A 71,457-nucleotide genomic window follows, 5' to 3' on the forward strand; every position below is an offset into this window, starting at 1 on the left:
AACTCACTTCTTATTCCAGTGGGACTGGCAAGAACCCCCAGTACAGTAACGATGAATAAAAGAGATGAGTGCAGACATCCTTGATTTGATTCTGATCTTAGAGGAAAGCATTCAGTCTTTCACCACGAAGTATGCTGTAAACTGTAGGTTTTCCATAAATGCCATTTGAAATTGAAGAAGACCCAAGTAAATGGAAAGATATACTATGTTCATGGGTTAGAATTAATATTGTTAAAATGTTCATACTACTCAATTCTATATACAGGTTCAAGCCAATCCCTATAAAAGTGTCAATGGCACAGAAATAGGAAAAGCAATTCTAAACTTTGTATGGAACCACAAAAGACCACAAATAGCCAAAGCAATTTAGAGAAAGAAAAACAAAGTTGAAGGCATCACACTTCCTGATTTTTAATTATATTATAAAGGTATAGTAATCTAAACAGTATAGTACTAACATTAAAAACAGACACATAGATAAATGGAACAGAATAGAGAGCCCAGAAATAAACTCGGTCATACATGGTCAACTAATTTTTGACAAGGGTACCAAGAAGACATAATGGGGAAAAGATAGCCTCTTCAATAGATGGTGCTGAAAAAACTAGATTTACACATGCCAAAAAATGTGGAAACTGGACTCTTACATTATGCAGAAAAAAATCAACTCAAAATGGACAAAGGACCTAAATATAAGAACCAAAACCATAACATAATTTCTAAAACAAAACACAGAGGAAAAGCTCCTTGACATTGGCCTTGGTAATAATTTTTTGGCTATCACACAAAAAGCTTAGGCTATAAAAGCAAAAATAAATAAATTAGACTACATCAAACCAAAGAGCTTCTTCACAGCAAAGGAAACAGTCCATAAAAGGAAAAGGCAGCATAAAAAATGGGAGAAAATATTTGCAAACCATACATCTGATATCCAAAATACATAAGAAACTCAAACAATTCAATAGCAAGAAAACAAATAACCCAATTTTAAAATGTGCAAGGGACTGAAAAGACATTTCTTGAAAGAAGACATTAAAATCGTCAACACGTGTATGAAAAGGTGTTCAACATCACTAATTATCAGGGAAATGCAAATCAAAACCACAATGAGATACCACCTCACACCTGTTAACATGGTTATTATAAAAAAGACGAGAGATAACACATGTTGAGAGTGTGGAGAAAAGGGAAACCTTGTACACTGTCAGTGGGAATGTAGATCGGTACAGCCATTGCAGAAAACAGCATGGAGGTTTCCAAAGAAATTAAAAATAGAAGAACTATATTACCCAGCAATCCTTCTTGTGGGTATATACCCAAATGAAATAAAATCGTCATCTCGTAGAAATGTCTGTACTCTTATGTTCATTGCAGCATTTTTCACAATAGCCATGATATGAAAACAAACTAAAATACCCACCGATGGATGAATGGGTAAAGAAACCATGGTGCACATACATAATGGAATATTATTCAGCCTTAAAAAAGAGATCCTGCAATTTACCACAACATGGATGAACTTGGAAGACATTATGCTAAATGAAATAAGCCAAACACAGAAAGGAAAATATTGCATGATCTCACTTATATCTGGAATCATAAAAAAAAAAAAGAAAAGTCAGAAAGATGAAGAATAAAATGGTAGACAGGAAGGAGTAAATGGAGAGGTGTAGATCCAAGGATACAGTGTTGTAGCTATGTAGGATGAACAAATCTGGAGATCTAAAGTAACACATGAGGACTATCACCGATAATGTTGTATTATAATTGCGATTTTTGTTAAAATAATGGATTTTAGGTGATATTCCCACAAAAGGGAAGGAGTAACTATTTGAGATGATGGATATGTTAATTTGCTTGACTACAGTAACAATTTCACCAAATGTATGTATACCAAACATCATATTATATACCTTAAATATATACAATAAAAAATTTTAAATAAAAAAGTGATCTTCATTGGGCTGAGGAACTCCACTATTGTTCCTAGCACATTGAGTGTTTTAATCAAGATTGAGTGTTGGCTTTAATAAAATGGTTTTTTCTTCATCAATTAAGATGATTATATAGCTTTTCTTTCTCAGTCTCTTAACGTGATGAATTATAGTGATTGATTTGGGAAGCCTAAACCAATCTTATATTCCTGAGGTATTGTATCCTTTTGGTCATGATATAGTGTCCTTTTTTTTTTTTTTTTTTAAGATGGAGTCTCGCTCTGTCACCCAGGCTGGAGTGCAGTGGCGCAATCTTGGTTCACTGCAAGCTCCACCTCCCGGGTTCACGCCATCCTCCTGCCTCAGCCTCCTGAGTACCTGGGACTACAGGTGCCTGCCACCATGCCTGGCTAATTTTTTTTGTGTATTTTTAGAAGAGATGGGGTTTCACTGTGTTAGCCAGGATGGTCTCAATCTCCTGACCACTTGTGATCTGCCTGCCCTAGCCTCGTAAAGTTTGCTGGGATTACAGGCGTGAGCCACCATGCCCCGCCTGATACAGTGTCTTCTTTATATATTGTTAAATTCAATCTGCTGGTCTTATAGAATGAATTGGAAAACATTCCCTCCTCTTCAATTTTATGGAAGATTTTATTTAGAATGTGTATTATTTCCTTCTTGTATGTTTGGAAGAGTTCCTCAGTGAAGCTGTCTGGACCTGGAGTTTTATTAATGGAAAGACTTTTAAATACAAATTAAATTTATGTAATATTTGATGACTCTTCAGGTTATTTATTTCTTCTTGAGTGAATTTTGGTAGTTTTTATCTTTGAGGAATTTGTCCATTTCATCTAAGTTATCTAACTTATTGGCACAAAGGTGCTGATAGTAGTCCCTTATTATCCTTTTGATATATTTAGAATCTGTAGTGATGTCACCCTTTCATTCTTGGTATTGAAATAAGTTTTATTTTCTTTCTCTTTTTTCCCAAATCAGTCTGGATAGAGATTCATCAATTGTATTGGTCTGCTCTATGAACCAGCTTTTGTTGTCATTGATTTTCTGTGTCACTTTTGTTTTCTATTTCATTGAATTTTGCTTTCGTCTTTATTATTTATTTCTTCTGCTTACTTTACATTTAATTTTCTCTTTTTGTTGTTTCTTAAGGTGAAAGCTAAGGCCCTTGATTAATATAGAGCATTTAGTGCATAACTTTCCTTCTATGTATTATGTAGCAGCATCCTACAAAATTTAATATGTGTATTGCCATTTTAATTCCATTCAAAATATTTTAATTTGTCTTTTGATTTCTTCTTTAGCCCATGGATTGTTTAGAATTATGTTATTTAGTTTCTAAATATTTGCAAATTTTCCAGAGATCTTTCCATTATTGACTTTTAATTTTATTTCATTATTGTCAGGAAATATACTTTATATGACTTGAGTCCATTTAAATTTATAAATCTTTGTTTCATGCCCCAGAATACCGTCTGTCTTAGTAAATGTTCCGTGTTAGTTGAAATTAATGTGTACTCTGCTGATGTTGGATGAAGTGTTCTATAAATGTCTATTACATCAAGTTGGCTGATAGTGTTGTTCCACTCCTGTATCTTTACTGATTTATGCCTGCTCTTTCTATCAACTTCTATTAGAAGGGTGTTGGAATCTCCTACTATCATTGCGGATTTGTCTCTTTTTCCTTACGGTTCGTTCTATCAGTTTTCACTTCATGCATGTATTAGTTTGCTAGAGCTGCCATAATACAGTACTATAGACAATGTGGCTTAAACAACAACAACAACAAAATTATTTCCTCACAGCTATGGAGGCCAGAAATCCAAAATCAAGGTTTCAGCAGGGTTGATGTCTTCAGAGGCCTCTTTCCTTGTCTGGTAGATGTGGCTGTTTTCTCCCTGTGTCTTCACATCATAGTCCCTCTGTACCTTGTCTGTGTCCAAATTCTCTCTTCTTATAAAGACACCAGTGCCGGGCGCAGTGGCTCAAGCCTGTAATCCCAGCACTTTGGGAGGCCGAGACGGGCGGATCACGAGGTCAGGAGATCGAGACCAGCCTGGCTAACACGGTGAAACCCCGTCTCTACTAAAAAATACAAAAATCTAGCCGGGCGAGGTGGCGGGCGCCTGTAGTCCCAGCTGCTTGGGAGGCTGAGGCAGGAGAATGGCGTGAACCCGGGAGGCGGAGCTTGCAGTGAGTTGAGATCCGGCCACTGCACTCCAGCCCGGGCGACAGAGTGAGACTCCGTCTCAAATAAAAAATAAAAAAATAAAAAGAAATAAAGACACCAGTCATAGTAGATTAGGGCCCACGCTGATTTAACCTAATTATCTCTTTAAATATCCTATCTCCAAATATAGTCACATTGGAGGTTAGGACTTTTTAATATGATTTTGGAAAGGGTACACAATTTAGCCCATAACAATGTATTTCAAAGCTCCCTTACTAGTTGTTTAGGATTTCTATGTTCTCCTGATTAATTGACCCCCTTTTCATTGTGAAATAACTCACTTTATCTCTAATAATAACCTTTACTCTGAAATCTACTTTATTTTGATTGGCTATGGTGTGATATATATTTTTCCATCCTTTTACTTTTAACCTGTTTGCATCTTATGTTTAAAGTGGATTTCTTATAAGTAGCATGTAGCAGTGCCTTGCTTCTTCATTCAGTCTGAAATTCTATACTTTTTAATTAGAGTATATTTAAATCTTTTACATTAATGTAATTCTTGATATGGTTGAGTTTGAAACATGGCTATTTGATTGCTACTCGTCCCACTTGTTTGTTTTGTTTTTTCTTCCATTTTTTATCTTTTTCTGCCTTTTTTGGATTGAGTATTTTCTTTTCTTCTCTTTCTTTTTTAAGAGAGAGGGTTTCACTCTGTCACCGGGGCTGGAGGGAAGTGGCACAATCATAGTTCACTGTAATGTAACCTCTAACTCCTGGGCTCCACTGATCCTTCCACCTTAGCTTCTTGTCCAAGATATTTTGTCACAGCAGCAGGAATGGACTAAGACAATAGCCTACCTTCAAGTGATAGTACACCACCTCACGTAGAGAACATGACCCTTATAACAGTGCACTTCCACTTAGCCCCTCCTGGACTTTGTGCTATTATTGTCAGATATTTTACTGTTGTTTTTTGTTTGTTTGTTTGTTTGTTTGTTTTTGAGACGGAGTTTTGCTCTGTCGCCCAGGCTGGAGTACAGTGGCACTGTCTTATCTCACCGCAACGTCTGCCTTCTGGGTTCAAGCAATTCTCCTGCCTCAGCCTCCCAAGTAGCTGGGACTACAGGCACCTGCTATCACACCTGGCTAATTTTTGTATTTTTAGTAGAGATGGCGTTTCACCATGTTGGCCGGGAGGGTCTCAAACTCTCAGCCTCAGGTGATCTGCCCGCCTCAGCCTCCCAAAGTGCTGGGGTTACAGGTGTGAGCCACCATGCCCAGCCTAGATATTTTACTTTCACTTATATGATAACCCCACAGTAACAGTGCATTGTTACTGCTTTTGCTCTAAATTGTTGATTATCTTTAAGGGGATTTAAATAATTTTAAAAAGGCATTATTTTTCACCCACATAATTGCCATTTCCAGTACTTTTCATTTCTTTACGTAGATCCAGATTTCCATCTTGTATCATTTTCTTTCTGCTTGAATAACTTCAACATTTCTTGTAAGTACAGGTCTGCTGGTGATAAATTCTTTCAATTTTTGTATTTCCAAGAAAGTATTTATTTCACTTTCATTTTTGAAATATATTTTCAATGGGTATAGAATTCTAGCTTGATAGATTTTTTCTTTCAGTACTTTAAAGATGTTGTTCCACTATCTCTTAGCTTGCATTGTTTATAACTAAAAAACCTACTGTCGTTCTTTGTTCCCCTGTGTAATGTTTCTTCTTCCTTTGGCAGTTTTTAAGATTTTTCTCATTATCACTTGTTCTGAGCAATTTGATTGTGATGTGCCTTGGTGTGTTTTTTCTTTATGTTTCCTGTGTTTGGGTTTGTTGAGCTTTGTGGTTATGTGAGTTTATCGTTTTCATCAAATTTGGAAATTTTTCAGAGGTTTCTTCAATTTTTTTTCTTTTCTTCCCTTTCTTCACTCCTTAAGGGACTCCAAATATACAAACATTAGACTGCTTTAAGTTATCCCATGACTCACTGGTGCTCTTTTTATTTGTTTCTGTCTTTTTCCTTTCTGTGTTTTATTTTGGATAGCTTCTATTGCTATATCTTCAAGTTTGCAAATCTGTTCTTCTGCAGTGTCAAAACTGCCATTAATCTCATCCAGCATATTTTTCACTTCAAACATTGTGATTTTCATGTTTGGATGTTTGATTTGGGTATTTTTATTCTGTTGAACATGTTTAATCTTTCTCCTGGCTTTTTGAACATATGGAATTCAGTTACAATTGGTGTTTTAAAGTCCTTGCCTCCTAATTCTATCATATGTCACTTCTGGGTCAGTTTTGATTGATTGACTGATTGACTTTTCTGTTTTTAAATTTTTGATACAGGATCCTGCTCTGTTGCCCAGGTTGGAGTATAGTGGCATGATCATGGCTCACATCTGCCTCAACCTCCCAGGCTCAAGTGATCCTCCCACCTCAGCCTCCTAAGTAGCTGAAACTAGAGGCGTGTACCACCATACCCAGCTAATTTTTGTATTTTTTGTAGAGATGGGGTTTTGCCATGTTGTCCAGGCTGGTCTCAAACTCCTGAGCTCAAACAATCTGCCCACCTTGGCCTTAAAAAGTGCTGGGCTTACAGGCATGAGCCACCAGGCCCAGCCTTGACTTTTCTCTTCTTTATTATTTTTATTTTTTAAATTTAAAAGAGATAGCACCTTGCTATGTTGCCCAGGCTGGTCTTGAACTACTGGGCTCAAACACCCTGGTCTCCCAAAGTGCTAGGATTTATAAGCATGAACCACCACACTTGGCTGACTTTTCTCTTCTTTATACATAGTATTTTTCTGCTCTTTCACTTGCCTGGTAATTTTTTAATGGATACTAGACATTGTAAATTTTACCTTTTGGGGGGCCCTGGATAAGTTTTGTATTCCTATAAATATTCTTTAGCTTTGTTCTTAATGTGGTTAAGTTACTCTGACATAATTGGATCCTTTCAGGTCTTGCTTTTAACATTATTGGCAGAACCCCAGTAGCATTTAGTCAAGAGTTAAATTCCCTTATTACTAAAGCAAAACCCTTCTGAGTGCTCTACCCAATGCCTTAAGAGTTATGAGATTTTTCTACTGTGGCTGGTGGGAAGATCACTATTCCTGAGTCTATGTGAACTCTGAGAATTTTTTCCCTACTCTTTTTGTGAAGTTCTTTCCCCATGCTTGGGTTATTTCCTCACATGCAGATGTTCGGAACTCAGTACTATGAAGCGTTCTCCTCTCTGAGCCTCTGCCCTGTGAACTCTAGCTTCCTTGGCTTCCTTGGCCTCTCAGCTCTGTCTCCTCTCAGAAAGACCTCCAGGGTTAGCTTGGGTTCCTCCTCCCTGTACTGTGGCGTGGAAACTCTTTCTAGGCAGTAAGCTTGGAAACTGTTTAGCTCACCTTGCTTGTTTCCCAGAGATTGCTCCCCTTATTGCCTGATGTCCAATGCCTTGAGACCCATTGTTTCATGTATAGTTATGCACTGCATAACGACTTTTGGTCAGTGATGGACGGCATATGTGACAGTGGTCCCAAAAGATTACAATGGAGCTGAAAATTTCCTATCCCCTAATGATGCCATAGCCATCTGTATGAGTCAGGGTTCTCCAGAGGGACAGAACTAATAGGATATATGCATATATGAAAGGGAGTTTATTAGGGAGGATTGATTCACATGATTACCAGGCAAAGTCCCACAAGAGGCTGTCTGCAAGCGGGAAAGAGAGAAGCCAGTAGTGCCTCAGTCCAAGTCTGACAGTCTCAAAACCAGGGAAGCCGACAGTGCAGCCTTCAGTCAGTGGCTGAAGGCCCAAGATCCCCCAGCAAGCCACTGGTGCAAAACCCGAGTCCAAAGGCCAGAAAACCTGAACTCTGATGTCCAAGGACAGGAGAAGCAGAAGAAAGAATCCAGCACAGAAAAAAGAAGGAAGTCAGAAGACTCAGCAAGCAAGGTTATCCCACCTTCTTTCACCTGCTTTGTTCTAGCCATGCTGGCAGGCCATTGGATGGCGTCCACCCACATTGAGGATAGGTCTTCCTCTCCCGGGCCACCAACTCAAATGTAAATCTCCTCTGGCAACACCCGCACAGGCACATCCAGAAACAGTACTTTTCCAGCCATCTAGGCATCCTTCAATCCAATCAAATTGACACCTAATATTAACCATCAAAATGTCATAGTGCAATACATTACTCACATGTTTGTAGTGACGCTGGTGTAAACAGCCTACTGCACTGCCAGTCATATAAAAGTCTAGCACATACAATTATGTACAGTACATAATACTGGATAATTATATTAAACAGCTGTTACTGGTTTATGTAGACTATGCTATACTTTTTTATCATTATTTTAAAGTGTACTCCTGGCTGGGTGTGGTGGCTCACACCTGTAATCCCAGCACTTTGGGAGGCCGAGGTGGGCGGATCACGAGGTCAGGAGATCAAGACCGTGCTGGCTAACATGGTGAAACCCCGTCTCTACTAGAAATACAAAATAGCTGGGCGTGGTGGCAGGTGCCTGTAGTCGCAGCTACTCGGGAGGCTGAGGCAGGAGAATGGCGTGAACCCGGGAGGCGGAGGTCGCGGTGAGCCGAGATCACACCACTGTACTCCAGCCTGGACAACAGAGCAAGACTCCATCTCAAAAAAATAAAAAATACAAAAAATAAAAATAAAGTGTACTCTTTCTACTTATTAAAAAAAAGAAAAGTTAACTGCAAAACAACCTCTGGCAAGTCCTTCAGGAGGTATTCCAGAAGAAGACATTGTTAACAGAGGACATGACAGTTCCATGCATGTTATTGCCCCTGATAACCTTCCAGTGGGGTGAGATGTGGAGGTGGAAGACAGTGATATCGATGATCTTGACCATGTGTGGGCCTAGGCTAATGTATATTGTGTCCTTGTTTTTTATTTGTTTGTTTGTTTTTGAGATGGAGACTTGCTCTGTCACCCAGGCTGGAGTGCAATGGAGCGATCTTGGCTCACTGCAACCTCTGTCTCCTGGGTTCAAGCAATTCTCCTGTCTCAGCCTCCCGAGTAGCTGGGATTATAGGCGCCCGTCGCCATGCCTGGCTAATTTTTGTATTTTTAGTAGAGACAGGGTTTCACCATGTTGGCCAGGCTGGTCTCGAACTCCTGACCTCAGGTGATCCGCCCGCCTCGGCTTCCCAAAGTGCTGGGATTACAGCCATGAGCCACCGTGCCCAGCCCATGTCTTTGTTTTTAACAAAGAAGTTTTAAAAGTAAAACGTAAGAATAATAATTTTAAAAATACAAGAAGACTTATAGAATAAGGATATAAAGAAAATATTTTAGTACAGCTGTACAACGTGTACATGCTTTAAGCTAAGTGTTATTACAGAAGAGCCCAAAAGTTTTTAAAAGTTTAAAAGTTTATAAAGTAAAAAAGTTACAGAAAGCTAAGTTTAATTTATTATTGAAGAAAGAACTTTTTTTAAAATAAATTTAGTATAGCCTTAGTGTACAGTGTTTATGAAGTCTACAGAAGTATAATAATGTCCTACTACTTCACATTCACTCACCACCCACTCACTGACTCACCCAGAGCAACTTCCAGTCCTGCAAGCTTCACTCATGGTAAGTGCCCTGTAGAAGTATACCATTTTTTCATCTTTTATGCCATATTTTTAGTCCGCCTTTTCTATGTTAGATATGTTTACACACAAATACTTACCACTGTGTTACAATTGCCAACAGTATTCACTACAGTAACATCCTGCACAGGTTTGTAACCTAGGAGCAACAGGCTCTACCATGTAGCCCAGGTGTATAGTAGGCTACGACATCTAGGTTTGTGTAAGTATCCTCTATGTTGTTTGCATAAGGACAAAAACCACCTAAAGGTGCGTTTCTCAGAATACATCCTCATCATTAAATAATTATCAATAATAACTGTTTTGTCCAGTTTTAGTTGTGTTTTTTTTTGTTTTGTTTTGTTTTTTGTTGTTTTTTTTTTTTTTTGAGACAGTCTCGCTCTGTCGCCCGGGCTGGAGTACAGTGGCGCGATCCCAGCTCACTGCAAGCTCCGCCTCCCGGGTTTACGCCATTCTCCTGCCTCAGCCTCCCGAGTAACTGGGACTAACAGGCGCCCGCTACCTCGCCCGGCTAGTTTTTTGTATTTTTTTGTAGAGATGGAGTTTCACCATGTTAGCCAGGATGGTCTTGATCTCCTGACCTCGTGATCCGCCCGTCTCGGGCTCCCAAAGTGCTGGGATTACAGGCTTGAGCCACCGCGCCCGGCCAAGTTTTATTTGTTGCTCCAGGTGAAAGGGTAAGTCTGGTTCTTGTTCTTCCATTTTGATTGGAAGATTCTTTCCCTCTGAGCTGAATGTTTTTCTTGCTGAAGTCCACCCTTCATAAATTATTTAAGCAAAAGTCTGAGATTAGTAAAACCTCAGTCTGTGCATATCTGAAAATGTCTTTATTTTACATTCACCCTTAAATGCTAGTTAATTGAATGTCGAATTTAATTGTTTTTCTGATCACTTCGAAGGTATTGGCAGCTATTGTTGCTGAGGAGAAATTGGCTTCAGGCAGAACACCATTCATTTGTGGATGTTTCATTTCTGACGGCTTTTCAGATTTTTTTCTTTATTTTTATTGTTTTTCAGTCTCTTCAGTATGTCTAGAAATGAAATTTTTGATTCTACTCAGAACTCACTGTGCCTTTTCATTCTAGAGGCTCATTTTTCCTCGCTTGTAGAAAATCCTTCATCATTATTTCTTCAAATGGTGCTTCCTCTCCCCTATTTTCTCCTTGTAGAACTACTAATCTAATATAAATTTTGGAACTTCTCATTTTCTCCTCTATGATTTTTATCTTTCGTATTTTCCATTACTCTATAATACTGAGCACTCACTATGTGCCAAGAACTATAAACTCATTTAATCCTCATAGCAACACCATGAGGTAGGTACTATAACATTATAGTATATCTCCACTTTATAGATGAGAAAACTGATACACAAAGAGATTTAAAAACATACCTGGGCCGGGCGCGGTGGCTGAAGCCTGTAATCCCAGCACTTTGGGAGGCCGAGACGGGCGGATCACGAGGTCAGGAGATTGAGACCATCCTGGCTAACACGGTGAAACTCCGTCTCTACTAAAAATACAAAAAACTAGCCGGGTGAGGTGGCGGGCGCCTGTAGTCCCAGCTACTCCGGAGGCTGAGGCAAGAGAATGGCGTAAACCCGGGAGGCGGAGCTTGCAGTGAGCTGAGATCTGGCCACTGCACTCCAGCCTGGGCGGCAGAGTGAGACTCCGCCTCAAAAAAAAAAACCTGAATCTCTATTGCTATTAATAGTAAGTATCAGAGATTTAATACCGTGTGTGTGGCTTCAGAGCCCATGTATTTTTTTTTTTTTTCCTTGAGACAGGGTCACACACTCATTGCCCAGGCTGGAATGCAGTGGTGCAATCTCTTTGCAGCCTCGACTTCCCAAGCTCAGGTAATCCTCCCACTTCAGCCTCCCAAGTAGCTGGAACTACAGGTATGTGCCACCATGCCCAGCTAATTTTTTGTATTTTTAGTAGCGATAGGGTTTTGCCATTTTGCCCAGGCTGGTCTCCAACTCCTGGGCTCAAACAATCCACCCGCCTCAGCCTCCCAAAGTGCTGGGATTACAGGTGTGAGCCACTGTGCCCAGCCCACTGCACTAATATTCTATACTATTATAATTTCATCTCTTTGTGCTGCTTTCTGTACTGCCTTCTGGGTAATTTCTTCAGATCAATTTGAGTGTACTAATTCTCTCTCTCCATCTGTGTCTAATCTACTCTTCAAAATATCTATTGCATTTTTAATAGTTCATTTTTGCTATTTCTATTTGCTTCTTTTTTCATAAGCTCTTCTTGCCTTATGTCTTCGATTCCTAATTTTATCTCGTTTAATCATACTTACATTAAAATCTCTCAGGTTGTTCTATAATCCTAATTTTTGGCATATTCACTACTAAGATCTCCCTTCGAGAAAGAACTTGCTCTTCAGCCACACAAGTGCACTTGGCTGGCTACCTCAAGCTGTTAGTATCATTAGTGCCTTCAAAATCTGCCTCCGTTTTTTACTTAAGGCTCTTCTTTGGCAGTCCCTAAGCAATAACTTTATGAACATGGCAGGTGTCTTGCTATTTCTGCTCAACAAGGGACTTTCTCTAACAGGCAGTATTTGTTCTATAGTCCCCCTTTGGGTTAGCCAAGACTTTATCACACTTGCGTCCCGTCTAATGTTCTCTCTGCCCAATCTTGATTCTCCCCATTTTGTCTTTTATAGGCATTACCCCTCAATAAACCCCTTGCACTCCTAATCCCGTCTCTGCATTTACTCTCTGGAGGACCCAACTAAAACAGCATGTGAATTAGCCAGATTATTTCATCTTCTGACTCTTTCCTAGCAATCCTTTTCCTCTCATACTTTGTAATGTTGTTTACCATGAGATTATCTTCAGTGGAAGTTGTTTTCTATAGAAGTCCTGTGTGCCCTGCATTGTGGAGGAGAACCACAGGTAGTTTCACAGGAAGATCCATTAGTTTAGCCAGTTCCAAGACAAACTTTATGTCGATTTCTTGGCTAGGGTTCCCCCAAACGCCACTGCCACCGTCACACAGTTAATGCAAACTTGTGAACTTAATTCTCACACCCATACTAATGCAGATTGTGATTACAATTGCTTCCAGGTGACTCTTTCCTAGCTCTTTTCTACCTTTTCTAGCTCCACCTGAGCTTTTGAGCTCAGCTGTATATTTTTTAAATGTATTTGTTATATTTTACCTAGCATTTCTATTTATTTAGAGTAAGAGATAAAAGGGACTTCTTTCTACAGTACCCCATAGTCAATGAAAGTAAACTCTGGAACCTGCATGTATATATATATATATATATATACACACACACACACACATATATATATATACATGTGTATATACATATTTCTACATAATTTATATTCTTGGTCATACTATTTTTTAACTTTTTATTTTGAAATAATTATACATTCCTAGGAAGTTGCAGAAGACTCCCGAGTACACTTCACTCAGTTTCCTTCATTCAGGGAATGTACTCAGGAATCTGCATCTTAGCAGGTAATCAGAGGACTCAGTTGTAGGTGCAGGTTGTTGCAGATGCTGTCAGTTCCCCATCCATATCCCTTGGACCTTTCCTACTAACTGTTAGCATCCACTCTTAACCAATGATTCTCAGCATTGGTATATAAATACCCTTGTTCCCTTACCCTTCATATGAGTTATTTCTGAGGCGTGTTTTGCACCATTTCCCAGAGTCTCCCTGCTAAATTAACCTTTAATAACCCACTGTGGTAGCACTCTTATTGTCTGCCTTCCTTTTCTTTATCATTTCCCACTTCTCTACCCAAATAGTCACTTTCCAAATAAGCTAATTTAACTCAAATGTTTGTGTGGTGGTCTGAATCTGGTCTTCTAAGCTCAGACCAGAATTGGTCTTCGATCCCAAGGATGGATTCTAGGATTGTAAAATTTGTCAGCCAATGGCAACAAGATCCAATTATTGATGGTATTTAACATGTTGTAGAGGCCTAGGATGATTTAGGGGACAAGATACAGATACAAGGGGATACAACAATTTATGAAGTCTCTCTAGCATCTGAGAGATGTGGAGGCAATGGTAGTCAAAGAACTGGTGGAATTTGTTGGTTGTTGTTAAGTACCATTGAAATGCTAAACGAGGAAAATGATAGGGTCAAATTAGTCAACCACCAGCCTAGGGGATGGTATGAAACCTAGAAAATCACTATGACAGCATTTTAAAATCCCCTAATTTCCCACAGCTGGAGGGCAGATAGGTCTGAAAACCATGTACAGAACCTAATGATGAGAGTAGTAGAAATGTCTCACTCCCATTTGCTAGAGGAGAATAGGCTTCCTTCTCTTGCCTGGAAACTATGCAGGGGCCTCCCCTAAGGCAGATGCCTTGCAAGATGATACTTATCCTCTTCAAGATCTGCTTCTACATTCTCTTGCATCTTCTAGGTCAATCACTAGGGTTAAATCTCATCACTCAACCATTGAGGAAGTACTATCTCTGCTTAAAAGAAACAGGATTTTGGCCAGGCACAGTGGCTTATGCCTGTAATCCCAGCACTTTGGGAGGTTGAGGCAGGTGAATCACCTGAGGTCAGGAGTTTGGGACCAGCCTGGCCAATATGGCAAAACCCTGTCTCTTCTAAAACTACAAAAATTAGCCAGGTATGGTGGCACATGCCTGTAGTCCCAGCTACTTGGGAGGCTGAGACAAGAGAATCACTTGAACCTGGGAGGCAGCAGTTGCAGTGAACCAAGATTGTGCCAATGCACTCCAGCCTGCCTGGGTGACAGAGCGTCTCAAAAAACAAACAAAAAAACAAAACACATGATTTTTACTAAAAGAACTGCAGGACCTGCTTAATAGGTACCAATAAAAAGCTGGAAGATGTGCCTGGGAATGGATATTGAGGCCACTGAGTCGAGAAGGGGAATGGAACATAGGAATGGATAAGAGAAGAGTTGTAGATATGGAGGAAGTCTCCTGGGCCTCTGCATTTACCCTCCTGGCAAGAACACTTGGAGTTGGCATGGTTCAGAGGACAAAAGGATCAGTGTCCAATCAGGAGGTAGAAACTACACCACTAATTTAAATAGAGATCTAATGTTATGTGTTGTTAAGTAGGTATAAAGTTATTAAGTAGGTAACTGCAAAGGTAAAAAGAGAATGCTAAGTTGTCACAAAGGTAGCAATGACAAAAGCAGATACCATATGCAGGGCTGGTGAAACAGAGTAAGAAGTGGAATTATCAAAATTTAGAAGCTTACAAGAGAAGTTCCAAGAAACCAAAACTCAGATCTCTGAGGAGAAACACAAAAGTGTTGGAAACTGGTGCAAGGAAGTGTTGGGAAACTGCAAACTGGATTCAGCTGCTGCTAAGGAAAGATGCTGCTGATGCCAGGGTGAAGAAGCGTTGCTAGGGTGATGCTCACAGGAACAGGAAGCTGACAGAAGTCAATAGGAGGAAGCAAGACCCTCCTTCCTGCTGCCGTGGCATCAATTCCCTCCTGCCCTCTTCATTGGCAGGAGCAACTGGCAATGCTGGAATGTGAATTTCTGAACAACAGCCCCAGCACTACACAAGTTGATACAGAAGGGTAGTTGTGGTGCTAAGAGATAACAGCTTAACAACTGACAAGAGTTACAATAAATGATGTAGAAATGCATGAACTGACATAACTGGAGAAAGCAGTCAAAAGTTCAGAGGAGAAATGTATTGCCTAAAACCAAAAGACCACCAGCTTAGTATGTTTCCAGTACATCTTCACTGGAGCAATAAAGCATGAGCTCCTGAAGGGGCACTGACATCCTTGAGCAACTCAGTGGTGGCTGTTCCTTCTAGGTTATGTTGTAGCTGCTAGGGAACTGGAGTTCCTACTGTTTGTTAATGGTGACAATAGGATTCCAGAACAGCAGAGGCCAGGTAGCAGCACTTAACCATCAGACACATAGTATGGAATTACCATAACGGGCAGCAAAGTCTGTGGGATTACTAATAGACCCTGGAGTTCCTAAGGGCGAGATCAATGGGTGACTAGCAAAGGTATTGCTGCCCAATATAATAAAAACAGATCAAGAGCATGTAATGTGAAGACTGATGTGAGCCATCACAGTGGAAAATCACTATCCCTCACCCATTTTTCGTGCTTAAGCTAGTCCTCAGACCCAGTACCACAGTAACTGTACACAGGAGAACAAAAATATCCAGATAGTTCTATAGTTTGGGGATTCAGGGTCAGGACTGACACTGATTCCAAGGGATCCAAATTGCCACTATAGCTCTCCTGTTAAAGTAAGGAGATATGGAGGCAAGATGATAAATGGAGTCTTTGTCAAAGCCCATTTTACAGTGAGTCCATTGGGTCTTCACACCCTCCTGTGACCATTTTCCCCATCCCTGAATACTTAATTGGGATTAGTAAACTCAGCAGGCATTATAAGCCTCACATCGGTTTCTTAATCTGTAAAGAAACTGGCGAGGGTCACCCAATGCAGAGGTGACAACAGTCACAACACACATGAAGCACCTAGCACAGTGCCTGGCACTCGGAAGTTGCTCATATATATATAATATGTGAATTTCTGAACCCCAGCCCCAGCACTACACAAGTTGATGCAGAAGGGTGGTTGTAGTGCTAAGAGGCAACAACTTAAAAACTGACAAGAGATACAATAAACGATGTGGAATATATGTATATATGGGGGATCAACTGATTATATAGCCAGAGTTTCCCACTGTAAGTTGTGTACTGTCAGATCCACCAAACTATCTAGTCGGGTATGTGCAACAGTAATCCACTGAAGAGTGGACATGGAACATTGTCATGGACTAGGCCTGAGCAGTTCTAGAGGTCACAAATAAATTACAGAAGCAGGCCCAGAATCCCCTGTTGTGACCCCTGCATTGGAACCTCTTCCCTCAGCTCACACCTATGAACTCATGAGAGATTCCTGATGACTAGGTGACAGAGGAAAAAGCTTGGGCCTGGTGTATGAACAGGTTGGCACGATAGGTTAGTGGAAAACAAAAATGCACTCTTGCTACACTACAGTCTCACTCAAGGGCTCCGGAAGAACAGCCATAAGGAGAATTTTTCCCAGGGGCAGAACTTTAGGCAGTGCATTGAGTCTTCAACTTGGTGCAGAAAGAGTGGTGGCCTGAGGTCAGGACTCCCAGGCAGTAGCGAACAGTTCAGCTGATTGCTCAGGGACTTGTGAAGAGCAAAACTGCAAAACTGCAGTTAAGGAAGTCTGGGGAAGAAGCGTGTGGATTGATCTTTGAGAGAAGACACAAAAGTGTGTGGGTCTCTGTCTCATTTCATTGTCTACCAGAGGGTGTCCATTGCAGAGAAGGTGCCAAACAATCAGTTAGATAGGATGATTCATCCAGTGGAAATGAGCTTACCTCTCTCCTCAGCTGCCCCAGAGCATGCACAACAGACCCATGAACTGAGAAGGCATGGTAAGAGGGACGGAAGCCATGCATGGCCCAACAGCATGGACTTCCTCTGGCCGAGGCTGACCTAGGTATTACTACTAGTAAGTGTCCAATCTGTCAAAGCACAAGCAGGGCTGAGCTCTTGACATGGTAGCACCCCTCAAGGAGGGCACTCTGCCACATGGTGCCAGTTGATTACACTGGACTCAACCACCCTGGAGGTACTGTGACTCTTCTATGACTTCATGGTACTGACACAGATTTGCCTTCTCTGTCCACAATGTCTTCATCAGCAGCACTCTCTCAGAGTTCCCTGGTTGTGCAATTTATCATCATGGGATTCCCCCACAACATGGCCATGGGGAAAGTGAGCACATGACCATGTTATTCACTGGTCCTGCTATTTACCATATCAACCAGAGCTGCATCCTGAGAAAATGTTGGAATAACCTCTTGAAGGCATAGCTAAGTCATCAGCTTGAAGATGGGGTTGAGAACCTGTCCTTACATGTTTTTCTTTTTGTTTTCTTTGTTTGTTTGTTTTGAGATGAAGTCTCATTCTGTCGTCCAGGCTGGAGTGCAGTGATGCAATCTTACTTCGACCTCTGCCTCCTGGGTTCAAGCGATTCTCCTGCCTCAGCCTCCCAAGCAGTTGGGATTACAGATGCCCGCCACCATGCCCGGCTAATTTGTTTGTTTTCAGTAGAGACGGGTTTCACCATGTTGGTCATGCTGGTCTCAAACTCCTGACCTCGTGATCTTCCCATCTCAGCCTCCCAAAGTGCTGGGATTACAGGCGTGAGCCACCACGCCCTGCCTCCCTTACATGTATTTCTACACTTGAGACAATAGCTATTGTAAGGGTGCTACATCCCCGACAGACAGAATACATAGGTCTGGAAGCCACGAAATGAGTGGCCTCTCTCACTTTTATTCCCAATGACTCACTTGGCAAATTTATGCTTTCTATCACCAAAGCTTTAGGCTCTGTTGAACCAGAGATCCTAGTTCTCAGAGGGTAGGGAAAGATCACTTCTATCAGAGGACATAATTATGATTTTACTAAACCTAAAATTGTATCTGCCTCTGGTAATTTTGGGATCCTCATGACAGCAGACCAGCAAGCTAAGAAAGGAGTTTGTGAACTGGCAGGAGTAAATGACCCCTGCTGGACGAGGTAAGGGGTGTCTAGAAAGGGTAGTAGAGTCGGAAGCTGAGCATCAGTTACACTTCAGGACCAACTACAGCAGTGGGGTCTGGAGCTTGTCCCTCCTCTTATCTGTTGTCCTTTCCACCTCTTCCTCCTCCTTCTTCTCCTCTCTTCTTGTAAAAAATTGTGACTTTCCACCACCCAAAGAAGCAGTGACAGAACATGAAACTTAATGTGAATGCAAGTTTATCTGAGCAGGTGCAAGGGTGAACTGTGACACATAATGTCAATGCCCTGCCAATTTCTCTCAAACCTGTCAATGTATTCACAAGACTTCTGACTGCCAGCCTCCACATGGTAGCTGAGGGATCATTTTCCCAGAACTACAGAGAGCTGACTGTACACATCACAGTTCACAAGTGCTAAGGAATTAAACACCACTGGGGAGCAGCCTCAACACTCAAACATGGTGTATAAATACCCCAGCTCCCTCACCCTTTGGGTGGGATGCTTCTGAGGCATCAATCATTCTGAGGTTTTGTACCATTTCAGAGTTTCCCTGCAGGATAAATCTTTAGTTCCCCTTCGTGACAATAGTGCACCCTTATGGGGCTGCCTTCCCTTCCCACTTCCCTATTAGTGTTACTTGTGCTACCCAAATAAACTATTTTCACTTTAGTCTTTATCTTAAAGTCAGTTCTTGGAAGAACCCATTCTAAGACACATGTGGCTCAAGAACTATGCATTGAGAAGCACTAATTTAGAGAGTGAACTCATTTCTATTTTTTAAAAATGTCTCTTTCTCTCTCTCTCTCCCACAACTCCCCTTCTCCTTCCCCCTACACCCGAGTGTGTGTGTGCACACATGTGCACACATATATAGAATATGTGAAAAAGAGCTGTAAGGATATGATCCAAATATTAACAATAGTTCTTTCTGAATGGTGACTTCTTAGTTTTCCTCTCTTTTGTTTTTCTACAGCAGCAACTGTGTCTCCGAAAGTATTTTTAATTGGCAATTAGGAGATGATGAATGGAGTGGTGGGGAGCAGAGCCAGGCTGCAGTGAGCTGATGCTGGCCCAAGAGAATGCACAGGCCATGGTGGGCTGATGCTGGCATAAGAGGATGTGTAGGCTGCAGTGGACTGATGCTGGTCCAGGAGGATGTGCAGGCTGCAGTGGGCTGGTCCTGGCCCAGGAGGATGTGCAGGCAGCAATTATCTGGTCCTGATCCAGGAGGATGTGCAGGCTGCAGTGGGCTGCTGCTGGCCCGGGAGGATGCTCAGGCTGCAGTCGGCTGGTGCTGGCCCAGGAGGATGCGCAGGCTGCAATGGGCTGACGGTGGCGCAGGAGGATGTACAGACAATTCTCTCAAGGTGCTGGGCTAGAGACAGGCAAGAAATGAGGTGGTAGCTAAAGGTAGGGCAACTGTAGAGAGTATCATTTTAAGAGGAACTTGAGCCTGTTTCTAGGCTGAGGAAAAGCAGCCAATGACAAGGAAAGAGACAAAAATACAGAGTCAAACGTGGGCTCATTGAAGGAGTCAGGTCCCAGAAGAGGCCTGAGGGAATTCGAGGGGTCCTAGGGGAGGAATCCGTTCTCAATGAAGGTAAGCTTCATCCTCCAGGACCAGGGAAAGGGAGTGAAGATGAATAACGTTAGAAATGCATTTATTTCCGTCATTTTTTTTTGTTCTACTCTCTGCCTCATTTCACAGAGGACTTGAGGTGTTTCTACAGATAAGTTGATAGGTTGGAGGGACTGGAAGTTGAGACATCCCCACGGAGGGGGCTCCACTTCCTCCATGGAGCACAAGGCAAGGTCCCCCACTGAGATTAAGCAAGGGTGACACTGTGGGGTTACAGGAGCCAGGCAAATGTTTGGAATAGGGGGGAGGCACCGAGAGACAGAGCCCAGCTTGCCCATTTATAAAGTCTGCTGGGTGGAGCTGACCGCTCTGCTGTGGCCCAGCCAGGCTGCACAATGTGGAGTCATCTCCAGCTGCTTGGGCCCCAGGGGAAGAATTGCAGGAGGAGCCTGTGTGGCTTACTTGCTGTGGCTCTATGTAAGCTCCCCTCCGAGCCACAGTTTCCTCATCTGCCAATGGGGAGAAACAAGTCAAATCTGGAGATTTGATCCTATTGTGAGGATCAAATCAAATAACACACATGAAGCACAGTGCCTGGCACTCAGAAGTTGCTCAATGTTCCTTCTCCTGCTCCTCTGCCTTCAAGTGGGCTTAAGCAAATGTAACCTGGGTAGGAAGGGACGTGAATGTTGTATCTTGTATTGGTGGATGCTATTACATGCAACAATTTTAGATACAGCCGACTCTCATTACTCTCTGTAGCCCTTAAAGGAACCACAGCATCAGGCTCCTGTGAGCCTCTGGCCACATTTTCAGCAACCAGTCAACATACAACTTTGATTTATTTATTTATTTATTTATTTATTTAGAGATGGATTTTCGCTCTATCGCTCAGGCTGCAGTGGGGTGGTGCAATCTCAGCTCATTGCAACCTCCACCTCCTGGTTTCAGGTGATTCTCCTGCCTCAACCTCCCAAGTAGCTGGGATTACAGGCACCTGCCACCATGCCTGGCTAGTTTTTGTTTTTTAGTAGAGATGGGGTTTCACCATGTTGGCCAGGCTAGTCTCAAACTCCTGACCTCAGGTGATCCTCCTGCTTCCGTCTCCCAAAGTGCTAGGATTACAGGAGTGAGCTACTAGGTCAAGCCACAACTTTGTTTTATGTGTGTTTCTGCTTAAAGACACCTTATTTAATATATGAATTGTTGATTCATTAGCATTGAACTCACAGCCAACACTACTGTAACTCATGTCTGAACAAAGCTTATCAAGCACATGTATTTTCTCCTTAAGGCACATCACAGCATTCTTGTGCTTGACAACACCAGAGAGCACTTCAGCACAATGCTTGGGGCCACTTTAAATAGCAAAATCACCAACAAAAAGCACACACACACAAAAGAGAATAATTAGCACCAAATAAGTCACAAACACAAAAAGAATACTTGTTTACACCATGAGAGCTGAGACAAGAAGGCAGGGTGTCCCTTTGTTCAACTTCGGCTGTGAACATATGTGTGGGTAAGTCAAGATTTTCACTTCTGCACATAAGTATGTCCACAAATAATAGCAATTGTGCCTCAAGTATTAATTTGAGGGTTACAAATAAATTTTAGAAGTAGGTGATTTTGCAAATATTGAATCCATAAATAATGAGGATCAAGTGTATCTTTATTTTTTCCAATTACAAAAATATGTATAACAAACAGAGCTATCTAATGTAAAAGTTAAAGTCCCCCCATAATCCCAGCCCACAGATGAATTAGAATATAGCTCTATAGAATTTTTGTTATGCAAATAGTGCCTGTGATTGTGTCTAAGTCTGTGGGTGTCTATGTGTCTATGTGTATTTGGGTCTTTCTTTTCTTTTTTTCACTCAACAATAGCTCTTGGATAGCTTTCCAGAAAAAAATTCCTGATGTTAATTTCTGGAGTATGAATGGAAGCAGATGGCATACACTGCAGTCAGGATCTCTAAGTCTTAGTTCAGACCATTCAACCACATCAGATGTGGGAAGAGCAATCAATGACTTGCCAAATGTAAAGAAAATCAACACTTTTGGTGTTCTGCATCTTAATGGAGATGGAATAAGGTCAAGAGAAGAACTGCTCAGAGAATAAAAGGACTGAACACTGGAAAGTAAAGTGAAAGATAAGAGACTGGGCCGGGTGCGGTGGCTCACACCTATAATCCCAGCACTCTGGGAGGCCAAGGCGGGCAGATCACTTGAGGTCAGGAGTTTGAGACCTGGCCAACATGGTGAAACCCCATCTTTACTAAAAAAACAAAAATTAGCTGGGCATGGTGGCGGGCACCTGTAATCCAGCTACTCGGGAGGCTGAAGCACGAGAATCGCTTGAGCCTGGCAGGTGGAGGTTGCAGTGAGCCAAGATTGCACCACTTCACTCCAGCCTGGGCTTCAGAGCTCTATCTCAAAAGAAAAAAAAAAGAGGCTGTGACTTTCGGCCAGAGAAAGCCATATTCTATGTCCTTTGGAGGAGATTAGAGCTACATATTAAGACTATGTACTGAAAGGACTTAGACAATAGAGTAAAATAGTACCGGAGCCTCTTCTAAAAACAGCTGCAAAATTGGCTGGGCACAGTGGCTCATGCCTGTAATCCCAGCACTTTGGGAGGCAGAGGCAGTTGGATGACCTGAGGTCAGGAGTTTGAGACCAGCCTGACCAATATGGTGAAATCCTGTCTCTACTAAAAATACAAAAATTAGCCAGGCATGATGGTGTGCGCCTGTAGTCCCAGCTACTAGGGAGGCTGAGACAGGAGAATCACTTGGACCTGGGAGGCAGAGGTTGCAGTGAGCCGAGATCACGCCACTGTGCTTCAGCCAGGGTGACAGAGCGAGACTCCATCTCAAATAAATAAATAATAAAAACAGCTGCAAAATAGTATGGAGAAAGCTGGGCTGCTGCAACAAAAGACCCAAAATACAATGGCTCTTGGAAAATAAGTTTACTTCTCACTCTTTAGTCTATGTCAGGTTGGCTGTACTTCATGCAGTCATTCAGGAACCCAGGATCCTCCCGTATCTTTGCTCCATCAGCCCTTTTGAAGCATTAGTGAAGTTGGTACATCTGTGTTCCAACTCAAGAGAAGAGGAAATGGACCACGGAAGAGCAAAAGCCTCATGCCTTAAGGTCTATTTCTATTTATGTTCTATTAGAAAGATCTTAGTCACCAAGTCTCACTCGGCTGCAAGAAGAGCTGGGATATATGGTCTCTAGTGGATCAGCCATTCCTCTGACTGCTACGCTATTATATAGAAGAACAGGAGGATGAATTTTAGTGGACAGCTAGCAATTTCCATCACATCTCCTTTATTTGAGGCTTGGTATCTTCCTCTATAAAATGGAGGTAATAATGTAAACTAGTTAAGGCTGCTTTGGGACTCAAATCCAATAATATACGTGAGAACACTTAGCAAGCCGGACTGTGCGGATAAGAATTTCTCATTGATTTTGCTCTCTAGACCACCAGTTCCTTGGGAGCAAGGAGCATAGTTTATTCCATCCCCTCACAAAGACCTGCTCGGAGTCAGCATCAGTAAATACATGTTGAATAATGAAGTCACTGTTTCATCCATCATCAAGTCTTTTTTTTTTTCATTTCATTTCAAATGCTTCAATAATTTAGACTCTGCCCTGTTCACCTTCCCCACCCCCTCATTAGGGGTGCACATCAGTGTATCAATTGGGATTCTCTGGGTTGCAAAGTGACAATGCACTACTATATTAAACTGGCTTATGCAATAAGATGGACCATCTCACATATCCTGAAGTCCAGACTCTGCATCAGAATAAAAGTTTCTCTTCCCTAGGACTCTCTTGGCCTTGCCCTCCCTTCTGTATCTGCTGTATCCTCAGACTGGGAGCAAGATGGCTACTGCAATTCCAAGCATTGCCACCAAACATATCCCAGCAAAGGGGCAGACTATTTTGCAAAGTAAAGAGATCCTTTCCTGAATTCCCCTCTCTGCCATCGGCTTCCCCTTTAGTTTTTCAGGTTGGACCTGCCCAAACCATCATGGGCAAGAGGAATGAGACCACCATAATGGACTTGGACCAAACAAGACTCACTCCTGGAAATGGGCTGGGGTCAGCCTTCCTTTGGTCACATGGGAAAGGGGCCACCTGAACAAAATCAGGGCTTTGCCTATAAGAAAAAGTTGAGTAATTGCTGTTGCATGAACAACCAACTATTTTTCTGGCAGTGATGGAGATTCTGGGCCAGATGAGGGTGTGATGGAGAAAGTGTCTAGAGAACTAAACTGAGAGCTTTTTCATAAACTGTACCTCAATAAAGTTTAACACCAATGAAGATATTTCTGGAGGAGGCAGAAACTGGTAGCCACCTTCAATGCCTCATTTCCCTCACCCCCGTATCCAGCCATCACCAAATGTCACCGTGTCTGTACTTGCAATACCCTAGCCTTCTCTCCTTACCCACTGTTGGGGCCCCAGTTCGGGTCTCACCTCCTGCAGGCACGATGACAACAGCACCTCAAGGGTGCCCAGTCTTTCCTCCTGCAACCCCTGGCATTGATGCAGTTATTCAGCTACACACCTTTACTGTGTGCTGAGTGCTGTGCATGCGCAGACACATCGGAAAAGCTCCCTGTCTTCTTCACCTTGCAGATGGTATAATGAATATCTCCGAGACTTCCTGAAACCCAGTCGGACCAGGTCATTCCCTTGCCTGAATGCCCGATGCCTTCAAGAAATTCTTTACCATGACCCACAATGCCCTCCAGCCCACCCAAGCCCCTTCTCCACCCCACCCCCGACAGTACAGAATTACTTGCACTTCCTTCACTTCGCTCTCCCCTTTCACGCCTCTATGTTTTTGCACAGGCTGTCTCCTCTGCCTAGAAATCCCTTATCCCCTCTCCATCTGGCACACAAGACAAGTTTTCCTACTACTTTTCCTCCCTCTCTCCTGCACCACCCCTCACCCCTTACACACACACACACACACACACATACAGCGCTCCAGAATTGTTTGCCAATGGAGGCAGCCTTCGGGGCCAGATGTTAGCCAGGGCTTTCCAAACTTCTCCCCAAGCACTCCTTAAGAAAGTGAAGAGGAAATGGGACCCCAGGGCTTAGGAGTGTGAGGGCCTTGAACTTGCTCTAAGCAAGCAGGGCATTTCAAGAGTTTTATCTTTATATTTTATGCAGAAGTTGTATTCCAAACATATTCTTGTTCATTTTAATACAAAATATGATTTTTTCTACATCTTCAATCAATGATCCAGAAAGATGCTCCTTGTTTATTTGTCGTGCTCTCAAATTAGCTGCTGTCCCTGCTCCGCCTCGCCGCGGGGACCCTAAGCGAGACCTGGATGCAGTTCCAAGTACACACCCCAAGGAACAGCTGGGGAGCTGGAGGATGGTGGGGGCGGGGCGGGGGTCAACCGGCTGGCGGCCCCGCCCCTCCCCCGCCCGCTGCGGGGGCGGAGTTGCTTGGGTCCCGCCTACGGGGGCGGGGAGGTAGCCGCGGCCACCGGCAGCTCGGATTCGGCTGGTTCCGGGTTGAGAGGCTGCGCTGGACCGAAGCGGTGGCTGCTAAGCCCGTGGGGGTAAGGGGCCGCGCTGGGTCAGGGTTTGGGGCCGGGATCCGGCAGCTGAGCGGGCCGGCACCCCTCCTCTTCTCTGCCGGTCACAGCCAATGTACGGCTTGGCCTGGCTGCCCCCTCCCTCAGGATTCCCCATCCCCAGCTTCTCGCCCTCCCCCCAAAGCCCTCACCCCGGGATTTCGACCCCTTCAAGGGCTCCACCCCCCTCCGGGATCCCCTTCTCCCAGCTCCTATCCCTTAGGACTGCCCCGCCCCCTAGAACCTCCCCGCCAGGATCTCCGTCCCTCAGCCGCTCACGGCCTCCTCCCGGCGCCCATCGCCTTGAGCTGCCCACTACCTCTAGACCGCCCTCCCGGGCTGGCGTCCCAGGGAGTCTCAGCCGCGCACCCCTTCCTCGCGTTACCCTCCTTCCGGACAGCACCCCCTCCCTTCTCCGGTAGCTCCTACCCCTGCCTGTGCGGGCCTCGTCCCCGCGCCCAGCCCTCGGTGCTGCCTTCAACAGCGCCGCGCTCTCTCAGCCGCCCCCCTGCCCCTCGGGCCCCCCTCTCTGCCGCCCCCGGCGCCATGGCGTGCAGCCTCAAGGACGAGCTGCTGTGCTCCATCTGCCTGAGCATCTACCAGGACCCTGTGAGCCTGGGCTGCGAGCACTACTTCTGCCGCCGCTGCATCACCGAGCACTGGGTGCGGCAGGAGGCGCAGGGCGCCCGAGACTGCCCTGAGTGCCGGCGCACGTTCGCCGAGCCCGCGCTGGCGCCCAGCCTCAAGCTGGCCAACATCGTGGAGCGCTACAGCGCCTTCCCGCTGGACGCCATCCTCAACGCGCGCCGCGCCGCGCGACCCTGCCAGGCGCACGACAAGGTCAAGCTCTTCTGCCTCACGGACCGCGCGCTGCTCTGCTTCTTCTGCGACGAGCCCGCGCTGCACGAGCAGCACCAAGTCACCGGCATCGACGACGCCTTCGAGGAGCTGCAGGTGCGCTGCTCGGGCGGCCTGGGGCAGGGGCGGGGCCGGGCTGGAGGTGGGGTCGGGCCGGGGGTGGGGTCAGGGCTGGACTGCGGGCCAGACCCAGTCAGAATGGTCCCGGGGCGGGGCCGCCGGCAGGGTCAGGGCCCTATCAGGAGTAACATGGGACAGGGAGGGGCGGGGCCGCCGCGGAGCGGGGCCGTGGGGGCGGGGCCTTGTTCAGTATGTACCCGGCGGAATCTGAGACAGACCTGGAGTAGGGGCTGGTCCGTAGTTAGGAAGTCGAGGACGCGGATGGGACGGCGGAAACGAGTGAGATCAGAACTGGACCAGATACTGGGCTGGGGCAGGGTTGTGAACGAAGTGGAATCAGACCAGGGGAAAGGCAGGGCCGCTGTCAGACTGGGGGCGAGGCCGCGAGGATGGGTCTGTACTAAACCGGGTAGCTGAGCTCTGGCAGGCTGGGGGTTCTGTGGGGCCGGAGACTGGATCAGATGTGCATCAGGACTAAGGGGAGTACGGGGGCTAGAATGTGCTGGACAGGTGAGGGTGAAACCTAATAGAGGGGTATAAGATAGGGTGCCAAACTGCTTGAGAGGGCAGGTTTGAGTGCGGAGGGTTAGACTAAGATGTATAAGGGGTTAAAACTGAGATCAGGTCCAGATACTCTACAACAAGTTTAGATTTAAGCCAGAGTAGAGGCCAGATTGAGTGGGCCCAGGACTTGAAGAGTAAAGACTTGGAGAATAAGGCCCAGATGTACGGTGATTCAAGAAGGGAGGGTCTAGACCCTAGACTCTAGGAGTCTCTAGGGGTTTTTGATTACCTCTTTGGCTCTGTCCCCCACATCAGGACCTTTGAAGACTAAGCGAAACGGTACATGCAGAGGGACCTGAGCATAGTTGGCAAAGAACTCTAATCGATCCCCCTTAAGACTTCCTGTCTTCACTGACAAACTCCTACTCAACTTTTAAGGCCTTGCCCAAATGTCCTCTCTGTGAAGCCTTCTCCAAGCTCCACTGGTAAAAAAAAAATTTTTTTAAAGGCATTAGAACTGCATTTTCCCAAATGCTCTCTATTAATAAGTATGGGAAATGTAGCATATTTTTTATACCCACCCCCTTGGAGAATTTTCAGTATGCATTTGCATATTAAAAGCTTAGAGAAGTCTTGTTGCAAATAAATCTATTTTACTGTGTTTAACAAAATGGCTCCCAAGCTTATTTGGGCCTGGAATCCTTTTTTCAAGCTAAATCACTGAAATCCAGCAGTCCCATGTTCCTGGCTTTGGGATACTAATGGAGCATATAGTTCTCCAAGGCCAGAGACAGTATCTTGTTTCTCCTATCCATGGCCACAAAGCCTGGTGCAAGGCCTGGTCCACAGCACACACCAAAAAAGACCAAATGAATGAATGAAAGAATGACCAACCCTGGCCTAAGCTGGACCAGACTGTGGAGCATTTGGAAGCAGAAGGTTTTTGGCTCAAACATTTTATGAAAATGGAGTGGGCTAACTTGGGAGGTAATGAGCTCTCTGGCCTCGAGATAGTCAAACAGAAACTAAATAACTACTTTCCCCTGTATTGTAGGGGCTCCCAATCCCTCCACACACCAGTCTTTGAGTAGGCCTGCACCCAGCAGATGCCCATGGGCCTCAGGAGAAATGGCCCATGTTCACCATCGCCCCCTCCCTGTCCCTTTTGTCTCGAAACTACAACTGACTCCCTTCCAGTCTAGCTGTATGAGGATGAAGACCCCATCAGAGGGTGAGCAAGAGCCTGGGCCTCTGAGAGCCTGCACAAGGCTTGGCCCTCCACCCTCAGAGCCATCATGCTAGGCGCTGCTGCTATCCATCTCCCCGTCTGTGGAGTCACATAAGCAGGAAGAGTTTGAAGGGACTCTGTCCGAAACCATCTGTCCAACCTCTTCATCATGTAGGAGTGGAAAGTGAGGCCTGGAAAAGTGATGTGACTTGCCCAAGGCTACACTTCCAGACAGTGAGAGAGCCAGGGCTAGAGGGCACAGCCTGACCCAGATCCCTCTTCTCTGATCTCTCCCCTCCCTGTCTGACTTTCTAGCCTTTGCTTCAGAGGCTTGGTTCTCCTGTCTGCAAACCAAACCAGGGAATCCAGATTACTGTATGTTGGGCTTCTGTACTCTATCCCATGACCTGGGGGACACAGGAGAAATTGAACATGTATTACCTACAAATACTATTGAAATGCTTCATTATTGGATGAAAAGTAAAACAGGACTGCCACTTGCTTACTCTCTAGCACACTGTCCTGGGGTTGGACACACTTGGGTTCCAAACCTGCTGTGGGCACTATGTGCCCCTTGGTGAGTCACTCCATGTAAATGTTGATGCTCTGTCTGTACAATGGGGTCCGGATGCCTCCTTCTTACCAGGACTTTTGTGAGGCTGACCTGGGATTACTCTGCTATTTGAGGTTCAAAGGCACACAGTACGGGCTGGAATAACATACAGCCCACCTTTTCTCTTTCTACCTGTGAGAGCTCATGTGCCCAGCTGAGTGAATGCCCAGACTCTCCTCTCTGGCCCGAGAAGGAGGCCTTGCTTTGGTGTGTCCTCGGGGCTTGGCAATTGGGTGGCAGAGAAATCTGCCTCCCCTCTGGAGAGGATGTGCTGCTGGGTGAGATTCAAGGCACCCTCCACCCCCACCTGCCTCTCCCTCCATATGGGGAAGGCAAGGCTTATTAGCTATTTATGCCCAGAAATAAGGCTGAACCCACCCTCACATCTCCTTCTCTCCCAGCAGCTGATGGAGCTGGGGCCCTTCTCCTGCAGAATTACGGACTCAGAGCTGGCAGGGTCATGCAGATCATCTGGTGCCACGCCCACTTGACAGATGGGGAAACAAGAGAGGGAGAGGGAAGAAGAAGGGGACTTGCCCAAGGCCTTGAAGCCAGAGGAGGCTGGGCCTATACTCAGCCAGAGTCTCCCAACACCCTACCTAGCAGTTGGCCTGGAGCTTTTACATTTATTGTAAATCCTTGAGGCATCAGAGCAGAGAAATTAAGAGCCCTGCTTTGTACTCAGGTAATCTCAATCCTGGCTCTACCATTTACTGTGTGACTTTGGGAAGATTATTTACCACCTCTGAGCCTTGGGTTCTTCATGGACAGCATGGAAGTAATTATATTAGGATTAAACAAGATGATGTTTATAAAAGCTTAGTACCTAACAGCACTCAATAAATGACACCTATAGTAGGTTACAGCGTACTCGGCACTGTTGACATTTGGGGCTAGATGACTGTTGTGCAGGGCCGTCTTGTGTGTTATGGGAAGTCTGGCAGCATCCCTGGTCTCTACCCACTAGATGCCAGTAGCAAATTCCACCCACCTCCCAAGTTGTGACAATCAAAACCATCCCCAAGCATTGACAAATGTCTCCTAGAGTCAAAATCACCTCTAGTTGAGAAACCTGACCTAGAGAAGTCCTACTCAACTTTAAAACTTCAGGTCAAATATCACCTCCTCCGTGAAGCCTTCCCTGACCTACTAAGCACAATTGCTTTGTACTCCAGATTCCATCACAGGGGTCAGACCTGACATGCTGTGTGTCCTTGGTCACATTACTTTGCTTCTCTAAGGCTCCTTCTCTAAGGTTCATCTATAACATGAGGATATGACATTCCTGGGAAGGATGTTGTAAGGGTTAGAGATCTTATCAGAAGTGCCTAGTACCATGCCTGGCACAGTAGGTACCCCGAAACTATTTTTAAATATCTTTGTTCATTATAAAATTAACATAAGCAGAGCTATATAATGTAAAAGTCCCCCCCATAATCATACCCCATGAAACATGGCAGGAATTACTATATAGTTCTAAGGATTTTTGTGCAACCTGTGTGTGTGTATGCGTGCATGCATGTGTGTATGCATGTGTGTACATGTGTGCATGCATGTGTGTGTGCATGTGCGTGTATGTGCATGTGTGCATGCATGCGTGCATGTGTGTGCATGTGTGAGTGTGTTGGTGTCTTCCTCCCCACCTCCACTGCTGAGTACCTGGACCACTGAGCAAAGTGGAGGGAGGGAGCCCATTTCCAAAGAGTTCAGGGCTTCTCAGCCAATATTCATTGAGCCCAGTCTGAATGCCTGGGACTGCACTAAGAGCTTCTCTGGCATTACCTCATTTAATCTTCATAGCACCCTGTGGGATGGGTACTGTTATCTATTTCTTTTACTGATGAAGTAACAAACTCAGAGGAATTAAGTGACACATTTGGTTACCCAGCTGGTAAATGGCAGGGCCAGGATTTGAAGCCAGTCTGACTAGGCCGCATATCGTCCCTGAGCTGCCTCTGAGGGTTGGGTAATTGTCTCCCAGCCACCCTGCCTGTCCTGTATTGACAGGGCTAGGCCATCTGTCCCAGCTGACGCCCCGAGGGCAGGTGGTTGGGACGTCATCTTGGTCAGACCAGGAGTGGCATCCGGCTCTCTGGCCATCTCAGGTTCCTAACCCCCAGAGAGGGGATCCGATTCAGTCTCAGCCGCCCCCTCCAAGCCTCATGTGACCGTTGGAGCGCTTCCCAAGGCTTCCTTCATGCCAGAGAAGATAGCAATGGATCAGCCTTGGACACAAGCCCTGGCAGGCAGGGTATGGTGATCCAGTGACACCAAGGCAGCCACCCAAGGAGGGAGCGGGGCTGGGGGCTAGATTCAAATCCCGGCTCTGGTTTCTTCCAGGAGAGGGGGTGACACTCTTTTGCCCAATCTGAGAAATGGAAGTAAGAACAAGCCCTCCTGCTTTATGTGTAAAGAGAGAGAAAGAGTTGCTAAATATCCAAAGAAATGATAGATTCAGAGGTACTTTATTTTGTAGCATAGAAAGGAAGGCAGCTGGGTTGTCTGTGTTCTGGGGAAGTGGCTCTGCTGTTACTTTTCCAAGGAGAGGGCAGGATTTCTCTGCCAACAGCAGCCTCTGTGAGGGCAAAGCTGGCTGGGCATGGTGGCATATGCCTGTATTCCCAGCTAGTCAGCACAAAGTTATGGGGCACTTACTGTGTGCCAGGTGCTTTGTTATGGGCATTTGATCCTCACAAGGACTTTTTCTTTCCCTCCTCCCTGAGTGGGACTGGGATCAGTACATCTCACAGATGAAGAAACTGAGGCTGAGAGATTCAGTAACTTTCCCAAGATCACACTGCAAGTAGGAGGAAGAGCTGAGATTCAAACTGGTCTTTCTGACTCAGAATTCACCCTCCTTCCCAACATGGCAACTGTCCCAGGGAGCACCCAAATGGAGAGGAACCTGAGAAACCATCAAAGAGTTGACACTCTCCCCATTTTGCAGATAGGGAAACTGGCTTGCCCAGGATTAGACCAGAGCTCAGCTCTCGTGACTCTCAGTCCAGTGTTGTTTTCTCAGTACCATTTACCTTCCTGACCTCCATCTTTGCTTGAACACTCAGAGTGGATGAGGAAGATTTGGAGGTGAGTTCTGTCTTGGATTCAGGGATTCACTTAATAATTTCTGGGCTGGGCGCAGTGGCCCACGCCTGTAATCCCAGCACTTTGGGAGGCCAAGGCAGGTGGATCACCTGAGTTTAAGATCAGCCTGGCCAACATGATGAAACCCCCATCTCTACTAAAAATACAAAAAAAAAAATTAGCTGAGCATGGTGGCACATGCCTGTATTTCCAGCTACTCAGGAGGCTGAGGCACGAGAATCGCTTGAACCCGGGAGGCAGAGGTTGCCATGAGCCGAGATCGTGCCACTACACTCCAGCCTGGGTGACAGAGCAAGACTCCATCTCAAAAAAAATTACATATACATATACATATGTGTGTGTGCATAAATGTATATACACGTGTATATATGTGTCTATATATAGTCTATATATAGACATATATTTACACATATATATACATGTATGTATATATACACACATATATACACACATATATACGTATATATACACATATATACACACATATATACGTGTGTGTGTGTGTGTGTATATATATACACACACATACACATAATTTCTTTAGCCAGTATACGTGCCGTGGCTACAGAGGGCCAGCCCTGTGTTGGGCCCAGAAGAGAGCTACACAAGACCTGGCCCTGTGTGGTCCCGAGAGATAGGCCCATGAACTGGTAGGTTGCTGTAACTGAGGCTTGCTCTGTTGAGCTGAATCCTAAAAGATGTGCTGAGTGCTTCAGGCCAAGGAGCAGAAAGAAAGATGTTATGGACAGAGGGAATAAAAACATGCACAGCCTGGTGCAGAGCATTCCAGGGACCGGATTCAAGGCTTTGACAAGCAGGCACACTCTCCTTTCTCTCTCTCCTAGCCTACCTCTCATTTAATTTTAACAGTAACCCTATGAGATGGATCTCATTGCCCCATTTTACAAATGGAGAAACTGAGGCTCAGAAACGGTGCCTGGCTAGGCACAGTAGCTCACACCTGTAATTCCAGTACTTTGAGAGGTCAAGGCAGGAGGATTGCTTGAGTCCAGAAGTTCGAGACCAGCCTGGGCAACAAGGCAAAACCCTATCTCTACAAAAAATGCAAAAAAAATTAGCTGGGCATGGTTTCATGCACCTGTAGTCCCAGCTGTTCGGGAGGCTGAGGTGGGAGGATCGCCTGAGCCCAGGAGGTTGAAGCTGCAGTGAGCTGTGATCATGCCACTGCACTCCAGCCAGCCTGGGTGACAGAGTGAGACCCTGTCTCAAAAAAAAAAAAAAAAGGAAAAACAGAAACTATGCCTAAGGGACTGGAAAGAGAGAAAGGAGAAGAAGTGGGAGGAAGAAAGGGGGGTAAAGAATATAAGTGTATTTACTGCCTCTGAATTGTATACTTAAAAATGGTTAAATGATAAGTTATATATGTATATTTTACCTCAATAAAATTTTTTTTTTTTAAAAGAGGCCAAGCACAGTGGCTTATGCTTCTAATCCCAGCTCTTGGGAGGCCAAGGTGCAAGGATCATTTGAGGCCAGGAGCTGGGAGTTCGAGACCATCCTGGGCAACACAGAGACCCCATCTCTACAATAAATTTTTAAACATTATCCAGGCATGGTGCATGCCTGTAGTGCTAGATACTTGGGAGGCTGAGGCAGGAGGATTACTTGAGCCCCAGGAGTTTGAGGCTATAGTGAGCTATGATTGCACCGCTGCACTTCAGCCTAGGTGACAGAGTAAGCCCTTATCTCTAAAAAAAATTTTCTTTTAATTAGGGAAAAAAAAAAGAAAGAAACTGTGCCTAAGGTCAGAAAACCACTAAGTGTCCCTGAAGCTGGAACTTGAACTCAGGTTATCTGAGTGTGACCAGGGACAGGATGGAGGTGAGCACACATTCAGGTGGTTCGTTGTGGCTGGAGGGGAGGGTGTGGCAGGAGGAGGTAAGAATGGAAAAGTGAGGCTTGACCAGCACAGGAGGGGCTTTGAATGCTTGAATGTACACACACATGCACACACACAAGTACACATATACATATGCATGCGCACACAAGCTCACACACGCATATGCATGCACCCACTAAGCTTGATGCTTAACATGCTAGGAAGCCAGAAACAGATGTGAGCAGGCAAGTGCAGCCCGGCCAGGTCTGTATTATGGAGCAAGCACTCTGGGGCAGTGTGCCAGGGGAGCGAGTGGGAGACCCTAGAAGCAGGGAGTGGCCAGATGTTGCCAGAGATTGTGTGGCAGGGAATTGCACAGGGAGGGTGGGGGCTTGAAGATATAGAAGAATTCCAGTCTGTTGGGAGGACCAGGAGCATCCAGTTCTAGGTATAGATGAAAGACTGGGGCTGGGGGAGGAAAGAGAGAGGCAAGTTCAAGTTTGTCACGGTCAGGTTTCTGGCATCCTTGGGTCAGAGAGGGAAAGAGAGAGCAGTACCCAGGCATGGAGAAGAGGAGAGGCTTGAGCACCTACTGTGTGCAGCACCATGCTGGACCATGTCATGGGAGCCATCTCACTTAGCCTTCATCACAACACTGTGAAAGCTTGTGGAGGTGAGCCCTGAGCAAAAGTCATGCAGTCAGGATTTGAACACAGGCTTTTCTGATGAAGAGTCCCTGAAGCCGAGATGGCTTTAAACAGCTGCTTTGTGCCCCGGGCCAGAGGGAGGGATGGCCTCACAGCAGGAGAGATCGGGCCTTGGGAACATTTGAGCCCTGCCTCTCTGTGCCCCCCAACTCCTCTGTTGCCCCAGTCCTGGCTTCTTCATACCAATTAAGAGCCCCAGAGCCTCAAACTGGCATATTTGCATAACTGTGTGCTCAGGGCTGCGCAGATTCCACAGCCCCATCCTCTGAAGTGTGTCCTCCACAGTCACCTCATCCTGCCCTGCCCGCCCCTGCTCTTATGGGGCCCTGTGGAATCCAACTCTCCCAGGCTGACATTCAAGGCCTCTTCCAGTATCCACCCCTACCCTAGCCAGCCCCAACTGGCCTTTCCAGCTTGTGACTCCACCTACCTGTCACATGCCTGGCTGCAGCCATCCCCAACCACCCCCACTTCCTGCACATGTGAGGGTGGGCCCCTACCCAACCTGTTCTCCCCACCTGCAATGCCCTGGCCCATCCTGGAGACTTGAAGGAACCCTGGCCATCCATCTTCCTTTTTCCTTCCATCAGAAATAAACTCCTTCCTTGAAGCTCCCCCAGTTCTGAGTCTCAACTTTACATATAGTTACTATGATGATAATGACAACTAATATTGATTGAGCTCACCCTGTACATCATGTCAGGCCATGAATTAAGTCATTTCATTCACAGGGTAAGTCTATGGAACAGGTACTGTTAGGCCTTACTTAGAGGCCTAGCGCCATGGCTGATGCCTGTAATCCCAGCACTTTGGGAGGCCAAGGTAGGTGGATCACTTGAGGTCAGGAGTTCAAGACCAGCCTGGCCAACATGGCAAAACCCTATCTCTACTAGAAATACAAAAATACAAAAAGTAGCCGGGTGTTGTGGCGGGCGCCTATAATCCCAGCTACTCAAGAGGCTGAGGCAGGAGAATCACTTGAACCTAGGAAGCAGAGGTTGCAGTGAGCCAAGATCACACCACTACACTCTAGCCTGGGTGACAGAGCAAGATTCTGTCTCAAAAAAAAAACAAAAAAAAACCTTACTTTACAGATTTGGAAACCAAGGTGGAGGGAGGGCGCTGTGAGCACAGCCAGATGTTGTCAGCTGTACTAGATCCTAGCAGGCCCTCCATGTTTATCCTGTTCTTCTTTGTATTTTACCTATTCAAATTTCTTCCTCCTTCCTCCTCAACTAACTGCAAATTCTTCAAGGACCATGTATAGACCCACCCCTGGAGTGGCCAGCACAAAGCCTGACACTCACTGGGTACTCAGAAATTTTTGCTGCATTGATTTGCATGGGAGGTAGGGAGGCCAAGAGATTTTGAACATGGATTTTTGGAGCCACTGAGAGCCTCCCCTCTGCCCTTACTAGCTATGTGAACTTAGGCAACCGCCTAACCTCACTGACCCTCAATTTCCCCCTCTGTGGGATGGGCGCAATAAAGACACTACTAACCTTGTGAATTGTTGTGAGAATTAGGTGACAAGATGCCTGTGAAATTCAAACCCAAACCACACCCGCCTCCAGCCCCTCTGGTCCTGTGTCTTTGCCGTTACCGGGTGTCCTTCCTCAGGATTAAGCTCTATCACTTGGGAGTTTATCAGGCTCCAGTTTCCTGTGTGACCTCTCTGCTGGAGTAAAATTTCCAGTTTGTTCTCCTCTGTCAAGCTGTGTGTGGCCGTGGGCCAGTCAGTCCCTTCCCTTGGGCCTGTGTTTCCTGTCCTGGCAATCCAAGGGGTTGGACCAGATGGTCCCTGCAGCCTCTTCCTGCTCTGGCCATCTGAGAAGGGAAGGAGGGGCCACCTGGACACAGTGAGGGATGAAGACACAAAGAAGAGACTAGGAAGCCGCATACAGGACACAGTGACCGCTCTGTCTCCCGAGCACCCAGGGTGTGCCAGGCTCTGTGCCCTGTGAGGCTGAACACTTCTTACCATTGTCTCATTTTACCCTCCCAACCCTAGGAGATATGATTATCCCCATTTTTCAGACAAGGCACTGGGGCACAGAGAGGTTAGGTGACATCCTAGGTTCACACAGCCTAGTGGGTGGTAGAGCCATTTTTCTAACCGAGGAAGGAGACATGTTGGAGGGGGAGGGGTGACACAGCTCAGGCAGCCTTCTAAGTCCTGCCTTCTGGACGCTAGGGTTTGGTTTTCCTAAGTTAGCTGTTCCCTCGGGCTCTGCACCTAGCCCACCCAGGGAACTCTGCCTGCTGGGGGCCTTCTCTCCCCGCCGCACCCTTTCAGAGGTGAGCTCTGACCCAGCCTAGCCCCATCCCTGGGCAAGAACATCTGAAGACTCAGCGAGGCCAGTGGTGTGTGGCCCTGTCCTAGGTACTGAGATTGTGAAAATCTCCCCTTTCTACAGTCCCTGCCCTCAAGAGCCCACAATCTAGTAGGGGAGATTTTTTTGCTTCCTTTTTTAAAGACGGAGTCTCGCTCTGTCACCCAGGCTGGAGTGTACAATCTAGTAGGGGATTTTTTTTCTTTTCTTTTTTTTTTTTTTTTTAGAGACTGGGCTCTGTCACCCAGGCTGGAGTGCAGTGGCATGATCTTGGCTCACTGCAACCTCCACCTCAGTTAAAGCGATTTTCTCACCTCAGCCTCCCAAGTAGCCAGGCTTACAGGCACCCGCCACCACGCCCAGCTAATTTTTGTATTTTTAGTAGAGACGGGGTTTTGCCATGTTGGTCAGGCTGGTTTTGAACTTCTGACCTCAGGTGATCCACCTGCCTCAGCCTCCCAAAGTGTTGGGATTACAGGTGTGAGCCACTGTGCCCAGCCTAGTAGGGGAGATGGACAGGTAACCTTGCAATTAAAATGCAGTGTGTGCCATCAGGGTACAAGTGTGGGACACTGTGCACACAGAGTTTGAGATATGGACTCCCAGGGGAGGTGACATTTGCTCTGGGTCTTTAGAGATGTGTAAAGGCCTGGAGAGCCGTGTGAGCTGCTTAGTGTGTCTGGAGCAGTACCGTCCGCTAGAACTCTCTGGGAGAATGGGCAGTTCTGTGTCTGCACTGTGTGATACAGCAGCCCATGTGGCTGGCAAGCACTTGAAATGCGACCAGTGCAACCGAGGAACTGAATTTTCCATTTTATTTCATTTTAATTAATTGCAATTTAAATAGCCACGAGTGTCGTACTGGACAGCACACATCTGGACTAAGAGCTAGGACTGGAGAAGAAAAGGTTGGGGCCAGTAGTGAAGAGCCTTGAATGTCACCCTAAGGCTTTGTGCCTTTCTTCTCAGACAATGTGGAAATCTGCGGACTGGCACAATGGGGAGAGTGAGAGGGGAAAGCATTTATAGATCTGCCCTTTAGAACAATCACTGCAGCTGCTATGCAGGGCACTTGGAGCAGCAGGAGAGCTAGAGGCAGAGAGGAGCCTGGGGCCACAGCCCAGAAAAGAAGTGGTGAAAACTGAACCAGAGGCAGCACACATAGAGAGGAGAGAACAAATTCCAGAGCAAACCTGGTAACTGGATTGATTGGCTTGGAGGCGGTAGGACTCTAGGATGACTCTCACTCCAAGGTTTCTGGCTGGGATGGAGTTGGGGGAGGGGTGCCCTTCACTGAGATGGGGAATTTAGGGAGAGGAGCAAGTTTGGGATCTCCTAACACGATTGCAGCATTCCCCGTGATGTAAGTGTCTGTGTCCCTGACTGTCATCCCAACACATGCACACCTCATGGCATCAGGTTTGGGACTCGTCCCTCATCCCTGTCCCCATCCCTAACACAGCACCATGCGGGGCCCAAGGTCTCGCCACATGTTTGTGGAATGGGCAAATGAGTGTTCCGATTCTCCCAGGATCCAGAAGGAAGAAGCAAGCCCACTGTCCTTATTCCCTGACTCCAAAATCAGGGAGGAATTCGTCCAGGTTTCTCGAGTGCCCTGAGCAATGTGAGGAACTCAGACTCCAAGGCAGTTTCCTAGAAATCCTGAAGAGCTGCCTGGGTGGCTGGGTCTTCTGTGGACCCACGGGGACCTCCAGAGGGAGAACTGTAGCACTCGGCCCATCTCCTCAACATCTGCCTGTCAGCCACACTGTGTCCCAGGCTGGACAGCCCAAGGCTGTCAGGGGCACCTGAGGAGCAGTCTTTCTACTCTCTTAGGCAAGCAAGATTCCTCTGCTCCAAGGACTGCATCTGCTCAAGCTGCATATGAATGTTAGGAATGACTTTCAGCTGTTAGTAACAGAGCCCTGGCTGAAGTAGCTGCAGTCAGATGGGGTGCATTTCTCTCTCATGTAAGACAAGTCTCTATGAAAGGACTCCAGGTAGGGGGTGCTGCAGCGGGTTGCACTGGCTCCTGAGAGTTGATTGTGTGCATCTCATCCCAATGCCGAGTCCAACTACTACTTCACACGATAACTTGAAATCCACTTGAGTGGGAGCATTCACACCATGGAAATTGGCACTGTTGGGGCTTAAAAAAAGAAGTTTTTCCCAGACAGCCAGCTTCCTAGCATGTCACTGAGTAAACCAATGGTGTGGCAGCCCCACAGTCATCAGGGATTCGGGCTCCTTCTTCCTTCTACTCTTCTGGTTTCAGCTTGTGACTTCAGTCTTTACAGTTGCCTCATGGCCTGAGATGGCTGCCAGAGTTCCAACCATTGCATCTGCATGGGCTCTCAAAACGAGCAGCTTATTTTTTTCTATCTTACCCCCATTTTCATGGCTGGCTTCTCCTCATCTTTCTGCTGTCACCTCCTCAGAGAAGCCTTCCCTGGCCACCCTACCTAAAGTCCCCTTCATCTCACACTGCTTTATTTTCTCTGGAGGACACACTATATTGGTAACCTCACTCCTTTATTATTTTCCTTGTTTGTTGTCTGTCTTCCCCACTAGACTAGTCTCTATGGTCAAGGACTGTGTCTGTCTTGTCCTTTGCCGTATCCCAGTGCCTCAACAGTGCCTGGTACATAATAGTTGCCCAAGAAATATTTGTTAAGTGAATAATTGATAGTATTCAAAGATAATTTTGTTTTCTGCATTCTTCCATCAGCATGTCATCATGAACATTTTCCCACATTGCTGCCTAGTCTGTAAAATTAATTGAACTAGACATTTACCAAGGCCCTCCCTGGTCTGACAAGCTGAATGAGTGGGAGGGAGGTGGATGTGAACAGGTAAGTCAGCCTTCCTGGCACTGCTCACAGCCCAGGCTGACTGGGGAACTCAGAGGCCATTTCCAGGAATTCTATTCACGCAGCAAGCATCCTTGAGTCCCATCTCAGTGCCAGGCTGCTGCTGGGTGCGAGGTATATGGAGAGGGAGCAATAGGAGCCGCCCTGGAGGACTCATAGGTCAATACGGGAACGGAGGAGAGACAGACAGGAAAACAACTGGCGATAATACAATGGGCTAGATTCCCAATGCCTGCAGACAGCTGGACCCTGTGCTGGGGAGCACTCACCTCCACACCCCTTTTATCACTTGACGAATAATCACTGAGTCCCTGGGCATAAGGCAGGGAACAAGCCAGACAAGATTCCTACTACTCTCATGAAACTCACATTCTAGTGAGGAGACAGGCAGTAAACACACAGTCAAATACATTCAGACAGCAGAAGGTGCAAGGAAGACCGTGAATCCAGATGCATGACAGGGTATGAGGAGGTGCCAGTGTACGTGGGGTCGTCAGGCAAGACTCTTCAAGGAGGTGGCAGCTGAGTTAAGTTAAAGTTACAAAGGAGTCACCATGAGAAACTCTTGAGAGTGGAGGCCACCAGCCAGAGGGAATAGTCCTAGGGCACAGGTTGAAGGTTGGAATGAGCTCAAGATGGTGGAGGCACAGGAAGAAGGCCACTGGCTGGATGGGAGTGATGGGGGAGGGTGTTGAAGACAGAGGTGGGATCAGAAGGTGCCCCAAACTCAGCAGTTGAGATGAATAGTATTTAATGCAATGTTTCTTAAATCAAAATAAATGCAAAAAACCCATGATGAACAAAATTCAACATTTCAAACAAGGCCAGGATCACTAACGGTGCTCTGCTGAGCCACACTGGAACCTGCAACAAAGGAAAAATCAGTGATACTGATCATGCTTTTATTTAAAATTCTGATATCTTGTGTGTCGTAGATTTGTTGTTAGTCATCACAGGAGTCATCATGGTAGAAAACGTGTCACCAGGCATCAAGATCATGGTCTCCACAACCAGGCTGCCCGGGTTCCAATTCCTTCTTTACCGTTATATGCTTATCTGTATGCTGTGGGGCCCGTTTCTTGACCTCTCTGTATCTTCTCCATCAGAAGATGGAGATAATAATCGTGCCTCCCTTAGGGTTACTGAGAGGCCCAAGTGAATTAATACAAGCAAAGAGCTAAGAGCAGTGCCCAGCCCACTGTAGCCCTCAGAGAATGTTGGCAGCTAGTCTGTAGCATTGGACTGGTGGAGCTTTGGTTCCTTAGAGCAGCGGTCCTCAACCTTTTTAGCACCAGGGACCAGCTTCATGGAAGACAATTTTTCCACAGACTGTGGGTGGTGGGGGTGGGGCAATGGTTTCAGGATGATTCAAGCACATTACATTTATTGTGCACTTTATTTCTATTATTATTTCATTGTAATATATAATGAAATAATTACACAACTCACCATGATGTAGAATCAGTGGGAGCCCTGAGCTTGTTTTTCCACAGCGGCCCCCGCCCCCATCCCGGCCGTGTGTGTGTTTCAGAGGGAGCTGAAGGAACAGTCCCATCCAGGGGTGACAGGAGACAGTGAGTGATCGTCAGGCATTAGAGTCTCATAAGGAGCAGGCAACCTAGATCCCTCCCATGTGCAGTTCACGCTCCTATGAGAATCTAATGCTACCACTGATCTGACAGGAGGTGGAGTCAGGTGGTAATGCCAGTGATGGGGAGCGGCTGTAAATACAGAAGAAGGTTTGCCCCTCCCCGCCACTGCCCAGCTCCTGCTCTGCGGCCAGGTTCCTAACAAGCTGCAGACCGATACCCATCTCTGGTCTGGGGGTTGGAGACCCCTGCCTTAATTCTAAGCGGCGATCCAGGGCCAAGTGTGGGGAGCCGGAGAGTGTGTATGTGGAGGGTGATTGTCACAGAAGGCTCTAGGTTAGCCAAAGAGGAGGAGGCTGTTGCAAAGATGCAGGTGAAAGATGGGGACGGATTCTGGAGGTATTTAGGAGACAGACTCTACAGGACTTGCTAGTGGTTGAACTGTGACGGGAGGCAAGTGTTGGAGGTGGGGACAGAGGCCAGGCTAACTCTCAGCGCCTGGCAGTGGTCAGGGATGAATGCCTGGGCCAGGCGCGGCCCCCGCCCCCATCCCGGCCGTGTGTGTGTTTCAGAGGGAGCTGAAGGAACAACTTCAGGCCCTTCAAGACAGCGAGCGGGAGCATACTGAGGCGCTGCAGCTGCTCAAGCGACAACTGGCGGAGACCAAGGTGAGCCTGGCCCGGGCGCAGGGGCGGGGCCGACAGAGATGAGGGCAGGTCTTCGAGGGGCGGGGCTAGCTGGGGAAGAGGGGCGGGGCCTCGGGTGTGCCCGGAAAACGGGCTTCAAGGAGCCAAACCTGGAGTGAGAAGGGGCAGGGTGGGGAAGATGGTGGGGCGTCCGTTAAGTTAAATGAGGCGGGACCCACCCCCATCGTGACTGGCGGTAAGGATTTGGGCTGGTCTCTGGGTTAAGGATGGGGCCATTTCTCCCTTGCCACTTTGGGTGGAAGTTGAGGCGGGTTCAGGGATCCTCCGGAAACCGCCGCCCCCGCCCACCCCGGCGTCCTGAAGGGCCGAGGAATGTGCTCAGTCTCTTTTTCCTCTCCCCTTTTTAAAAACGCCCAACCCTGGTGTGGTGACACACACTTGTAGTCCCAGTCTCTTCAGAGGCCGAGACGAGATGATGGCTTGAGCCCAGGAGTTTGAGACCAGCCTGGCCAATATAGAGAGATGTCTTCTCTACAAAAAAAATAAATAAATAATAATAATAATAATTGAATATAGCTAGGTGTGGTGGCACATGCCTGTAGTCCCAGCTACTCTGGAGACTGAGACAGATGGGAGGATCGCCTGAGTCCAGGAGTTTGGGGTTGCAGTAGGCCATGATCATGCCACTGCACTCCAGCCTGGATGACAGTGATACCCTGTCTCTAAAATGAATGAATGAATAAATGAATGAATAAGCCTATTGCCTAGGAGTCAATCCTGAGCATGTCCCCTCAAAGCCCTCCAGAGGTGGCCCAGCCCTGGTATCATCTCCCCTTAAGCTCAGGCCATGGGATACGGACTCTGAAAGGTAGGGCCAAACTCTGCAGTCTCTGGCTACCGTGGTTTGGGAAATAAATAAACAAACAAACAAATAAACCTTTCCACTGACCTGAGAAGGACATGGGTTCTGATCCCACCACTAACTCACTGTGTGACTTTGGGTAAATTGCATGCTTTTCTGGACCCCCAGCCTTCCCATCTGTCCAGTGGGGACTGCCAGGCTCAGTCCAGCACTCTGGGACTGGAAGGGCCGGGTGGAGTCCCCACTGTACAGTGACTCTGTGTCGTGAGGCCGGGGGTGATTTCAGGCTGACCCTGCTCTGTCAGCAGAAGCTGCAGCAGAGCCTTAGGAATGCGCCGGGCCTCTGGAGGTCATCCTGGGGCCTGGAGACACCATTGGAAACCCAGATCTGTGACCCAGCTTGGCCACCAACCCACTGTGGGGTCTCAGGAAGGTCATGACAAACAATTCTTCACAGAACATTCCAGAGTGCCTCTGGGCAGGACCTTCAGTGGGCAACAGGCGATAAACAGTCACAGGATGCTGGCCTCATTGCTTCTCACAGCCTCAGTTTCCCCATCTGTCTGGTGATTCTGTACCTCTCGGATGATGAGAAGCAAATGGAAGCCTCTCTCTGGACGAGAGGGGAGTATTATGGTCTGTTCCTTCTCCCCAGCAGCACTCTCTTCTCTTCTCTCCATGCCCCATCCCGTCTTTGTTTTTCTCCACTGACCTCTTCCTCCCCCGCTTTCCTGTCCATCTGTCTGCCTCTGGGGGGTCCTGTGGGGCCACGTCCCCCTCCAGTTCCCCCAGCCCCACTTCCTGTCTGGACTGGGGTGTTTATACAAGAAATGCCTATGGATGCTTTGGAGGTCATATTTCACCTGGTGCCTGACTCGGCTTTCCTGCTGTGCCTGCCCCTCCAATGGCCCGGCCTGAGGGCCTGTCTGATCTCCCTCCTCAGACCCTGTGTTTTCCTTGGTCGGGCGCCCTGGCAGGGTGATGCATTCTTGGCAGGGTGTTTTTCTGAAAGGGCCCCAGTGCCTCCAGGCCCCAGGGTGCTCCAAGGGATGTGGTGGGTTGGGGTGGGGGCTGTTTCCCCAGCCACGGAGCTGACAGGAGGGGGTTGGGGAAAGGGTGACTCCGCCCTAGAAAGAACTAGAATAAATGGGGTACACCAGTTGAGCAGAACTTTTCTCTTTGCTGAGAATCATGTTCCCCTTCATTATCCTGCCAACCCACAGAATGTCACCTCCATGAGAGCAGGATTCCCTAAAACCTAGCACAGTGTCTGGCACACAATAAGTAGTTACAAAAAAAACGTGAGTGAAAAGAAAAAAAAAATTGGCTGGGTGTGGTGGCTCATGCCTGTAATCCCAGCACTTTGGGAGGCCGAAGCGGGCAGATCACCTGAGGTCAGAAGTTCAAGACCAGCCTGGCCAAGACGGTGAAACCCCGTCTCTACTAAAAATACAAAAATTAGCTGAGCGTGGTGGTGGGTGCCTGTAATCCCAGCTACTCTAGAGGCTGAGGCAGGAGAATCGCTTGAATCCAGGAGGTGGAGGTTGCAGTGAGCCAGTATCGAGCCACTGCACTCCAGCCTGAGTGACAAGAGTGAGACTCCATCTCAAAACAAACAAACAAACAAACAGGAAAGAAAAAAATCGTCCCAGGTAGGAACTGTTGTTATCTCAATTTTATCAGTGAGGAAACTGAGGCACAGGCACAGAGAGGTTGAGTGACCAATCTGAAGTCCCACAGCCAGTAAATGGCAACTTGGGAGTTTACCATCCAGTCCTGTCAGAGTCCAGTGCATATTCCAGCTGGGATGTCTCCTGGAGTATCCTGGAAGAGCTATGGCTTTGTGGTCAGCAAGCTGGGTAGGTCAGTAGGACTCATCGGGAATGTACTTGGGGCTCCAGGGGTGGCTGTCACTCTGATGTTCCACTGCTGGCTGCCCTGTCCCTGCCTTCCTCCCTTTCCCTCCCATCCTCCGTCCTTGAGACATTGAAACCCCAGCCTGGAGAAAAGATGGAGCCTGCACCCAACTCTGCAGAGCAGTCTTGGACAAGACTCTGCCCTCCTTCCCTCCTTCACCCCTCAAGGAGCTCCTGATTGCCAGCCTTGTACCAGGCCCTGGGATGGGCACAGGGGTGCAGAACCGAGTAGATGTCAGTCCTACCCAGCAGGAGCTTACTCACTAGCCAGGGAGACAGAAAATGTGGGACAGTGTATTAAGACTATTGACAAAAGGCTCTGGGAACATCCACCTGCCTGTAAGAGAGGAAAGTTATCTCTGAGGAGGTCACTTTCAAGCTAGGTCTTGCAGGATGAGTAGGAGTTTGCCAGTTGAATACAGGGTTTGGGTAGGGTCATTCTAGGCAGGTGGAGTTGCAATGCAGTGGCACTAGGGAGGTAAGCTGGGGTTAAATTGAGAAGGTCCTTGAATGCCAGACTAAAGAGTTTGGTATTTTACTGCACGTCAAGGAGCTAAGGAAGGTTCCTAAACTCAGGATCGTCTGTGATCCGGTTGGCACTTTAGAAGGATTACTCTGACAGTGAGTTTGCTGGCAAAGACAAGAGCTGACTTGTAGATCAAGTGAGTTGGAAAGACCTGTGGGACCCCAGGGGGATGTGTTGGGGAGACCATTGGAAAAATGGGTGTGGCACTCAGGAGACAGGCAAGGCCATCCATATGGACTTGGAAACCATCCTTAAAGCAGTTCGAGCTGAAAATGAGGGCGGGTGTAGAGGGTGAGGATGGAAGGCGCTGACCTGGATGAGCCCCAAGGAACATGGGAGGCAGAGAGGCAGCAGTCACAGAGATGGGAGGCAAAGCAGAACTTTCAACTAGGAGAGGGTGGCCAGTGAGCTAAGTGCTGCTGCAGAGTGGTCTAGGAGGAGCCAGAGGAGCAGCTGTGGAGTCTGGGCACCGGTGGAGGGCAGCTCCAGGTGGTGCAGGGATGCCGGACCCCATCTTCCCCATCAGCAACATGCCACTGCAGAAGCCGCCACCCTCCCCGGGTGAGGGGGCTCAGGAAGGCCACGGCAGCCTGGCTGTGCATCCCCAGCCTCTCCTCCGCGCCCCTTTGTCTGCCTGACATTCTGGGTGGGCATGCGCAGCAAGGCTGGCCCGCCGCCAGCAGTTCTTCCTGCAGGCCAGCAGCCGCGCATCAGGGAGGGAACAGGCCCTAATTGAGCCTTTGTGGAGCCTCCCACAGAGCCCTGGGCACTGAACACAGTGGGGTTGCTGACTCCATGAACTCACAGCCAGAATCTCACAAAGTAAAATTGCAGAGGCAGGCCCCACATGCTGCTGCAGCCTGGCCGCACTTCTGTAGCCCGTGTTGTCCTGACACTAAGCCCTTCCTCATGCGCTCCCTCTGCCTGTTCCCCCCACCCACAACTGACATCCTGCCCATCCCTCAGGGCCCAGCTCAGAAGCTGGCTCTCAATGAAGACTTCCAGGAAACGCTTATTAGAATTGCACTCTTCAATAACCAGGCTCTTTCTCTGCGCCATGGAGTGTGTCACATACCACCTCTTCATTTCATCTTCACCACAATCCTACAGTGCAGGTTTTGTTACCCCTTTCACAGATAAGAAAACTAAGGTTCATAGCTCTTAGGCAACTGACATTGCCATAGCTAAAGACCCAGAGCTAGAATCCTTACGCGGGCTCTCGGGCACCAAACCTGTGCCCTTCACTTCTTCACCCTTCCTGAGCCTCACAGTGCCCGTGGGGACAGAGAAAACCGTGAAAGTTCATGCTTACCTCCCTGATCCTGTCCATAAACACCAGTTCTTGTTCCTTAGCCAGAGGGTCCTGGAGGTAACGGGACACAGCGAGTAACCACCAAGGTTTTCTCAGCACGTTGCAATTTACAAAGCTCTTTGATGTATGTGATCTCCTTGTCATCTTTCCTTGAGCCCCCTGAATGAGCTCCATGAATGATTTTTTAAAAATAAAGACTTCAGCTGGGCGCAATGGCTCACGGCTGTAATCCCAGCACTTTGGGAAGCCAAGATGGGCACATCACCTAAGGTCAGGCGTTTGAGACCAGCCTGGCCAACATGGTGAAACCCCATCTCTACTAAAAATACAAAAATTATCCAGGCATAGTGGCAGGCTCCTGTAATCCCAGCTATTAGGGAGGCTGAGGCTGGAGAATCGCTTGAACCCAGGAGGCAGAGGTTACAGTGAGCTGAGATCGCGCCATTGCACTCCAGCCTGGGTGACGAGCAAAACTCCATCTCAAAAAAATAATAATAATAAAAGTAAAAAAATAATAATAAAGACTTCACTATGTCCCTGAGAGAATATCTTCACCCTGCCCCCTAGCCCTCACTCCAGCTCCCTCATCCCTCCTACCCCCAAGCCAGAAACCTGGGCATTATCCCCAGCTCCTTTCTCTTCTGTACCCCTCTAGCCAACACAGCAGAGTCCAAGAGGCTGCCCTGTAGATGTTTCTCAAACCGTGTTCCTCACCATTGCTGCTGCTCCTCTAGTTCAAGCCTCATTTTCTCACCTGGGCCATTTCATTAGCTATTTAATGGACCACATGGAACATGCCCATCCTTTCCTACCACCATGCCTTTGCATGTGACATTCCCCACACCACGCGTGCCCTTTCCCACCCTTTCCTCTCTGCGTGTCAAGGCTCTCGATTTCCTCCTCTCACCCAGAGATCACTCCATCTGCTCCCCCAGCCATAACCCCTGACGACTGTCCCCCACAGTCTTCCACCAAGAGCCTGCGGACCACTATCGGCGAGGCCTTCGAGCGGCTGCACCGGCTGCTGCGTGAGCGCCAGAAGGCCATGCTGGAGGAGCTGGAGGCGGACACGGCCCGCACACTGACCGACATCGAGCAGAAAGTCCAGCGCTACAGCCAGCAGCTGCGCAAGGTGCAGGAGGGAGCCCAGATCCTGCAGGAGCGGCTAGCCGAAACCGACCGGCACACCTTCCTGGCCGGGGTGGCCTCGCTGTCTGAGCGGTAAGTGCCACCTGCCAGGGGCCCTCCCCAGCTGACCGTCCCCTCCTCAACCCATGCTGGGCAATGGGAGTGGAGGCAGGTGGGATCCTTAGCAGAGAATTCTTTCATTTAAATCTTCATCAAGCATTTATGGGACGTCTGCTATGGGTAGGAGCATGAAGCCAATGAGGCTTGAACTAGAGGAGCAGCAGCAATGGTGAGGGACACAGTTTGAAAACCATCTAGAGGGCAGCCGCTTTGACCCTGCTGTGTTGGCTCTAGGGGTGCAGGAGAGAAAGGATCTGGGAATAAAGACTTCATGTGTTTACATTATTATATATGTAATATATCATGTATACATTATAGATAGTAGATAACATTTAATAGTGTTTACAATCATATAATATAAATAGATATTATATTATTTATGATAATGTTGGCATTACATGACATTATATAAAGGCTTTATATACTGTAACCCTCTCAGTCCCTTTGAAAGTAGTTACCACTGTCATCATCATTTCATGCATGTAGAAACTGAGGCTCCTGCTGGGCACAGTGGCTCATGCCTGTAATCCCCGCACTTTGGGAGGCCGAGGTGGGTGGATCAGGAGTTCAGGACCAGCCTGACTAACATGGTGAAACCCCATCTCTACTAAAAAAAAATACAAAAATTAGCCGGGCGTGGTGGCAGGCGCCTGTAGTCCCAGCTACTCAGGAGACTGAGGCAGGAGAATTTCTTGAACCCAGGAGGCAGAGGTTGCAGTGAGCCAAGATCACGCCATTGCACTTCAGCCTGGGCAACAAGTGAAATCCGTCGCAACAAGTGAATCCATCGCAAAAAAAAAAAAAAGAAAAAAACTGAGGCTCCAAAAAGCTACATCAGTTGGCCAAGGCCCCCCATCTGGTAACTGGTAAGCCAGGATTCAAGCCTAGGTCTCTGTGACCCCAAGGCTTCCCTTAGTAGTAATAACACTTAGTCATTGGTTTGTCGGTGATCAACGCTGATTGCTAAGATCATGAATTTGGCGTTGATCATGAGCCAAGCACTGTGCTGAGCATCTGTATATGTTATGCCACGTAACTCTCACAAAAAGCCCAGAAGGCTGATGCTAGCATAGCACCCATTTTAAAGATGAGAAGACTGAGGGAATGGTTAGAGAGGCCAGAAGCAGCAGAAGCAGGCACTTGAATCTGAGTCCCACAGACTTATGGGACTCATGATCACATCCTATGCCAGCTGCCCTGAAGGCGGCTGTGGGGCCCCTAGCATTGGGGCAGGAATCCAGTCCCTGGTGCAGCCCCCTTTCCTGCTCTCCTTCCAGGCTCAAGGGAAAAATCCATGAGACCAACCTCACATATGAAGACTTCCCGACTTCCAAGTACACAGGCCCCCTGCAGTACACCATCTGGAAGTCCCTGTTCCAGGACATCCACCCAGGTAAGGCATGGGTCATCATGGTCCCAGCCCAGCCCAGCCCTCTGTCCTAAACACAGCATGGGGCAGCTGGGGTGAATGAGCAGAGTGCCTTGTGGAGCACCTAGTGTGTTCTGGGACCTGTCCTGGGCACCTGCACAATCACTCAGCTCAGTGAACCTTTGTAAAACTCCATGAGATGGCCGGGCGTGGTGGCTCACACCTGTAATCCCAGCACTTTGGGAGGCTGAGGTGGGTGGATCATGAGGTCAGGAGTTTGAGACCAGCCTGGTCAACATGGTGAAACCCCGTCTCTACTAAAAATACAAAAATTAGCTGGGTGTGGTGGTGCACACCTGTAATCCCAGCTACTTGAGAGGCTGAGGCAGGAGAATTGCTTGAATCCAGGAAGCAGAGGTTGCAGTGAGCTGAGATTGAGCCACTGCACTCCAGCCTGGGCAACAGAGCAAGACTCCATCTTGGAAAAAAAAGGAAAAAAAAAAAAACACAAAAAACCATGAGGTAGGTTCCATTAGCAAACCCATTCTCCAGATGAAATGACTGAGGCCTGGACACTTCATAGGCTCCTTCTATACAGCGGGGTATATAACAGTTCACACCAGGAACTGTTCTAGGTGCTGGAGATACCACAGTGAGCAAAACAGGTAAAACCCTGCCCTCACACATCTTACATCCTAGGGTGTGAGAGAGACAGTAGACAAAAGTAAATCAGAAAAATACAGAGCACATTAGATACTGACAAAGAATAAGGAAGGGGGCTGGGAAAGGTGAGACAGGATGGAGATTTTAGACAGGTGGTCCAGGAACCAGCCTGCACTGAGAAGGAGGCATTAGAGTCAAGGGCTGAAGGAGAGTGAGCCACGTAGGTATCTGGAGGAGGAGTGTTCCTGGCATGGGAACAGCAAGTGCCAAGGCCCTGAGGCAGGAGCACATCTCACTCTCACCAGTCTCACTCTGTTTCCAAGGCAGGAAGAGCAAGGAGGCTAACGTGGCTGGAGGGAGAAGAGTGAGAAGGAGGGTGGAGGTGAAGAGATTCAGAAGGTAGCAGTGGCCAGACCACGAGGGTCTGTAGGCCATTGTGAGAACTTTGGATTTTATGCTGAGTGAGATGAGAGCCGGTGGAGGGCTTGGAGCAGTGAAGTGACGTGAGATGGTTTAAGTTTTTTAAGGAACCCTCTGGCTAGTGGGTTGAGAATAGACTGAAGGGGGTGAAGGATGGGGCCTGGGAAATGGGTTAGGAGACCACTGGGTAATCCAGGCAAGAGGTGCTGTGGGTGTGAAGCAGGGTGATTGTAGTGGAGGGGGTGTGAAGGGGTAGGATTTAGGACATATTTTGTAGGGACAACCAACAGGATTTGCTAGTGGATTAGCAAATCCAGGCGTGAAAGAAAGAAGACAAGGGAGATAGCAATTATTTCAGCCAAAGTGACTAAAAGGATGAAGTTGTAAGCCTGTAAGGTTGGTGATGCCAATTAGATATCTCAGTGCTGATGTTGAAAATGCAGTAGGGATGACAAGCCAGCAATACAAGAGGAAGGTCAGCACCGGCATCATTAGCATATGGACAGCATTTAATGAGCCTGGACAAGATCACCTAGGAAGTGGGGGTAGATAGAAAAGACAGAGTGCTGCCCTAACATCAGGAGCCCTGGGACACTCCTAGAAGTCAGGGACAGGAGGGGGACCCAGCCAAGGAGACCTAGAAGGAGTAGACGGAGGGATAGGAGGGCAACCCAGGTATATCCTCGAAGCCTGGAGGAAGCGTTTCCAGGAGAGAGAGGCTAATGGTGACAAAGGCTGCTGAGCCAAGCGTGGGAGAACTCAGAACAGACTATTCTCCAGGTTTAGTAACAAGGAAGTCATTGGTGGCCTTGATGAGAGCTGGTTGGGTGGAGCAATAGGGGCCAAAACCTGGTTGGAGCTGGTCCAAGAGAGGTGGGGGCAATGCTTTAAAGGAGTTTTACTCAAGCGAAGGAGAGAGAATGCGGTAGTGCTGTTTTTTATGATAGAAGAATACAGCATATCGGTGAGATTATTGGAAAGATCCAGTAGAAGGGACAGAATTAAGGATGTGGGAGAGGGAGTTGCAGGAGTGACAGCCTTGACTGCGATCTGCTGCGTGGCTGAGAGCCAGCTTCTGCTGGGAGCCCAGACAGTTCATCTCCAAGAGCCCAGAGAAAGTAGAATAAGTGGGCACCAAAGCCCCACTGTAGCTGGGACTACAGGCACCCACCACCACGCCCAGCTAATTTTTGTATTTTTTGTAGAGACGGGGTTTCACCACATTGGCCAGGCTGGTCTTGAACTCCTGACCTCGTGATCCACCCACTTTGTTGGCCTCCCAAAGTGTTGGGATTACAGGCATGAGCCACCGCACCTGGCCTCAAAAAAAAAAAAAAAAAATTTTTTTTTAATTAAATAAAAAAAAAAAAAAGATCTAAAGATGGTTCCTATAGCTGAGCAAGATAATGGAAGAGAGAATGAGAAGCTGGCAGGCCCCAGATCCTATACGGCCTTGAATGCCAGGCTGAGGTACCTGGACTGCCTCTCCGAGCTGTGACAGACGTGGAGCAGGTGGCAGCTGAGGCTAGAAGGCTCCCCAGGCTCCCTGCTCCAGGGCTCTCCTGGGTCAGTGACTGGGGAGGGAATCGGAGCCTTGGATGTGCTTTTGCCTCCTAGAACTTAGTCTCAGCCTCCCAAAGTGCTGGTATTACAGGCGTGAGCCACCACACCCTGCCCATCTTCAGATCTTAAATGAGCCATATTCTCCCTACACGTTTGCACATGCCGTTCCCTTTGGCTGGAGCCCTCTACACAATCCTCAGTCTTTGATGGCCAATTCTTACTCTCCTTGGCATCTTAGTTTATAAACACTTCCTCTGAGAAGCCTTCCCAGATTTCTCAAGGCAACCTGGGCTTACCTAGTCTCACTGTCTTGTCATTGTCTGTGTGGCTGTCTCACTGTCTAGACTGCGAACTCTGAGGGTCAGGGGCCAGGTCTGATTCACTCCCAGCAGCCAGCACAGCAAACGTTTGTCACTGAATGCCTAAAAAATGAATGGGTCCTAGTCCCAGTTCTGTTTCTAGAATAGTGCCTCGCATAAAGTAGGTGCTTAGTAAATATTTGTTGACTGAAGAAACTTGCTGCACAGCCTGGGACAAATGACTGCCTCCTCTGAGCTTTAGCTTCTTCCTCTGTGAAACAGGGATACTAGTGTTCCCTTCTCAACTCCCTCACACGTGAGCAAAGGGATGTGGAGCTTGCCGTCACCCCAGTGCAGGGTTTCTCAGCCTCAGCCCCGCGGATACCGGAGGCTGGACCATTCCCTGTTGCAGGGCCCCGCCTTGTGCACTGCAGGATGTTTAGCGGCATCCCTGGCCTCTATCCACTAGATGCCAGTAGCCACCCCACTCAGTTGTAACAACCAAAAATGTCTCCGGACTTTGCCACATGTCCCTGGGAAGCAAAATTGGCCCAGCTGAGAACCACTGCCCCAGAGAAAGCTGCCTGCCAGAAAGGGGCTGAGGGAGGAACAGCCTGTGCTCCAACATCCTGCCCAGAGCAGAGGCCCCTGGGGAGTTCAGAGAGCAGCAGCCTGGTTGGCTGGGCCCCTTCCTTTGTCTGTGGGGCCTGTGAAGTCACTCTGGCTCCTCTGCCAGCACCAAAGCCCTTTATGTCCAGATGGGAGGGGTGCCCCCAGGGACCTAGCCCATGGATTCTAGCAGCTTCCTGCCTGCCCCTCCCCTCTGGCTCAGGCTTCCTATTGGGTCACCTGAGAACCCCATCCAGCACCTGTCACTCCCCTGCTCTGGCACTTCCACTTTCCCCCACCTCCCACCCCTCTGTCCCACCCCCAGCCTAACATTAGGAAGCTCTCCTCTAACTGTGACCTTCCTACCTACCTGGTCTAAATCTCCCAACTCCCAGGCACAAACTGCCTCCCCAGCCAGGCCAGGCAGCCCATTGTCCCAAGGACACCAGGAGTAGCCTGCCTTGCTCCTGCCTCCTCCCCTTCCTGGGCTGCTTGCTCCCCTTCCCTTGCTAATCTGAATCCAGTCATTTTGAGTCACAGCGCATATTCTGCCTAGCTGTGTGACCCAGGGCAATTCTCTCCCCTCTCTGAGCCCCAGTTTCCTCATCTGTAAAACAAGGATAGTTGCATTTCTCTCCCAGGGTAGCTGTGCAGATTAAAGTATTTGTTTGTAATAATGATCCTGTAACACTTAGTAAGTACTTGATTCCTGTCTGTTTATTGTTATTATTATCATGAATCGACAGATGGTTCCCCAGTCTTTTTTTTTTTTCCTCTTTTTTTTTTTTTTTTCCTTTTTGAGACGGAGTTTCGCTCTTGTGGCCCAGGCTGGAATGCAGTGGTGCGATCTTGGCTCACCACAACCTCTGCCTCCTGGGTTCAAGCAATTCTCCTGCCTCAGCCTCCCAAGTAGCTGGGATTACAGGCTTGTTCCACCATGCCCGACTAATTTTTTGTATTTTTAGTAGAGACAGGGTTTCTACATGTTGGTCAGCCTGATCTCAAACTCCCGACCTCAGGTGATCCACCTGCCTCAGCCTCCCAAAGTGCTAGGATTACAGGTGTGAGCCACCGCACCCGGCTTCCCATCTTGCTAAACAGGCTTTCTGGGGCGACATGCTGGAAAAAGCATGATATGAAAAGACCTCAGCTCAAGTTCCAACTCTGCTTCCTCCCCAAGTGGCAGCTTGAGCAAGCCACTTACCTCAGAGTCATCTCCTTGGAGCCTCAGTCTCCTCTTCTGAAAAATGGCTAGAACAATTTGTGCCCCTGGGACTGTCGTGGTGCTCCAATGAGCTAGTGAGTGTGAGAATGTTTTTGCACATGCCTTCCCTGTACATCTGAGGGACTAAGGAACCAGGTTTTTTAAAGGCCTGGCCAGAGGAAAACGCTGACAGCCAGCCTTTCATGTTCTGTCAGGCCTCTGCATGCTCGGAGCCTCTGTTCTTGAGAACAAAGAAACACAATCCACTCACTGCCAAGCAGCTGTGCTGGGCTGTGCCCCGGGAGGGCTTTCTCCGCTGCTTGGGCAGAATGTGATTGCTCAGTGGTGGCCGGGAAATATCTCCTGGGACCTCCACAGTTCATGATCCTTCCTGAATGCCTTTGACCTCAAGGTCTCAGAGAGGCTTAAATAAATGGAGAACACACCTGGAGACCAGATGGGCTGCCTCAGTGTCTGGCTTTTTGTTTTTATAAATCTTGGTGTCCCGGGACTTAGAACTGAGCTCTGACCTGTAGAATAGTGAGCCCCCGGGGACTACACTTGTTTCGCTGGGCCTGTCACCTCCTGGGGATGAGGGACAGATGGAGGGACTGACTTCTCAGAGTGGGAGGAGGTGTTGCCATGCCCCTTCCAGGTCCCTCTCTGGTCTGAAGGTTGTTATTCCTGTTAGCCCTAGCCTCAGGGAGAGAGCCCCAGAAGCCAAGACCCTGTCCCTCATGCAAGGCCTTGGAGGTGGCTCCAGCCAGGGTGCCAGGCCCTGCCCAGCCTCACCCCTTGGGGTATAGAAGCCTCCTAAGAGTCAGGCCACACCCCCTGCCTAAGAGAGTGGTAGGCCCTGCCCCTAGGCCAGCCCAGTGAGTGGCAGGCCCTGTACCCATCCTGTCCCCTGGGCTTCAAGCAGCGCAGGTCCACTCGCCAGGGCTGGCATTTGGTGGGTCAGGATTTCCTCCAATCTGCAGGCTCATCTTTGTCTGCTGGTCTCAGACCCACTGAGAGCCCCCTTGTCTCCCTCCTAGGATACCCTCCCACTCATCAGTGGCACCACAAGTGGCCTACCTTGCCCTACATAAGCTACCAGTCTGAGGCTGAGCCCTCATGCCTGCTCAAGAGTACGCCCACCCCTCACCAGTCCTTCTGCCCTGAGCCTTGGTTGCTGCCTGTAGCTGGTCTCAAATCATCCAGGCGCCTTAGATATTATGCCTAGATTCCCCCAGCACTCTGAACTGCTGCTGTTCATGCCTGGGCACGGTGCATCGCTCTTCTGCCCCTCCGCCGCCACACCTGAGTGGAATCCACATCCCACTGTCATAGGGGTGGCCCACCTATGTCTGATTACATTCCTCTTCTCGCCCTAGCTCTTCCCCCTACCACACACTCCTCCTACAGCTCCCTCCCACTCCCACCTCCCAACCCCACTGTGGGAATTCCCCACATTCCACCGGGCAGGGGCCCCCTGGTTTTGACAAGCTGCCTGTGGCCAGTCAGACCCCAGGATGAAACATCAGTGTCCATCTTCTCTTGGCTCCCCGTCTTCTATGTCCCTGGACAGAGGATTGTGTTTCCATTGACCCCGCTATTCACAGGGCTAATTACTTCCATATAGCCCTCTAAGTCCAAACGACAGAAACAGAGGGTAAAATGCAAAACTAAACTTACTCCTGGCAAAGATCATGGAAGGAACTTGATACAGGTCAGCGGTCCAGTGGGTATATGAACAGAGGCACAGTTCAGGGACTGGATGTGGCTCCCTGTTGGAGACAGTCCCCATCATTGAGGCATCTTATTTCTGTGCGTGAATGCAGCCAACAGAGGCAACTGAAGTAGGGGGAATGCTCCCGCCAAGCATAACCACATCCCCACTTTGCCAGATAAGGAAAGAGCCAGAGAGCTGGATGTCCAAGACCCCCAAGGAACGGAGGCAACATTCCTTCTTCCCACTTTTCCTCACCTCTGTCTTGCTCTTGCCTGGAAACGGTCACTCAGGCTAAGGAAAGTCAATCCCAGGTTCCTCCTTCTCCTCTGGCTGGTTATCAGCTCCCTCAGGGAGCAGAGAGTAAACAGAGGTCTTAACAAGAGTTCATGAAATTTTTAGAGTCAGACCTGCTAAGCCAGTGTGGCCAGCCCAGAACCAGGTGATGCAGCCCATGCCACCTGCCCAACACAAACACGGCCAGTTTAATTTGGTGAGTCTTTCCGGAAACCTGTCACATGCCAGGCCCTGGGCTGGGCTCTGGACACACAAGGGAGAGCCCAGTTAGATAGTACACAGTCCTTGCCCTCTTGGTGCAAATGGGGAAATAGGGCAAAATGTGATCACAGAAGATAATACCGCATGCCAGTAGCAGGGCACAAATAAAGCTAAAGAATTTCAGGCCAGGTATGGTGGCTCACACCTATAATCCCAGCACTGTGAGAGGCTGAAGCAGCAGGATCACTTGAGGCCAGGAGTTTGAGACCAGCCTGGCCAACGTAGCAAAACCTCATCTCTATGAAAAATTTAAAAATTAGCTCCACATAGTGAGGCATGCCTATAGTCTCAGCTACACAAGAGGCTGAGGCAGGAGGATCACTTAAGCCCAGGAGTTGGAGGCTCCAATGAGCTATGATGACACTACCGCACTCCAGCATGGGTGACAGAGTGAGACCCTGTCTCTATTTTTTTAAAAAAGAAGAAGCCAGCATGGTGGCTCACGCCTGTAATCTCAGCACTTTGGGAGGCTGAAGTGGGCAGATCACCTGAGATCAGGAGTTCAAGACCAGTCTGGCCAACATGGCGAAACCCTATCTCTACTAAAAATACAAAAAATTAGCCGGGCATGGTGGCGGGTGCTTATAATCCCAGCTACTCAGGAGACTAAGGCAGGAGAATCACTTGAACCTGGGAGGTGGAGGTTGCAGTGAGCCAAGATCACGCCACTGCATTCCAGCCTGGGGGATAGAGCAAGGCTCTGTCTAATAAATAAATAAATAAATAAATAAATAAATAAATGAATGAATGAATGAATGAATGAATGAATGAATCAATCAATGAAGGAAGGAAGGAAGGAAGGAAGAAGAAAAAGGAATTTCAGAGGACAGAACGAGCACATCTGCTGGGCGACCAGGAAGGCTTCCCACAGGGTGGGCCTTTTGAATTGAGCCTCTGGGGATGGTTACAACAAGCAGAGAGGAGGAGGTGGAGGGAACCGTGTGAGCAGAGGCTTTGGACCTGAGTCGAGTAGGGGGCAGAAGTGAGAGGTTGGCTGGGAGAAAGGACTGGAGCTAGATTGCAGACGGCCTTGGTTAGTCCTGGCTCTGCCAATATTTGCAGGATGATCTAAGTTTGTCATGTCTCCCCTCTGGGTCTCAGTTTCCTCATCTGTCAAATGGAAGAGGTGGCCTAGAATTCACGGTTTTCAATCTTTTCAGACCCATTGTCTACTTTTCCTAACAAATCATTTGTAGTATCTCAAAGATAATATAACCTTTTTACAATTTCAAGTGTAACCTTTTCACAGCTTCAAGTGTTGTGTGTGTATATGTACATATATACATACTCTGACTATTAATATAAAGGAAAATAGAAGGAAATTATTAATAATAAAATATTTTGTATGTCAACATGTAGATGCTCACCCACAATCACACTAGAAAACATAGCAAAGTAGCCAGGTCCTCTCGTCATAGGTAAAACACCATCCTGCCTCAAATGCCTATACAGATAGGTTGTCTCGGTCAGTGGTGTTGTCCTTAGGGATGTATTTTCCAAGAAAACAAACATTTCTTAGGGAAGTTCCAAACAAAACAGATGCAGCCTTCCCTTCATTTACACGGTGGTTGCATTCTGAAATATTCAGTGTATATTAAAACTGCAAAAAATTATTTCATGTTTATACATAAAATGGAATTAGGTTATAGTTTCTGATCCTTATAAAAAAGATTTTTCATCCACATGAATGTCTGCTGGGACATGTGGAAATCACTGGGAGTCAGGGAAGGTGTGGGGCAGAACTTCCCTTTGCAGAACTGTCCTGTCCGTTTCGTGGTCTTTAGCATCCCTGGATCCCAGCTGTCGTTAAGACCACCTGAACATACTCACAAATTTCCCCATTCCCCCTAGGGGACAGTAGCAACTGGATCATCTGGAAGCTCCCTCTCAGCTCTAAAATTCCCCAATTCTAGGCCTCATTCTGGTTAATTCAACAAACATTTGCCAGTCCCCACTATGTGCTTCGCCCTGGGCATCCGGCAGTGAACAAGCAGCTGTAGCCCCTGCTCCCCTGCAGATAATATCTGGAAGGACCTTAACCACCACCCTTCCATTTTACAGAGGAGGAAGATGAGGCCCAGAGAGGGCAGACTTGTATTTGAGGTCACACAGCAGGTCAGAGGCCTCCTGCGTACCAACCAGAACTCTTCCCTCAGGAAGGCACTGCATGGTGGGTCCACAGCCTTCTCCCCACTCATCTCCTCTCCCTCCTCCACCCCCCACAGTGCCAGCCGCCCTAACCCTGGACCCAGGCACAGCCCACCAGCGCCTGATCCTGTCGGACGACTGCACTATTGTGGCTTACGGCAACCTGCACCCACAGCCGCTGCAGGACTCACCAAAGCGCTTCGATGTGGAGGTGTCGGTGCTGGGTTCTGAAGCCTTCAGTAGTGGCGTCCACTACTGGGAGGTGGTGGTGGCAGAGAAGACCCAGTGGGTGATCGGGCTGGCGCACGAAGCTGCAAGCCGCAAGGGCAGCATCCAGATCCAGCCCAGCCGTGGCTTCTACTGCATCGTGATGCACGATGGCAACCAGTACAGCGCCTGCACGGAGCCCTGGACGCGGCTCAACGTCCGGGACAAGCTTGACAAGGTGGGCGTCTTCCTGGACTACGATCAAGGCTTGCTCATCTTCTACAATGCTGATGACATGTCCTGGCTCTACACCTTCCGCGAGAAGTTCCCTGGCAAGCTCTGCTCTTACTTCAGCCCTGGCCAGAGCCACGCCAATGGCAAGAACGTTCAGCCGCTGCGGATCAACACCGTCCGCATCTAGTCCAGGCCGAAGGAGACCACAGCCTCCTAGCGCCACTGCCACCTGCCAGAGCCCTGCCCAGGAGATAGAAGACCTGGACTACGGCCCACTGTGGCCACTGGAGACCTCAGGCCAGTTGTTTACCCTCCAGTCTCCATGTCCCTGTCTGTAAAATGGAGGTTGCATTCCCTACTTCCTAAATTCTCTTCCAGCATCGATGTTCTGTAGCTCTGACCTTGATGGGGATACAGCTCTGATCCACGGATGTGACATGGCTTCTCCTCAGGGCAACCCCTGCCCAACCCTCAGCCCCATCCTCTCAGGGGCAGGGGACTACCTTCCAGCGTCTCCCTCCTGCCCAGCCCTGGCCTCAGGAAGTGTCAGAGCATGGCCAGTAGTTGGCAGCCCGAAAGACACACAGCACCCTCTTATGTCCCATGGCCTAAGACTTGCCCCTGACCAAGCTAGTGATGGGCCATTTACCCTGGACCCCAGTCCACAGTGGACACAGGTAGTGTCCGAGGGTTGCCTGAGAACCAACCTCTCCTGCCACCCCCACACTAAGAACTATATGGTTCCTACTTTTCCCACCGATCTGCTGGTCAGTGATGATGCTGTGGCCTGTGGAAGGCACCTGGTAGTTGAGTCCACACATTACAGTCATGTACCACCACCTTCCTGCGCACAGGCCCAAGGTCAGGGTGAGAGTATACCCAAAGCTGATGGAGAGCCCATTAGCCTAAAAGCAACTGCAGGACAAGCCTCCCTGGATGATCAAGGTCCCCAGCAGCTCTGAACAAGAGTCCAGCCAACCCTCTTTAGCCAAGCCTCAGTGACCTGCTAGGGTGCAGGAGGCTTCCAGAAGCAGTTGTTGTAATTAGGACCCAAGCACTGGGAGGGGCTGTTGGCTGGTACCCCTCGTCAGACTTGGCATCTATCTCAGTTAGGATCCTGCTGCAGAAAACAAGAGCCACTTGTAGCTGGTTTAATTAGACAAGGATTTATTACCTGGCCCCTGGTGGCTTGCAACATTGTTGGAAGAGCTGGAGAAGCAGACTCTGCTGAATTTCCAGGAACGACTCCCAGCGCCAGATTCATCATGTCTGTTGTGACCAGCAAAGCTGCCCCCATCCGCAGGAAGCCACTGCGCCAGAAAGCTGCTGACTGCAGAACTAGGCTCCCTCTGCCATGGTCCATGCCAGCCAATGGATGTCCTGAGGCCTGCCCCTCTCCCACTTCACTCAGTTCCCAAATCTAAATTTTTACAAGAGATTCTGTTTGGGGGAACTTAAGTCAGATCCAGAACTTTGGCTGCAAGGGAGTCTGGGAAATGTTGTTTTCCTCTTTCCAACTTCAGTCATACAAAAAGGCTCACTAGAAGGAAGTTTGGGTGGGTTGAGCAAGCCCCGCCTGTGTTTTTTTGCCACAGCATCCAGTGGTGAAGAACTCGGGGAGAGGGTGGAGTCCACATCCAGGGTTGTCCTGCCCCTTGGTTCTATCCCTGCCCAGAGGTGGGAACTGGAGCAGTGGGCTGCAAGACTCAGCCTAAATGTCCCCCCGGCCTTGACTTTTCTTTCTAGTTCTGGGGCCTAGATTCTGCACTTGGGGTCTCTGAACACACCATCTCAAGGTAGCCAGAAGAGCTAAACATAGGGGGTTCTTAGTGGCGGCCCCCCACCTGCCGGGGCCTCCCTTGGGCAAGAGGAATTGTCAGCCCTACCCCACCCCTTCAACTACCAGAATCTGGGCCACCCCAGAAGTATTTTTATTTAAAATGTTGCCCGTTTTATGAGTTATGATCAATTTGTATTAAAGTTACAGATGTCAGTAGCCAGTTCCACTCATTCTGACAAACACACAGGCCCACCCAGCTCTGTCCCGGGCAGTGCACACACATGAGCAGAGCTAATCCACAAAGCAGCCCGGCTAGGTAAATGGTACTATGCTCATTTTACAGAGGAGGAAAAATGGGGTTCAGAGAGAAGCCATGACTCACCTAGAGTCCCATATCCCATGCTGGCAAGTGCCACACCACAAACCTGTCCAAAAACTTACCAGCCAGGGAAGGCTGTCAGTCCTTACCTGGAGGAGAGGTGGTGGTAGTCTTGGGAGCAGGCAGTGGGCACCTCATGGGGCAGTGGCAAGAGCCTGGTCTCGGGAACCACACAGACCTCAGCTCAAGTCCAGGCTCCATCACTGTGTGACTTTAGAAAAAGGACCACCCTCTCTGGGACTGTTTTCCCACATGGACGATGAGGATAACACCGATTTCACATGATTTACTGGTAAGCTATAAAGTGCAGTGCACTTAAGGAGGCCCTACCCTATCCCCCCAGCTGCCTCCCAGAGTCAGTGCCTGGAGCTGTGTGGCTTTCCTGAACCTCTGGACTGGCTCTGACCTAAGAAGTCTTTCTCCTTATGGTCTATGACGGGTAAGGGACCGCCTAGGCCAGGAGAGTCCTGAGGTCTATCCCACCTCTGACTGATAGGGAAGCATCCTGGCTGGGAGTTAGGACAGGCTCTGCATGCGGACACATGGGCTGTGCACACTTAAGTGGAAAAGACTGTTGACTAAAGAAGAAATATCAAGCTTTTAAAGAATTAAGGTTCACTTTACTTAGAAGTCTTACTGAGTACTATAGATAGGCCTAGAGCCCAGCAGCGGCCCTTTAGAGAGGTTCTATCAGTCAGCCTCAGGATAGTATTTTAGCCCACTGCTTATATACAGGTGGTGGAGGTTTAGTACATGCAAAATCACATCTCATTTGCTCAGAAGTAACATTAAAGCAGAGTCACATCAACGTTTGCATGTAAGAGTGTGTCTGGGCTATAGATTACAGAGGCATAATCATGAAAACCATTAGACGCTATCTTCCGTACAGGAAAAGGCAAGGACTAGGTTCAATTATCTTTTAAGGCATATAGTGACTCAGGTAAGAGACACGAGGGGCCATGCCCACTACTCTATCTTGTCTCCAAAGCATCCCTCCAGGGAGCTGCACATGGTCACAGAGTCAGAGGCTTGTGAAATTATGCTGGCAAGCAGAAATGAGGGAAGCAGCTTCTTCCATTTGCTACTGTGTCTCCCAGGCCACTGGGCGCGCTCTCTGCAGTGTGCAGGGAGCACAGCACCCCTGGGAGCCCTGGACTAGTGTCGGCTTTCTGTTATTTACACCCTAAGACATCCTCGGCCTCCTCACCTGCAGAATGAGGGAAGTTAGATTGCAGACCACAGGTGGATCTTCATCTACAGCGTGGAGCCGGGGCGAGGGGAGAGGGAACCACCCCAGTCATTGACTTGCCTGGGTTTCTAGGAAGAGGGATGAGAACAAGGATGGGGGAGGGGCTGTTGGCATGGGTGGGTGGAGGGGTCTCTGACTGGCTGATGGAGAGCAGCCCAGTTGACAGGAAAGTGACTGGGGTGATTCTGAGACTAGAATATCCCAAGCCCTCCCCCATCCTCTCAGATCCCTGTGACTGCCCTCAAACCATGCCCTCTCATTTCGGCTCAGTGGATCTGTCTTTGCTCAGCCTTCTCCCTCTGGGGTCGGAGCACCCCCTCCATGGTGCATTCCACCTTCCCCCGACTCAGCCTCAGCAGCAGCTCCAAGAAATACTGGCCACTTCCCAGGCTTTACTCACAGTTTCCAAGTGTCTGGAAGTAACTTTAGAGGACTAATCTACATCAACTGGGGACTCTTGGAAATGGGGGTGTCTCCAAGAGATATATTTGATACACATCCAGAGACAAGAATCTGGGGTTGTCAGGCTGATATCATGAACCCCACATTTAACACATTAAGAGAGGGGATAGAGGCCAGGCTTGAGAAGGAAGGAGGGATCAACAAATGCCTTACCCAGGACAGATAAAAACGGTAGAATGGCAGTAACCCCATTCAGAGCCCCCATTTGTAGTCAGCAAGCAAAGTACTGGTACTTTTTACACCTTATCTAACCATCGAGACATGCCCCTGAGGCTCGTATCATTATCTCAGTGTTTGAGCAGGGAAACATCACTTCCCAGAGGACCCACAGCCAGCACTCAGTAGAGCTGGAAATCAGACCGGGTCCATCCAAAGCTAAAGCCAGAAGTCCCTTTCCTGGACCTCTCTGGAAATGTTTCTCAACTCTGACGATGGCTTCAGTGACGGGCAGCAGCCACCAGGACTGTGATCCCCCTGGGATTTAAAGTGGGAGGTTAAACCAGGCTCCACGCCACCGTGGAATTGTGCAATTGTAAGTCAAGTCTCAAAATTGCGAGCCAAGCTTCATGTGTCTCCCAGGGTCAGGAGTGGAGTTAGAAAGGCCCCATGTGACCCTGAGCAAGTCTCTCTCCTTCCCTGGACCTCAGTTTCCCCATCTCTATTGGGGAAGGGTTAGGTATCTATTCTAGCTGATTAATTGCCAGGGCCTGAGCTCTGATGGTCCAGGATTCTGTAAGTCTAATGTGAGGTCTCACAGCTTGCACTGCTCAGCATCGAACAAGGCCATTAGCTCTGGCTCCTTCTCTCTGGGGTGGCAGCAGGAACAGAAAACAACAGAGATAAGTTCTCTTGGCAGCACAGAACTCGGTTCAGGGGCTCTGGGGATGGGGCTTCCCTCCTGCCAGGGAGGCCATCTCGAGAGGCTGACTGCTCACACCTGGGCAGCACTCTCTGTCTCCTCCCCTCCTGCCTGGGTCCCAGCTCTGTTCACCACCCCCAAGCACACACCACAAGGTCAACTGCAAAGGTCCCGTATCACAGGCTTCAATACAGAGGGCTAGGAGGAAGGTGGGAGGTGGGAGAGGAAGGTAGAGTACTAACCAAGGTGCTGAATTATCACTGCCCATCAGGACACGGTTATTTCCCCTTACTCTGGGACACCGAAGATTCTACACAATCTTCCTGTAATCCTGAACCACAAAAGGGAGGCACAGCTTCCCAAAAAAAGTAGGAGGGGGGGGAGGGGGAAGTACTTTTATTTTGAAATGTGTTCATTTTCCTTTGTTTTTATTTTATATCTTGATGAAAAGAATCTATTTTTAACGCTAAATTCAAAATAGCACAGTTTTCTCTTTTTTTAAGTTCCGGGATACATGTGCAGGACGTGCAGGTTTGTTACATAGGTAAATGTGTGCTATAGTAGTTTGCTGCACCTATCAACCTAACAGAACAAACAGTTTTCTATCTGCTTCCAAAATTTCGACAGTTCTATCATATTTCTATTACAAAATGCTCCTCGCTCCTTGAAATTAGATGAAGTGGGGGAAGGGCTGACACCGTGGACCAGAAACCCAGGGACTTCCTACCCTGATGTCATGACAAGGACTAGGGAAGGGCTTTCAGGAAGCTGGCATCAGAGGCACAAAACCTCAGGTCCTGGTGAGCGTCCCAAAACTGTGGGATTAGATGTGATCAAATCTGAATGCTAGAAGGGTCTGAGTGATCCTCCAGTCCAACCTGAAGCCCAGAGAAGGTTAGTTTCTAGCTCCACATCACACAGCCTACGGCAGAGCTGAGATCAGAACTCAGGTGTCCTGGTTCCCAGTCAGCACACGGGAGGGAGATTAACCAGCTGAGAGGGCCCAAGCCCAGGCAAAGAAAAGGAACATAGGCCAGGCTGGAAGGGGCAGGGCCAGGGCTTAGGAGGGAGGTGCTCAGAGATGGACGGTCCCACATCTAAGAAGGTCTGTGGGGGTACAAGAGTGCCTATCAGAATTGGGGACTGCAGCTCCTCCAAGAGGAGAAGGAGGGAGCAAAAGGGTGATCAAATCAGGAAGTCCTCCCTGGGGTGAGCATGCCAGTCAGTATCACAGGCCCCAGCATGGCTGAGGAGACACCCCTTATCTCAACCCTGCCATGTACAGAGAAGAAAACTGGGACATAGATGCAAAGCCTGCAGGGCACAGTCAGGGCCAGATCCAGGTCTCCTGACTCCCAGCCATTAGCTCTTTTCATGCAAACTTCAGTCTCCCTCTTGTGGATTCTGGTGCCTCCTCCTATCCCCTGGGAACCTGGAGCCTGAGCAGAAGGAGAAGGAGAGAGGATGGTTCCAACAACCCTAGGCACCAGGAGCTGGGTGCCTTCCTCTGTCATCCTCTCCAAGGAGAAGAAACAGCTGGCCTGGACCTCCAGGGCAGAGCCACTTCATACCTGCCCACACCTGGTCCTCCCTTGCTGACAACACAGTTCAGAGCTAGCACCAGCCACAGCAAGGACAAAGCTCAGCCCAGGCAGCTGCTGGAGCTGCAGGGAGTCCCAGGTAAGTGAGAGCATTGGGACTGATGGTCCAAGGGGGTTCCCTGATTTCATGGTACTAGAGAAAGCCCTGGGATATAGCAAGAGGTTTGAATGTTCTTACGTCTTTTTTCCCAGAAAAGGGGCTCTTGTCCCCTCACTCCCTGCAGGCTGAGCCCCTGTGCCTGCTTCCTCTGCTCACCACATACCCCAGGCCAAAGGCCCTCCCTGACCAAGCTGCCAGATCTGCCAACCAGAAGCGAGGTCCTGGGGCCCAGCAGCTCTCTTCTTGCCATTGGGAGAAGGGAGAAGCAGATATGGGACCCAAGAAGTCACCAATAAAAGCAGACAGGCTGGAGACGTGTGCCTCTCACCAGGGTGGGGCTGTGGCTTGAGACCTGGGTAAACACCAGCTCCGTCTCTGACTCACTGATGACCCTGGACAGCTCCTTCATCACCACCTTAAGCATCCCTGTTCCTCATGGGCTCAACAAGAGGGACAGGCAAAGGTTCTAGCCTGAGGCAGCTTCCTGGAGTTTGTCCAGTGGTACCCCTCTCACCCCCCTTTCCTCTTAGGGACCCCCCTCTGCCACACTCTGGAAAGTCCTTCCCCACTTCTTTCATTCCTCCATCAAAATTTACCCTCCTGTGTTCCTCAGGGTAACTGGCTTACTGTTTAAGATGTCTCCCTGTCTATGACCTATGCACATTTATAATAGGAGCCCTCCCACCAGAAAAGTAGCTGATGGTGGGATCTCAGACACCCTGACAAGCAGCAGGGGAAAGATTATGGGGAGGACAGAAAGAGATAGGGGACTTCCTATGACACCATATGGCAGCACTACGGCAGCTGCTGGTGGCTCCTGTCTTTCCAGCTGATCTGTCCCACTGCTGCCCCAGTCCTCAGCACTCAGCCCTCCCCATCAGCAGCCCAATACAGGCTAATGGCCATGCACCACAGCCTTTCTGTTTGCAGGGGCTTCCTCTGCAGGAGGAAAACCACCTATGCCTACAATGTTAGATAAGCATATTTTTGGCTTTAATGAATCTGCTTTTGGAATCCTCTTCCCCCTACCTAATGCCCTCCTTTTCCTTACTGTTGCAATCTTACTCATCCTTCATGTCCCACTCAAGGCAGGCTGTGTCAGTCCTCCAGGTCCAGGAGATTCACTGATCCTGGGCTTTCCAAGAAGGACGCTGGGTCTCCCACCGCCACCAGGCATGAGCATCTCGCAGTGGGGATCCTGTCCTATGGTTCTGCATGCTGGGTGCAGAGAGAATGCCAGAAAATGTTTTCTGGCTGAAACTGGCTAATGTCAAGCTGTAATTGTGAAACGACCCCATCTCCAAGATGGGAGGGAACTTACAGACCAGAGATAACCCCTCCCTGATGATGCTAAGCCCCCAGAGCGACCCTCACTGACCACCCCCAACACCTAGATTTTGTGCAGGGAGAGCCAGGGAAAAGAGGCAGAGACTAGGAAAGTTATTTGTTTGCTTTTTAAACAAATTATAATATAACTTGTGCTCATTTTAAAAATTTAAAATAAACAGAGTAGAAAGTAGAAATTCTCCTCATTCTCCTTCCCCAGTCCCAGAAGTCAGCAGTTATTAACAGTCAGTCAGTGAGAGTCCTGCAGGCATTTTTGCTTACATATAAACAAATGTCATTTACTTTTACAAAAAATATCATCATCCTTCACATACTGTTCATCTTTCTATGTGTTCTGTGGTGTAAGTAGAAACCCAGCCCTTTCTCCTGCCACCTCCCTGGACCCCAGGCTCCTCAGGCTCCTACAAATGAAATTGTTGGTCAAAAGATTTTCTCATTTAAAATGTGTTGCTTTCCTGGGTCGCTTTATTTTCTTGTAACATGCTCATTATAGAAAATTTGGAAAATACAGTCAAGACACAAAGTAAAAAAATCATCCATCAGCCACTGTCCAGAGATAACTGCTGCTAGCATTTTGATGATAAGGTTTCCTTTTTTGTTTTATATTGAGACAGGATCTCACATTGTCACCCAGACTGGAGTGCAGTGGCACAATCACAGTGCCTCAGCCTCCCAAGTAGCTAGGACTATTATTGGGCATGCTAATTTTAAAATAAAGTTTACACAGACAGGGTCTCGCTATGTTGCCTGGGCTCATCTTGAACTCCTGGTCTCAAGCGACCTCCCCACTTGGCTTCTCAAAGTGTTGGGATTAGAGGCATGAACCACTGCACTTAGCCCAGCCTTTTTTCTATGTGAGCATATTCTACATAAATCAAAACACTTTACCTATTGTTCCATAACCTGTCTTTTTCCACTTAATAAAAGATTGTTATTCCATGTTAGTCTACAGCATCAGTTTAGTATGCTGTGTGAACTCAGGGCCCCTTAGAAGCCCACTTTTCCTGACCCCCATTCTGAGTAGGGAACCCAACGTAGCAGATGACCAGAACGCTCTTGCTCCAGGGTGTAACCTCTGCCTGCTGGCTCCCTTTCAGGAATAAAATGCCCTGAGAAGTCCTTGAGCACCTGCCTCCTCCACCTCCCCTGAGCTGAAATCCCAGCACCCCACTGATGGTTATGCAGTCCCCCTGCAACTTCTCCAGCACCGCCCATCGGTGCAGTAAGTAGAAGCCCGCCACCTCCCTGGACCCTGGGCTCCTCAGCTCTGCGGCCAACCCAAGACCCCAAGTGGGGAGGATGGAGGTGGGGGCCTGGGTGATCCTGACTGTGAGGCAAGGGAAGGCCTGGACTCAAGCTGGGCAAGGGACAGTACCACTTGCCCTTGTTCCGTGGCCAGCTTTCCCTCAGAATGATGGGACTGAGGAAGGGACAGGAGCAGGCAGATACCAGAGGTGGGCCAAGGAGTGTGCTGAGCCACTTGAAAGTTTTCTGGTTCCCAAAGCAAATACCCAGCTTCCCAGCCCAAGCCCATACTCTGCCCAAGGAATTTACTAGCCAAATAGTGTGGTTAAGTGTGGTGTTGGGCAAGATCCCCACTGTGGGGAGCTCAGTCTTCTTACCAATTAGAAAAGGGGAAATATAGCCAGGTGGTTTCTAAGGCACCTTCCCAGCTCTGAAACTCTAAAACCCAATTGGAATCCATGTTTTCAAATGCTCTGTTTTCTCTCAAAGTCCCTGTACACCTTATGATTAGATGAATCCAATTATAGACCAGGTCTGGTTTGAAATATCATTAACATAATAATTATTATGGGCTGTCGTCTCATTTAATCCTCACAACAAGCCTAAGAGGAGATACCATTTTTATCCCCTTTTTACTGATGAGAACACAAGGTCCAGAGAGTTAAGATGACTTTCCGCTTATGTGGCAGAGCTCAGATTTGAACCCAGGGCTGTGTGACTCCCAAACCCGTGCTCCTTATTATCCTCTAGTCCCCATACTACCCTGTGATGGGTGTAGGGATCATTCTTCCCTTGCTACAGTTGAGGAAACTGAGGCCAGAGAGAGGAGATGTTTTCCTCAGGGTCACACAGCAAGTTCATGGCACAGCCGTGTGAAGCCTGGCTCTGTGCCTCCTGGCCAACCGTCACTCCCCCACTCCCACCAAACCAAGCACTGGCTGATTTCTTTCTTTCTTTTTTTTTGAGACTGAGTCTTGCTCTGTCGCCCAGGCTGGAGTGCAGTGATACGATCTCAGCTCACTGCAACCTCTGCCTCCTGGGTTCAAGCAATTATCCTGCCTCAGCCTCCTAAGCAGCTGGGACTACAAGTGTGCACCACCATGCCCAGCTAATTTTTGTATTTGTTGTAGAGACAGGGTTTCACCATATTGGCCAGGCTGGTCTCGAACTCCTGACCTTGTGATCCACCTGCCTCAGCCTCCCAAAGTGTTGGGATTAGAGGCGTGAGCCACCGTGCCCGGCCTGGCTGATTTTCATAGACAGATGTTGGGGAACCAGAAACAGCCCCTGGGGCCAGGCGCAGTGGCTCCGGCCTGTAATCCCAGCACTTTGGGAGGCTGAAGCAGGCGGATCACTTGAGGCCAGGAGTTCAAGACCAGCCTGCCCAACATGGTGAAACCCTGTCTCTACTAAAAATACAAAAAATTAGCTGGGTGTGGTGGCGTGCACCTGTAGTCCCAACTACTCGGTAGGCTGAGGCATGAGAATTGCTTGAGCCTGGTAGGCAGAGATTGCAGTGAGCCAAGATCGTGCCACTGCACTCCAGCCTGGGTCACAGAGCAAGGCACTGTCTCAAAAAAGGAAGGAAGGAAGGAAGGAAGGTAGGGAGGGAGGGAGGGAGGGAGGGATTGGCCCCTGGGCTGGAGTCAAATGCCCAGAACTGAACAGGGATGGGGGCAGCCAGGAAGAGAAGGCCGTGTTTGTTCAGCCTAGCTCAGGTCCACCTTCCCCAGCTCAGTCCAGACAGGTATTGGTTTTGGGCAAGTCCCAAAGAAAGAAATACATTACCTGCAGGGTGGGGAGGAAGGGCTGGGCCTGGGGAGCCTCACTGTGCTCTTCACTCCCTCGTTCAGTCGCTTACCCAACAATTCCTACAGCTTGCTAGGCACTAAGATAGGCAACAACAGCCGCATCCCAGGTCTATCTCAAAGAACTGATGGTGACCAGGCAAACATAGCACATAGGCTGAGGACTCAGGAGAATAAGAGGGGCTCTCAGGAACTCAGAGAAGAGGTTCCTCCTGGAGGAGGTTCTGCTGAAGCTGAGACGTGCACACTGAGTAAGCGCTAGGCAAAGTGGTCCAGGAAGGAGGAACAGCATGGCTCGTGGTAAGTGTTCACAGCATGCTTGTGGGGAAGCACATGGATAGCATGAAGGCCTGGCAACATGCAGACCTGGGTTCAAATCCTGCCTCTGCTCCTTATAAACATTTTAGCCTCAGAGAAGCCAGCCTCTGCATCACAGTTTCACCAGCTGGTAAGTGGTAGCAGTAGAGGTAGCTTGCCAGGTTGAGTAAGACAAGGCATGTAAAGCATCTGGTGGTATTAGGATCACATCTCTCCTTTTGGGTCCACAAGCAGGTCCCCAACACTTTCTAAGTGCCAAACACTAGGGGAAGAACAATTGGCCACTTGCTCAAGGTCACTCAATCTTTGCCTCCCAGCCTGCGTTTGCTCTGTACCATGCCTCCTCCATGTCATGGGAGCCCAATGTTGTGTGGGCCAAGGCTGCTGAGGGCTAGGAGCACAGCCTGCCCTGGGGGAGAAGTCCACTGCCCCTGCCCTGACACCCCATCTCTTTGTCCAGTCGTGAGTGGCTTACAAGCTGCAGTGCCCTGATGCCCCATCCCTTTGGCCAGGTATGGGTGGCTTGCAAGCTGCAGTGATCACCATCCCAGCCCTGCTCTCCTCATCCACTCTGCTGGTCATCAGCTCTATCATATGGAAAACATGCCACCAGTGGTCCCAGGTCACCTGCCCCAGCCCACCATCCCCATGAGGGGCCCAGGTAAGCCATTCAAGGTCCACAATGACATGGAAGATCCATTGCTCTTTTACTCTTGGTTTTCTTTTGCAAAACACCCAGGAAAGGCCCTATCAGGTCTGTATTGCCCAAAGGTGTCTCACTTAAGTGTGACATTAAAAAGAGAAACTCTCCTTCCTCTCTTGAGGCAACAGGGACAATATGCTTAGCTGGATAAAGCCTTGCAGAGGCCATGAGCACTGTCTTTGGCCTCACAGCCTCTCTTGCCCTTGTCCAGGATCTGTTGGATGTTACTCAGCAAGCCCTTGGGTCAAGGAAGGTCCATTCTGCTGCCCTGTAACTGTGACTGTAGGTGACTGTGGGCCAAGGCTGCCCTCCACCCAACACTGTCTCTCTAATGACCCACTGGGCCTGATGGGGCCTCCACAGGGAACCTTACCAAGGAGCACAAAGCCTCCTCCAAGGAGTGCACTCCTGGTTTCACCCCAGCTGAGGTGTGGCTTATCACATTATCCAGGGCTTGCAGCCCTTAGAATTTTCCACTTCTCCTGTCATAAAACATTCACCCATGCTTTTCTAAAGTATTGGAGTTACAGGAGGTGCCTCTCATGCCACTAATTTTAAAAGCCCAGAATTCTCACCACTACCCAAGATCTCAGGACATCTAGTCTGACTATGTGTCAAGCACAAGGTTCGTGGTTTCTTCCACTCATCCAATGACACTCAAGTGTGTGCCATGTGCCAGGAATGCCAGGTGGTACATTTACAACAAATGAGACCCAGAACTAGTAAGCTAGTGGTTAGAAAAGAACAATGACTAAACAGAACCAAAGACAAGAACCACATGATTATCTCAATAGATGCAGAAAAGGCTTTTGACAAAATTCAACAGCCCTTCATGCTAAAAACGCTCA

The 71,457-nt window shown here is 48.2% G+C and overlaps 1 protein-coding gene across 1 annotated transcript; it reads left to right on the forward strand.

The window, feature by feature from the left end:
* Nucleotides 1-25,399: 25,399 nt before the first annotated feature.
* TRIM62 (tripartite motif containing 62) lies at nt 25,400-60,258 on the forward strand. The gene is made up of 5 exons (XM_011955384.1): nt 25,400-26,449; nt 41,835-41,930; nt 47,490-47,746; nt 49,051-49,166; nt 58,395-60,258. The coding sequence occupies exons 1-5, from the start codon at nt 26,042-26,044 to the stop codon at nt 58,943-58,945; spliced, it is 1,428 nt and encodes a 475-aa protein (XP_011810774.1). The 5' UTR covers nt 25,400-26,041; the 3' UTR covers nt 58,946-60,258.
* The last annotated feature ends 11,199 nt before the right edge of the window (nt 60,259-71,457 follow it).

Source organism: Colobus angolensis, unplaced genomic scaffold (genome assembly GCF_000951035.1).
Source record: "Colobus angolensis palliatus isolate OR3802 unplaced genomic scaffold, Cang.pa_1.0 Scaffold4, whole genome shotgun sequence".
Taxonomy (NCBI): Eukaryota; Metazoa; Chordata; class Mammalia; order Primates; family Cercopithecidae; genus Colobus; species Colobus angolensis.

Excerpts from the sequence above, each read along its gene's own strand:
- TRIM62 (XM_011955384.1), top strand. The coding sequence starts at position 26,042 with ATGGCGTGCAGCCTCAAGGACGAGCTGCTGTGCTCCATCTGCCTGAGC. Across the intron at positions 41,931-47,489 it reads GACAACTGGCGGAGACCAAG|TCTTCCACCAAGAGCCTGCG; the intron begins GTGAGCCTGGCC and ends TGTCCCCCACAG. Across the intron at positions 47,747-49,050 it reads GTGGCCTCGCTGTCTGAGCG|GCTCAAGGGAAAAATCCATG; the intron begins GTAAGTGCCACC and ends CTCTCCTTCCAG.